The 72,089-nt window shown below is 34.4% G+C and overlaps 4 protein-coding genes across 5 annotated transcripts in view; 2 read left to right on the forward strand and 2 right to left on the reverse strand.

Annotated features, from left to right (window-relative positions):
- The window catches only part of LOC144552643 (uncharacterized), a 4,469-nt gene extending 2,808 nt beyond the window's left edge, over positions 1 to 1,661 (reverse strand). Inside the window, exons 1-3 of the mRNA XM_078300666.1 lie at positions 1,547 to 1,661; positions 1,355 to 1,452; positions 1,116 to 1,280 (exon numbers count right to left, since the gene is read on the reverse strand). Of these exons, the coding sequence (XP_078156792.1) occupies positions 1,116 to 1,280; positions 1,355 to 1,452; positions 1,547 to 1,661 (378 nt within the window). The remainder of the gene's footprint in view (positions 1 to 1,115; positions 1,281 to 1,354; positions 1,453 to 1,546) is intronic.
- A 3,816-nt stretch (positions 1,662 to 5,477) lies between these two features.
- LOC144565462 (uncharacterized) lies at positions 5,478 to 6,684 on the reverse strand. Its single transcript, XM_078315228.1, has 2 exons — positions 5,956 to 6,684; positions 5,478 to 5,855 (listed from the first exon to the last, which is right to left on the reverse strand). The coding sequence occupies exons 1-2, from the start codon at positions 6,562 to 6,564 to the stop codon at positions 5,619 to 5,621; spliced, it is 846 nt and encodes a 281-aa protein (XP_078171354.1). The 5' UTR covers positions 6,565 to 6,684; the 3' UTR covers positions 5,478 to 5,618.
- Positions 6,685 to 16,388: 9,704 nt separating this feature from the next.
- On the forward strand, positions 16,389 to 29,909 carry LOC144554591 (phospholipid-transporting ATPase 2-like). Of its 2 annotated transcripts, XM_078302904.1 has the most exons (25): positions 16,389 to 16,675; positions 17,055 to 17,244; positions 17,919 to 18,132; positions 19,116 to 19,232; positions 19,513 to 19,605; positions 19,716 to 19,890; positions 20,658 to 20,824; positions 21,492 to 21,596; positions 21,787 to 21,884; positions 22,177 to 22,319; positions 22,427 to 22,523; positions 22,970 to 23,079; positions 24,028 to 24,192; positions 25,096 to 25,250; positions 25,541 to 25,621; positions 25,882 to 26,002; positions 26,083 to 26,189; positions 26,554 to 26,685; positions 27,055 to 27,208; positions 27,305 to 27,422; positions 27,520 to 27,693; positions 28,281 to 28,332; positions 28,418 to 28,545; positions 28,653 to 28,803; positions 29,306 to 29,909. In XM_078302904.1, the coding sequence occupies exons 2-25, from the start codon at positions 17,123 to 17,125 to the stop codon at positions 29,639 to 29,641; spliced, it is 3,315 nt and encodes a 1,104-aa protein (XP_078159030.1). In that variant the 5' UTR covers positions 16,389 to 16,675; positions 17,055 to 17,122; the 3' UTR covers positions 29,642 to 29,909. The 2 variants fall into 2 exon arrangements, 1 of the variants encoding a protein (XP_078159030.1); XR_013511660.1 differs by lacking the exon at positions 27,305 to 27,422 and having other exon boundaries at positions 29,306 to 29,753.
- Positions 29,910 to 37,711: 7,802 nt separating this feature from the next.
- Positions 37,712 to 42,215, forward strand: LOC144554604 (receptor protein kinase WSS1-like). Its single transcript, XM_078302920.1, has 2 exons — positions 37,712 to 40,192; positions 41,551 to 42,215. The coding sequence occupies exons 1-2, from the start codon at positions 37,861 to 37,863 to the stop codon at positions 41,994 to 41,996; spliced, it is 2,778 nt and encodes a 925-aa protein (XP_078159046.1). The 5' UTR covers positions 37,712 to 37,860; the 3' UTR covers positions 41,997 to 42,215.
- Positions 42,216 to 72,089: the final 29,874 nt, after the last annotated feature.

Below are 72,089 nucleotides of genomic sequence, written 5' to 3' on the forward strand. Positions count from 1 at the left end.
GGCTTCAGCCGTTCAAAAATTATTAATGAGTGCTCTTTTTGCTTCGCGTTCGGTTTCAGTTCTTCCTCTATTTTTTCCAACTTTGGGTGCCATTATAACTAGGGTTTCAAGTGACAACAATTGATTAGAAAGACTAATTATGTGCGTAATTAAATACTATCTGTACAGTAATCAACGGCTAATTAGAAAATAATTAGAAAATATATAAAAAATAATTGAAATAAATATTTTAAAAATAATTAAAAGAAATATTTAAAAAATAATTACCAAAAATATTTAAAGAATAATTTAAAAAATATTTAAATTACCTGTAGCTGTAGTCGCCCAGAAAATCGCCCGAAATCGCCTTGAGCGCTTTCTCCCTTCTTTCTGCCTTTGAGGTGGAAGGTAGACTGATGTTGGAGTGAGAAGAGAGAGAAAAAAAATGAATAAATAGGCATCCCTAGTGGACCGCCCGTGGCCCAGGCGGTCAGGACCCTAGCAAACCGCCTCTGTCACAGGCGGTCTGCTTGGAGTGTGGGTCGCAAATAGTGAAGAAATTGTAATTACTTGAATATAATTTCTTAGTTTGAATGTAATTACTTGAAGTATACTGTTAAGCTTTTAATTATATTGTTGAACTTTAATTGTATTGTTGAACTTTAATTGTATTGTTGAACTGTGTTATAATAATGAAATGCAAAGTGCAAACAACATAATACCAACATGAACATAAAATAAAAAAACGTAATGTCAACATAATACAGCAGTCCCATAGTCAAAATACTACAGTCAGAAATATATCACAATAAACAAAAACTCTACAATCATCATCTTCGTCTCCTTCCGGATAGAGACAACCTAGGAGCCGCTACGCCCTTGCCATGCCTGTGCGGCTGCACGCGCCTCTGCGGACTCACATCTCGTAATGCATCCTCTCCCAAATCCTCCTCATCGTCCCCCATATCCTCATCCTCGTCCCCCGTATACATGTACTGCGTACCTGTCCTGGCTGCCCATGGATCAAATCCAGCAGCTGACTCTGCATTGGCGGGCTGTGTACGCAGCTCCCATGGATCTTGCTCCCAGCTTGCAGAATACGTGGAAGGAGGCGGTGTGCCAAATAATGCAGAGACAAAGCCATCTGCAGTCTGAGATGAACTCCCACCAGCCTCAAAGTCATGCTCCATCTCCACTCCATATCGTGGTCTGTGGGAGCCATACGCCTCTGCATCTGTATCTGCCGGGTCCAGCTCATTTATGCTAAATATGGGATCGGCATTCCAACGAGGTGCTCCATCCTAGATTAAAATAATGTTAGTTTTGCTACATACAAAGAACTCTGCAACAAATAATGGTATAATTGGCGACTGACCGTGCCAAGCTCTACTGCAACTCCGTATTTATTTTTATAAGCATCCCATCCTTGGGTATTCAGCACCCAGTCGTGGAACGCCCAACCTGAGTCATCAGCTGCATAATTGGAAGTTAACTGAGTTAGAACGAACAATTCAACGAAAATACGAATATTGTGTGTGTTGTACTTTTAATATTAACTTGTAATTACCTGCAGGAGCTTGCGGCATCTCATCGCCGTAGACAGGGACTCGTTGATAATCTGGATTTCGCGGTGCAGACTGTATCTCCCGCCAATTGATGTTCTCCCCAGCATCGCGCAGCATGCCAACGAGGCGGCCTTCAAAACCGCCTGTCTCCACAATTGGTGCAGTGTGCTCGAGCATCTGGCATCCTATATATCGCCAAGCATCCTTCGCCATGCACGCCAAGCTGTCTCCAACTCCTCTCATAGCGGTCAACAGCTGCATACAACATGATTATGCCTACAGTAAGTAATCTGGATTTGCAATTTAAAATTAAAGTATGTTTCGGTTTTACTTACCGCGCGAGCATTGATCGGACCCCAGGGCATATAATTGCTGGATGAATCCATCAGCCTACGTCGTAGGGTCTCGCCATAATGGCCTGTCAGGTAGACTGACGGCATGCCCCATCTCTGGTACCATACGGCATATCTCAGATCCCCGGGACCAGCACCCAACGATGTAGTATCTGGCGGGCTCCATAAGTGCTGCTCCGGATGTCGAGCCCAGTTGTACTGCATGACGAAATGCTGGCTCCAGTCGACTTTAGCCTTAGTGTGCGCCGTTCTGCAAGTGCAATTAATTAGAAAGTAGAGAAACAGTGGATATATTAAAGTTAAAAATTAATTAAGTAGATGGTACTTACTTGTGGAACTTGTCGGTAGCATCCTTGCCCATCAACGGGTGCTCCGGGATGAAAGCATCCAAGCCAAACTGTCGGGATACCCGATCGGGGTAATGATACTCCACTATCCAGAAACAGACGACCGGTCCCCGATAATACCATAGATGTGTCTGCTCTAATGTCAGCGGGCTCAGCCATCTGCGCTGATACCATGCACAATACGGAAACCAATCGATATTCCCATCTCGGAGCATCTGGAGCTGACCCCGGACATAAGAAATCCCCCTGCCCCTCTCTTCATGATCGTGATGACTGCCCCATATGGCGGCGTATGCGGGGCATCTGGCTGGCTCAGGGCCTCCCCAATCGGGATGCGACAATGGTACGACTGGCCGGTTTATGGGCAGATGTGACCACGACCAATGCTGAAGCAGAAGCAGTGGTCCAAAGAGCTGTTTATTCTTGACCTGAAAATTTAACTTACAATTAAATCTGGGTGCTTCTTATCCATCCTTCAATAACAACGTATATTAATACAGACTTACCAGACAAGCATGACAGAGGCCTCTGTATAAGTGGGCGAGGACAGCTCCACCCCAGTTCCATCTCGATTCTTTCTCCAGGTCCCTCAGCAGGGAGAGGTACATCATCGGAACCGCGTCACCGCTGGAATCCTCGAACATGACAGCACCGCACAAATCCAGCACATATGCTCTAGTATACCTGCAATATAAAATAATCAATGTAAATAATTGAGACTGTTGAGCAACTACTAAGTTAATTTAAAGAGTGTAATAGTACCTCCTGACCGCCTCAATGTCATCAGTATCAACATCTATCTGATTCTGGAAGAAGTGAGATCGGAGTGCCTTTAGAGAAATGCAGTACCTGGAATAACGAAACTCCTCCTCCCCCTTCTTCTTCTTATATTTCTTCTGCAGAGTCTTCGGATCACACCCTAACAACTCCGGTATCATCCTCTGCAGCTCTGGTTGGTCTGAGATGCCACCTATGGGGTCGCCATCGATACGTAAATCCCATAAGGCGCTCACATCACCAAGGGTGACTGTCATCTCCCCGACCGGGAGATGAAATGTATGAGTCTCAGGTCGCCATCTCTCCGCTAGACCCTGCATCAGAGACACATCGATCCTACTCTGCGGCATGGTGGCAAGCTGATACAAGCCGAGGTTCAAGATGTATCGCTGCATTTCTTTATGGGGGACGTACGGAATCTCAGACCTGCGGTGCCTCACCGTAAGCATGACATCATCCTGTATTTATTATCAATTTGTCAGACTCAAATCGTGCATTTTTTTAGTAACTCAACAGAATGTCATTTTTTTAAGTATGAAAATCACATACCTCAAGAGATGCCAATGAGACGCTGTGCTTAACATGATGGGTCCATAGAAGAGGACTAAATGTGTCAGGATCATGCACACCATCTGGAAAATCAGCCTGAGACGACGGATCCGCTCCAGTCGGATCCTCAAAACCCCTACCAGTCGTATCATCATACGACGACGGGCCCTCTCCAGTCGGATCCACCGAGGACGTGCCAGCTCCACTCGGATCCACAGGATCTGCACCCTCTGCAGGCTCAGCTCGTACTCTCCACCGTCTAACTTTAGGCATACTACATTTGCCAAAAAATATTAATCAAAACATACAATTTATATAAATTTTTTTTAATAAGAATTGAATGTATATAAATAAACTTTAATAAAAATATTAATAAAAAAAAATAATTTTGTTGAAGATAAATAAACTTTACAAAAAAAAATGCATATACAACTCTGGGTTTACTTTTTGGGTGTATATGCAATTTTTTTACAAAATTAATTTTGCATGTATATGCATTTTTTTTGTAAAAAAAAAAATTTTACAAAAAACAAAATTAATTTTTAAACAAAAAAAATGCATATACATGCACATGCAATTTATTTACATGCAATTATTTTGGGTTTACTTTTTTTAGATTTATTGAAAATCACTGTTTTTGCATGGTCCACAATTTTGATATACATGCAATTCTTTGAAATTTTAAACCGCACAAAATTTTTGCAGACCTAAATTTTAAAAATAAAAAAATGAGATATACATGCAATTTACTTACAATAAAAAATATATATATGTCATTTTTAAACAAAATTACTTTTACTTCAAATTATTTTGTATTGATATATACATATTTTTCATGAACTATCACAAAAATAATTTTCAAAAAATAAATATGCATATTTTTAAATCATAAACCCAAAAAATAAATTCTTAAACCGTTCAACCATTTGAACCATAAATTTCAACCCTATATTGACAAACATAAACCCTAAATTTAACTATAAACCCTAAATTTTACCATAAATTCACAATTGACAACTATAAACCCTAAATTGAACCATATGACATTCAAGCAATTTTACCATAAATCATAATCCTCAATTCGAGTAATTGAACCAATTCAAGCAATTGAAGCATCTAATTTAAGCAATCAAGCAATTCAACTATCTAATTCAAGAATCCAATCGAACTAATTCGACCAATTCAATCAATTCAACTAATTACTCACATTTAACCCTAAACATCGAATCAAACCAAACCGAATCACATTACATCATTTAATCACATTTAACCGAAACCCTAAATCCTAATCGAATCAAAAAGAAGAAAACTCACTTGTTCGATCGAGAGAGAAGCGAATCGAGGCGCGAGGCAGTGACGAGCGTGGTGCGAGGCAGAGAGGGGTCGACTCGGCAGGGCTTCTTTCTTCTTCTTTTTTTTCTTTTTTTTCTGTTTTTTTCGGCAGAGAGGAGGGGGAGAAGAGGCAGAGAGGAGGGGGAGGGGCTCACGGGTTTAGGGTTTATTAGATGGGCAGTGGGGCGCCAGATGGGGGGGCGCCTCACGGGCTTTTTTGGGCCGCCTGAAGCCCAGGCGGTCAGGGCAGATTTGATAAAAATTTGGAGACAGGGGCATTTTTAAAATTTTGATTTGTTTTAGGGATATTAATAAAAATCGCCGCAGAATTAGTCACTGGATGTTGCGCCGAGACAAATATTGTAATAATACCGTACAACTGTACAGACTATTGCTATACAATTATTATGCAGAAAGTGCCAATTAAAAGGCACGTCCCTCTATTTACATTTAATTCTTCATCATAATTCACATATGTACTATTATATACATATTCAAACAAGTTGTCACCACCAACAATCACTTATATGCGCTAAAGGTCTAAAACACACTACCAACCCCGGCCCTCCTACAATTCGCCGCATATTCCTTCTATGATTCTATAACCCTGAATCCAAGCCCCACGGCCCCACCGTGGTCAGATCCTCTACAACATCGAACAAATCTAGCCATTGGATGGCATCACCTGATCACCATACACTCAAAGGCTGAACCAATCATGCATATTGTTGCCGATGCAATTGCGGCACTGCAAAGCCGACTGCACGGCACTTGACATCAGATCCAGCTGGTGCCATTCCCATTGATGCTGGCACAGGATTTGTGGTACGTCTGTAGGGACCGAGCCACTTGGCCATAAGAAATTGCTTCTTCCTCCACGGCGGCAAACTCAAACCCCGATTCTTCAACGACCGTTTCGCCTCATCCGCCATGATTCGCAACACTCGCCTCATCTGATAGTCAGAACAAAAAGCTTTAATTAATTTTGAACAATAAGACAACTGGTTATTGAATTTGATCAATTTTTATTTTAAGTTCACAACTTCACATTACCTCTTCCTGTTGTACCAACGCCATTTCCGGCAGTGCAGACAACACAGTTTGGTACTCATCAGTCGGCCCTGCCACCTCAGACTCAGCAGCAAAATATACATCAACGATGTATCTCTCATTTTTCCCACCCATGGCCATTTGAATCACGTCAATATACTCGTAATTGCCTGGAGCAAGACCTTTTGATCCCTCCCACCTTGCCTTGCAAAGACCAGAATCATAACCTTTCTCTCTTAGTCGAGTCATAACTGCTCGGTTGACACCAGATCGGTTCGCCTTGAGCGGGGCAAGTGCTTCCACTGCTTCCTCTACATCAGAGTATAACTGTAGGCGAAATGGATCTCGCTTTTTTCTTGGCTTTAGAAGCTTCCTTATCTCGTCTGCTGCTTGTTTTGCACGATCAGTCGAGCCAGATTCTGTATCACAGTCTGAATCATCTTCAGAGGTTGGATGCAAGGTGGATTTGCCGACCTCATACTCACTCTCAAAAAATTCATGTACGAGGTACGAAAGTGAATCGTGCTCACTGCCGCTGGTGGAGTAGCTACAATCATGAGAGTCGTTCAGGTAGCTGAGGCGGGCCCTCGCATCCGCATTAAGTGGCTTCATTGCGGATTTTGTGCTGTTCAACTGGTGATCATATATACGCTAATTCTTTGTAGGATTCAACTGCTGAGGAGTGAGAGAAAGGCGAGGATATTAAGTTAGGGTTTGACAGATTTATAACGGAACAAATTGAGCTCAATTCATTGTTTATTTTTTTGTACATGCATGTCGACATGCTGAGGTCATTAATTATGTAACATGAATAATTGGAATGGAGTTGTAAATATATTGATCCGAATATCCGATTTCAGTTTGTGAAAAGGTTTGTCACGATACTGTAATTTGGGATAAATGGGACTAGATTAATTAATGCTTCTGCTTTATTGGTGCAAATACAAATACAGTGTCCCACAAACTAAAATAATTCTAGTAATTTTTTATCGGTCTTACCTTTTTATTCAAGATAGATGTTGAGGAATATTCTTTCTGATTGTACCAATATACCTTCTCTTATCTGCTTCAAATCTTCATTATTTCATTGCCTTCTTTGGGTATCATTTTTTATTTATTTTCGTCCAATTTACTCAATATAATTTTATTTAGACATATTCTTCAGAATTGTACTATATATATATATTGTATTTGAGAAATTAAATTAATAAAAGAAAAGAAAAGAACAACAGAAACGCTCAAAAGAAAACTCATGACTTCGCAGCTTTAGCAAAGCTTAATTTCAAAGAGAGAGAGAGAGAGTATAACATACTTCAACTGATTTATGCTGCCGCAAAAATGTTTGATCGATCGATGCCGATGACATTTGTCGGCTAAATTATAATTGAAATTTGCTGAAATGGTAAGAGCAGAAATCCGATCAAGCTGTCGATCTATCGGTCTATGCCTCCGAGCATTTATTGTGTTGAGATGATCGCATGCGATAAGGATGTAACTGTGTTAGGTTAAGAGAGGAAGAAGACTTGAACTTTGGAGGGAACACAAGCGTTTTAAAGAGAAAGAATGAGATTACTTCATGCGTCTAGATGCATACTGCTTCAGAAATATGTCTAGGTTCAGTGAATCGTCTAAGGGATAACCTGCATTGCTGAACTAGTTATAAATTGAAAATAATTAAGCTGATCATTGATCAAGCGTAATTTATCGGATATTAAATTTAAGTTTCTCTTGAATCTCTCACACGAATTAATTATTTAGATCTTCTTAATTATATTTGGAAGCGTATGTACAATTGTAAATTCATTTTTATTAGTAGTATAATAAGTTTAAGGGAAAGTTAACGGTATTAAGTGTGATTATTTAGTTTAAAATTGTCGTGCTAAAATTATTTTAAAGATACTGATCTGCTAGAAATTAATAAGAGCGAAGCAAGAAAAAGAAAAGAGAACGTAAGAAAAGAAATTTTAAGAGTAATATTATATTCAAACTAATGCTTAGAGAGCATTTTTTTTTTGTCAATTTTTATGTTCAGCAGTGGTATCAAAACTGGACGGTCAAGAAATTTGTTAAGAGTGTGCTTCAAAGAGAGGGAGAAGCCTTTTATGAAAGGGAAGGAAGGAGAAATCCGTTGATTGTCGGACTGCTCACATTGTTCATCTGCTTCAGAAGAGGGGAAACAGAGAGGAAACAGAGGGAAGAAGAGAGGCTTGGTGTTGATTTTCGACGAAATTTGTCACCCCTGATGTGTAGAAATTACTATTCGGAGTGGAAGAACTCTCATTTCTCTTCCTCCCGTCCCTTCCTCTACGAGTATCGATTCTGAAGCACAGCCTAAATTTTTGAATGAAAAAAAAAATAAGGAAGCTATTAACAGTTTCTGAACATTAATTTCTGAAAAATCTTAGGATGCAACTCAAAAATGTTTGTAAACCTTTTCTAATAATTATGTAAACTCCATTAATTATTCAATCCTGTAAACCGATTTCATGAATTATATAAAAACTAGTGACTTTTCATTATATTGTAGTCTCCAATAAACATGTAGTCTAACTGTTTTGACTAGAACTACTTGGACCATTTGGACCACTTGTAGTAGTACTTTGACCATGACCACTATGATCATTTGTAGAAATTTTCAAACGACTTTTCAAACTTGAAAAGTGTCTGTAAATATCTTCTATTAATTTTGTAATCTTTGATACTCAATTATGTAAACTATGACAATGAATTCTGCAAAACTAGCGATTTTCATTATAGTGTGGTTCCCAATAAATTCCCAGTCTAACTAATTGTTTTGATCAGGACCACTTAGACTACTTGTAGTACTTTAATCAAGACCACTGAGACCACTTGTAGAAGTTCTCTAGCGACTTTTTAAAACTAGCAACTAACATGAGACCACTTTAAACTCAGTAAACTATTTCATTGAATACTGTAAACTGTTTTTTAAATTCTATAAACATAACTATGTAAATCATTTTTCTGAAAACGCATTAGAAGTGGTCCAATTCATTGGGAAAATTTTCTGAAAATTATCATAGTATGGAAAATATTACCTTTTCTTAAAAAATAATAATGGTAAATACTGAATACACACTCATCAGGCATCACCAGCTGTTTTTATATTTGAACAATTGGTGAAAGTTGGTCCACTTTAATTTACTGCAGGTTTGCTTGAACTAAATCGTTGGTGATAATTTATTGTGGTATTTTTCAAAACCCTACACCCTTACATTCACCAAATATTATTTTAAATGAACTATTAATTTTTATATATCTTTGTAGATATTGTCTCATTCTTACCAGAAGAGTTTAGTTGCATTGTGATCGATGACAGATTAAGAGGTTGCTAAAAGAACGACGAATTAGGAGTCAGATTATGATGTTGTATGAGAAGATGTGGCGTATACGTAGAGCCAATGAGAATGTTGTTTCGTATCTCCTTAATTTCTCGCCTTGATGACATTTATTTATCCGTTTATTCAATCGTACGTAGTCGATAAGATCGATATATAAGAATTTTATTCGTTATCTCAATGAATATGAATATGGATAAGATTTTTTTGGTTAGCTTAATAATACAGATAAAAGTATAAAACTGCTCGGTATACATTATCATATACAATAATTGATAAATATTAAATTATATGTGATTATTATTATTTTTGTATATATAAGTATAAAAAATATAACCAGATTGATTTATACAAAATTTTGTATAAATTTTATGTTTAGTATTTGTGATAAAATGAATTTATTCAACATTTTATATAGTTTATTAATTAGTAATTAATTTATGAAAAAAATATTCATACAATATTTTATATTAATTTCTTTATTTAATAATGAGAAAGTGTTCAAATGCCTCCATTTTCGTACATCCATCAGACCTCTATTTTTTAATTTTTTTTAATAACAAAAATTATAAAACTTGTATATATGTCAAAAAAAATTGTTAGATGTGATCTATATTATTTTATCCACGTGAACGTAAACAATTATCTTTCTAATTTGTTTTTTTATGAATTATTAAGTTGAAAAATTAACGTCTAGAAATTGTTCACATCAATATATTAATTTTTGTAAGCTTGATAACAATTAAAACAAATTAATTTAAATATTATAATCTTTTACATATGCACAGAGAAAATAATATAGATCAATAGATTCTATTTTGGTATTTAGATTATAGATATTAAGTTATTAAGATTTTAAAAGTAGAGAACTTGAGATACAAAAAATAGAGGCAATCAATATTATATACATGATGTGTTTAATTTTATTTATTTGTTATAGAGGCAATCAATATTATATACATGATGTGTTTAATTTTATTTATTTATTTATTTATTTGTTATAGAGGCAATCAGGCAATCAATATTATATATAGTTTTGGATTAAATTATATAAACAATCAATTTATTCGAGAATTATTTATTATTTTTATGGATAAGAATAAGATATCGGTATGACTAATTTTATAAAGATATAAATATGTAAATGTCTCCTCATCCGTATGGTATCCACTGGCAGAAATAGTATCATCTGCAGTAGGGGTGGCAACGAACCGAACCGAACCGAACTTACCTTAGGTTTGAGTTTGGTTTGAATTAATTTCGAACCGAACCTGGTTTGATTCGTTTCGAACCGAACCCATTTCGAACTACACATTTTTCGAATCGAATCACGAACTAAATTATTTTTTAGCAGTCCTAGTTATAGCGGTAGTTTATACATTAATTTTTTCTCGCGGGACAATTCACATGGCTTCCTTTTACCGGTATGAACTATGAAATGAGTGTTTTTAAGTTGAAAAAATGTTCATGAAAAAATACATCAGAGACGGCTTTCCTGGTATGAACTATGAGAGACGACCGAAGAAAGAGGAGAGACAGAGAGAGGAGTGACAGCCGGAGAGACAGCCAGTCGCCGAGAGCGTCAGCTAGATTTTAGAGCTAGAGGGAGAGTGAGTTAGGGAGAGGTGGAGAGAGAACTAGGTTATTGAGATTTGAGAGCGAGGGAGTGTCGGCTAAGTTAAATTATGACTCTCTCTATCTTGGATTTTAATTTCATCAGGTAAATGGACGGCCGATGTTATTATGAGATTCGAACCATAAAAATGATCGAACCCATTTCGATCGAACCAGGCTAGATTTGGGTTTGGTTTGAATTAATTCCGAACCGAACCTGGTTTGGTTCGTTTCAATTCGAACCCATTTCGAATCGAATTAAACTCGAATCAAACCCGAATCAAACTCGAATCGAATCACGAACCTCGAATTTTTTTGCCAGCCCTAATCTGCAGAGTTGTTCCGTGCAGAACTGTTAATCTGGTCCGTTCGTTTCAGATTGGACGGAACATATCAAATCTTGCCCGAATAAAAAAAAAATTCTCAAAATTTGCGGAGCTTTTAATCTCGTTCGTCCGATCTGAAACGAACGGACCAGATTAAAAGCTCCGCACGGAACGACTCCGCAAATGATACGCTTCCTCCACTGACACTTATTTCTCGGATTCGTATCCTCCCAGATACTGTAGAGGATATCCCACTTTTACAGTTTGAGATTAAATCTCAACTGGTTTGGAATTCAGACTAACACACGGGGCAGTATTATTGGGCTTTGAGATTCGTATCAAGTGAAAAAGAACGGTCCAGATCTACTAATTATAAAAGATTCCCTTATCAGGTAATTAATGGAGAGGATGTGAATTCCTATTTCTCGCCTTGCAATACACGACAAGACATGCACAACACTTTCTCATTCACCAGCACAGATTTGACACGGCTCATTACCATGGCATGTCCTCTCGTGTATTAATTAGAGCACTTCCAGTTCCAGGTAATCTTTCGTAATATCCTTCCACAGATAAAGACTTTACCTTGGCTGAGAGGCTACGAGGGTGCCATATGGCGTTCAATATATAGTTGTTTAGGTACTGTGCTATCTTATATATGAAGACAGCCAATGAGTGTCAGATGTATATATGCTCGTTTTTATCGATAAGTTACCATTTTTGACTTCTCTGAACATTGATTGACCTATCCGATATTATCGTGTGGCATGTGAGTTTGATATTAGTTGATAACAACTAATCAACCATCGCGTTTAGGTACCCTGATGGCCTGATCAGTACGTGCCTTTTATACCATAACATCAAAATATCTTTATTCACCAGCAGTCTCCAACGGAAAACTTTTTTCCGTAGAAATTAATAGAAAAGAAGAGAGAGAAACCAAGTACACTATTTTTATTGGTAGAAAGATCATTATGAATTTTATCGATTTTAAAAATTAAAAGAGTTTGAAACAGTATAGATTTCACGGTCCTAAATATTTTCTTATTTTTTTTAATTTGTCCATCATAACACGAAATGTTACAGATTTACAACAGGGGTAGAAAAGTTTGAATTTAGATTGGTAATTTTCTTACCGTTCTAAACTTTGAAGCACTTTTTTTATTTTAATGAAACCCTGTTTCTTTATATGAGAATAGTACATATCATATTTAATTAATATTCCTATTGTTTGTATCGATTTTGATTTTACCGATCAAAAAAATTGAATTAGAGTTTACACCTTGAGCATCCGTTCCAAAGTTAGGATTGGTGTCCGTATTCCAAAGTTTGAGACTTTTAAGATCAATAGAATTCGTACTGATGTTTTTACTAATATAAGAACTATTGTACTCTTTCTATTTCTCTCTCTTACTTTTTATTAATTTCTACTGATAAAAAATTTCCGCCTCCGATCGACCTGGATTTGTAGTGGTTTGTAGATTCCTTTCTTATTTATTGTTAAATGATTTCCTGGTTACTGAGCCTAGCCAGGACTGAGAATACTTAACAAAATCTTTATATCCTAACAACCATTTGAACGTGCTACCAAGAGCAATCGTTATTACTGTGTTTGCAATATAGTGTATTTTGCCAATTATGATAATATTTTTAAAAAAATAGTGCGCCATTCACTTTTTAAAAAACTCCTATGGGGTAGTCACAAAGTATCCCAAAGTAATCTGATGTGATTTCTTCTAAATTGTATCAATATTTAATTCGCATCCCCACCAAGCTTATCTCCTCTCCTTGACCTTGACTTCCTTCACTTTTTCGAGTCCGCATCTAGGGGTGTCAATGGTACCTTTTTAGCCGTTTATCCGACCCGTATCGTATTCGATAAAGCGGGTATGAGTAAAAAAAATTTTCGTTAGCTTATTGGGTATAGGTAATTATTTTTTTTCGTTAAATAAATGAGTAAGGATATGGGTAATGACTATTTCGTACCTGTTACCCTATAGAGTAATTATAAAATCTAAATATATATTCAATTCAATTTATAACCCACTTAAATGTATATTCAATTCAATTTCCAACCCACTTAAATTTATATTCGTGTTTTTGAATTTTTATTCTTTATAAAAAATAATTTAGTTGGAATTCATTGCACATTTTTTTTTATTAGAAATGCAATTATGTATATGTGAAATGAATGATTTTTTGATGTTTAATTTGTAAAATATAATAAAACTAATTATTATACTAGTATTATCCGTTATTCACCCGCTACTGTTTCGTTACCCGATAATATTAACGGGTAAGGGTAGGGTAGGGTAAGATCAATTTTTAATGGATATGGGTAGGGTATGGGTAAAGCCAATTTTAATGGGTATGGATATGAAAATGTCTCCACCCGACCCGTACCGTACCATTGACACCCCTATCTGCATCGTCTGCATGAACTCAAAAAAGCATCTTTTGAGTTAATAGATATTGGCTCTCTTATTGTAACAGAGTCCATCCGACCGCCGCCTAAAATATAGGAGTCTTCAATATTAATGTGGATTTCATTTACACGGTTTTTAAAGCTGATCAGATGGACCAGATGTACAAACTCAAAAGATTCCTTTTTGAGTTAAAGATAAAAAAAAGCTCTTCAACGTCAATTTTCTCATAATAGTTTAAAGGAAAAAAAAATTAGACTTAAAACTAGGGGTGTCAACTGATACGATAAGAGTTCGGTAGAAGCATTTTTATATTCGTATCCGTTACAAATTATTCTTACAAATATTTTTATTATTTTTATTATTTACTTTCAAATATATATACAAACATATATACATGTTTTAAATGTATAAAGATTTGTTTTATTTATCTGCTTTAATGGTTAATTAAGTATAACACAACTACATAGTTAAGATGATTAATTATCCAAATTCTAATTTTTTTAATAAAATACATTTTTCAAAAAGATCAAGAAGTTGAAGGATATTAATATATATATATATATATATATAATGAGGAGGGATCAAGTTACAACACTTGAAAGTTACAACAAAGTTACAACATCATTTTTTTTCATTTTCAAAGTCCAAATCGTCGATCCAAACCGTTAGATATTCAATCTATATTAAAATGTGCTTGCAGACCAAATTTTACAATTTTTGAAATTTTTTTGCTATTTATTAAGATGGGTACAAAATTGCTGTTTTTTAATGGTGCAGAATTTTAATAAAAACAGCAATTTTGTACCCATCTTAATAAATAGCAAAAAAATTTCAAAAAATGTAAAATTTGGTCTGCAAGCACATTTTAATATAGATTGAATATCTAACGGTTTGGATCGACGATTTGGACTTTGAAAATGAAAAAAAATAATGTTGTAACTTTGTTGTAACTTTCAAGTGTTGTAACTTGATCCCTCCTCATATATAATATGAGGAGGAATCAAGTTACAACAATTTTTGAGTTACAATAACCATTTTCTACATTTTCAAAGTCCAAATCGTCGATCCAAACCGTTAGATGTGATCTCTACAATAAAATGTGCTTGGAGACCAAATTTTACATTTTTTGGAATTTTTTTACTATTTATTAAGATGGATACAAAAACTAGTCAAATTCAGACCATTGAATTTTGTACCCATCTTAATAAATAGTAAAAAAATTTCAAAAAATATAAAATTTGGTCTCCAAGCACATTTTATTGTAGAGATCACATCTAACGGTTTGGATTGACGATTTGGACTTTGAAAATGTAAAAAATAGTTGTTGTAATTTGTTGTAACTCAAAAATTATTATAACTTGATCCCTCCTCATATAATATATATACTTTTTTTATAATTATCCGATGAAATAACGGACACGAAATAGGTTTTACTTATACTCTTATATGTTTAGATAACAAATTTTTTTTTATACATACATGATAAATTTAGAAAAAAAATATATTAATCATACCTATTGAATACAATGCGAATCAAATAAACGAATAAAAGGGTGCCATCGACACTCCTAGAGACATCAAACGATAGATTAGTGCAGTTTGCTCTCTCTAAATCTGAAATATAATAAAACTACCACGCCACGCACAAAATGAAGAATTTTTTTCATAGACCATAATTAATAAAATGAATTTTACGGAACCAATATGATTGGTTTTTTTTTTTCAAAAACCATAAGGACCGTATGGTCCCTACGGTCTCTAAAATTGTATTTTTTCAGACCGTATGGACCATACGGTCTTACCTTTTTTTTTTTTTTTTTCTTTTAAAAAAAAACATAATTTTTTTAAATTTTTAAATTTTTTTAAATTTTTTGTATTAAAATATTAGAAATATTGAATATATTTCTTTGAAAATAGATGAAACATGATATAATTTGATTTATTAGAAAAACTGCAACAAATAACCCGGATCAATATTTTTCAGATCGAATTTTTTGCGGCTGTAAGAAAAATTAATATATTTCTTTATGTGTTATTGGAAAAAAATAAAAATGCTTAGATTCTGAGTTATTGATCCCAGTTCAAAAGTCACTTCTAGATAATCCAGAAAATATTGTGATCATTCTAGGACATTTAATTTATAAAAAGTTGTATCTGTTTTGATAATTCTTTTTGAATAACAATTATTAAATAACTTAAAGTTTTTATTTTTTTTTCAAAAATAGATACCACTTTTCATAAATTAAATGTACTAGAGGGATCACAATATTTTCTGAATTACCTAGAAGTGACTTTTGAACCGGGATCAATAACTCAGAATCGAAGCATTTTTATTTTTTTCCAATAACACATAAATAAATATATTAATTTTTTCTTACAGCCGCGAAAAATCCGATCTGAAAAATATTGATCCGGGTTATTTGTTGCAGTCTTTCTAATAAATCAAATTATATTATATTTCATCTATTTTCAAAGAAATATATTCAATATTTCTAATATTTTAATACAAAAATAAAAAAAATTTAATTTTTTTTAAAATTTATGTTTTTCTTAAAAAAAAAAGAAAAAGAAAAAAAATGTAAGACCGTATGGACCATACGGTCTGAAAAAAAAATGCAATTTTAGAGATTGTAGGAACCATATGGTCGTTATTGTTTTTGAAAAAAAAAATAATCATTCCGTAAAATTTGTTTTATTAAATATGGTTTATGAAAAAAATTCCAAAATGAATCCGATTACTTGTCATTGGAATCAGGAAGTGATCCGATCCGCACCAGGCACCAGCCCACGTCTCCGCTCCTTCGTCAGACCGTGACCTTCTCTCGCTGAGTCCCCCTCCTCCGCCTTCCCTTCCTCTCCAAGCAACCAGCCGCATCGCTTCGCATCGAAACCCACATTCATCTTCGTTTAAACAGACAAGTGCCGCAGATCGAAGCGTATTTACCCTCTTTTCGTAGCCTGTGCGCAGTAAGAAGAGAGAACGAAAGAACGAGGAGACGAGGTTAGTTTCATATCCTATTGTGTTGCTTTGTTTCTATTGGTAATTGTTATGGCACTCCATTGTGTTTAACCTGTTGGGTGTGCAAAGTGTTTGACGAAATGCCATATAGAGTGTTTGACCAGCTTAATGAGCTCTATCCAATTATGGATCTAATTTATGTTTATCAATTCTTTTCACTGGCGTGCCACCAGATAACAAACTCAATTGAGCTATATGGTTAAAGGGTTAAATGGCGGTGATTTTTCAGTTGGGAAAAGATTAGAAAAGGAAAAAAATAAGGGACGAAAAGAGAAAGACTAATGGGTGGACTTTCTGTATCGGAAGCCTTGCATTTCTTGGTGAAATTGATCTAACTTTATTATTACATTGGTGTTGACAGATCTTCCCGGAGTTCCTGATTGTTCAATTCTGAGAGGCCTGATGTATATATGATTGGATTCTGTAAACATGAAGCGCTTTGTGTACATAAATGATGATTCATATCAGGATGTGTATCGTGATAACCGGATTTCTAACACCAAATATACCTTACTGAATTTCCTTCCTAAGAATCTATGGGAGCAATTTGGGTTTGTCTTTCTTTCTTAATTTTACAAGTCAATTAAAATGCATTAATCTAATTTACAGAAGACTGCCACCTTATACTTTTGGTGCAAAACTAAGCAAACAAAAGGAGCAGAAAATGGAATTTGATTAGCTTATTTCAATTTAATCTTATTAAGGTACTAAACTTTTAGTAAGATATGGTCACAAGCTGTAGACATGGAAAGCTAGTGCGAAAAAGACTCTGATAAAATAGCTGGATTATTTTAGCTAAATTTGGCTTTAACTTTGCTCTCTTTTTTTATGTTAAATATATAAGAGAGTGTTCATCAAAGAACTTATAGTGGGATATTTCATGGCTCCAAATATTTACAATTGTATTTTGCTAGCCATTTTTTTTGTAGATTTACATCTGCCCTTATTTCTACTTACACTGTTAAGAAGTATTCATTAGTGCCCTAAAATCATGTAGCACCAAAGCACAACTTTTACTATTGTATTTTCTGACATTTTGTTGTAGAAAAGATGATCGAACTGATACTTACAACTGCCATATTTAATGTAAAGAGGCTATCTAAAACTTGGTAATATAAAAGCTAAACAAACAGTAAAATCTAACCTATAGAGTGCCTACATTGCAACAATAATTCAAAAGCATTGGGGCTAACCTTATATTTTTACTTGTATTTTAAAATTATAGACGGTTCATGAATCAATATTTCCTGCTGATTGCTTGCCTGCAACTGTGGTCTCTCATTACACCAGTGAACCCGGCCAGCACGTGGGGTCCACTTATCTTCATATTTGCTGTATCAGCCACAAAGGAGGCATGGGATGACTACAACCGCTATGTCTCCGACCGACAGGCCAATTGCAAGGATGTTTGGGTGGTGAAAAATGGTGTTCGAAGAAATGTATGTTTTTTCTTTTCAAACTTCTAACCTTCCTATATGATATGCGACAGGGAATTGTGCACACATTTCCCTATATTATTAGCTAGCTGGAGCAAATAATATGGAAATGAACCCAATCGCTAGCCTACCCCAACTTGTTTGGGACTGCTTGGCTGTTGTTGTCATTGTCGTCGTCGTTGTTGTTGTTGTTATTAGCTAGCTGGAGCAAATCCAGTTGTTGTTGCAAATGTTCATGACTTTTTCAGAAATTGTTGGTAAGCTTTACTATTAGGGGTATCTTAACCACGGTTGTCCTTCAACTATAGCATTGCCTTGGTTGTGAGAATGAAAGTTAAAACAGTTTTTCCCTGAGAAGATTGTGTTATGACTGTTTTATTTTGCATTTGCATTATGATTTCTGTTGCATAATAGAAATTGTTGAGTAGTTCACTTTTTAAAAACAATTAGATGGTTGGTTCTAGAGGAAAGCTCAGCAGCGCCCCTGAACTTTTGCATGCTGAATGTGGCATCTGAACTTGAAGAATTCTTCAGTGTGGGCCTTAATATTTGGACTATACTTGTCCATTTTTTAGTTGCTGACAATGTGGCAAAAATGAGAGATGAAATGTGCAGAGGTGGTAGACCCTGTGACCACATCAGAGATCAAAATATGAAATTTGATTGTTTGTCTTAGTCTGGGTACAATCACTCATTTATCATCCTAATTCTTGACATGTCAGCACAATTAGGTGATAAGCAATATATCGAACAGAAAACACGTTAGCTTGTTAAAACTAAGGAGGTAAATTACGGCATGGGTGAGATGGGATCGAACTTAAAGAAATCCTGCATTCTGGACTCCTACCTCTTTGTATCTGGAAGTAGTTTTAGTCAGAATTCCCAACCTTGCGTTGATGCAGCTTCCTGTCAATTTATGATGTCAAATCGAGCTGTATGTTCTAAATTTTTGAGTTTGACATGAATTGCTTGTGCTTTTTATTCAGATTCAAGCCCAAGATATACGTGTTGGTAATATAGTATGGCTTAGAGAAAATGAAGAGGTCCCTTGTGATCTTGTCGTGATTGGGACTTCGGATCCACAAGGCATGTGCAATGTTGAGGTATAACAATTTCAATTGACTTTTAGGATTATTTTTTTCTTATGTTTATGACAATCGTATCACTTTTCAATTATCATAACTTGGTTCAGCATACTGGTGAAAGCAATATATAGTTTTAAAAACAAAGTTTATCTGTTATTGGTTGGCATTATACTTTTCTTGCCAAGCTAGATTCTCCAGTTCTGGTGTAAGGTTTTTGCAACTGCATTGCAGAAAAAAAAATACAATCAAAGAAGAAAAAGAGAAGTCTTATATTTGTTTTTATTTTTTGTCTTTTTAGACAACTGCCTTAGATGGAGAAACAGATCTCAAGACAAGCGTAGTTCCACCGACTTGTGCTGGCCTTGACTCTGAGCAACTTTGCAAGATCAAGGTAGTTAAATGAACAACATTGCTACCATTTTTATCTTTTGGGTGTTTTTTTGTAAATTTCATTTAGGTCTTTCTTTATTTTAGTTCCTAACTTCTTATGAAATGCTAAAGGGGGTTATTGAGTGCCCAAATCCGGATAAAGATATCAGAAGATTTGATGCAAATATGCGGCTTTTCCCTCCCTTCATTGACAATGATACATGTCCGTTGAGCATAAACAACACTCTCCTACAATCCTGCTACTTGAGAAATACTGAATGGGCTTGTGGTGTGGCTGTTTATACTGGTTAGTTACTTTACATTGTAAAACCTGTATTCGTGCTTTTCGTGTGCAGGAAGTTACTTCACAATCATTGGTATCTCATGTTTTGTTCAAAGAGCACCCTATGCTGTAAATGTTTAGGAGATGGTTAAGAGTCATAGTTGCTGGCAGATAGTTTGGTTGTGGAAAAATGTTCTAACGAATGTGTTTTTAACAAGTATATATTGTCATGTGGTAAAGGGTTCCAAAACAGATAATCTGGGTCTATAATCTGTTTGATCACAAATATTGTTGTTATTATTGTTTTTTAGGAAAAAATAAGTTAGTCAAAATTTAGCTTTGTTACTATAGCTTTTGTTTGTGTTGTTGTTATTTATTGCTCTCTGTTTGAGATTATGCAAATATTTTTCCAATGGTTGGCAAAAACAACATACCTCATATTGGGAACTAGCACCCAATTCTTGAACATTACCAGTTCTGCATTTGTTCGTATCAATCTTACAACACTACACTGAAATAAAATTTGACATACTAATTTTAAGGTCAATTTTCAAGCATGCACCTTAGTCATTTCTGTCGTCATTTATAACTTCGATATTGATAGTTTGTGTGTTATCTGCATACAACTCATAAGAATTTTTTTTGTCACAATTAGGAGAAATATTGTTTTATTTGCAAATTCTGATAAATTGTTTTCTGAAATTTGTAAAACCTCTCAAAATATGAGTTGCACTTGTTCTCTTTTCACGTATTGAAACAGAAATTGAGGAAATTGTAAAAATCTTCTTCAGGCAATGAAACCAAGTTGGGAATGAGTAGGGGCATACCAGAGCCCAAACTAACAGCTGTAGATGCAATTATCGACAAATTGACGGGTGCGATTTTCTTGTTTCAAATATCCGTTGTTGTTGTTCTAGGATTTGCTGGCAATATTTGGAAGGATACTGAATCTCGGAAGGTAATGTCATTTTATTATTTCAGCTGAGTAATGTAGCATGCTAAGTTCCATCATTCTTCTAATGTCAAACAAACAACACAAAAAATAAATGAAATGTAAGCCCCAAGTTTTTCTCACCTCCTGTGAAACACATGAAAGAAATGAGAAAGATAAATTGGAAGATCCTGGTCATATATGATGCTGATGCTGGCCATAGGGTTGGGATATGTTGATAATGCATTAACTTGACAATCTGACAAATGGTAAAAAAAGTAATTTATAATTTCGAAATCCGAATTTTGAAATGTGATCTGTACTATATTTATATGATGCACATGAAATTTGATGGATTTGATGCAAATTTTACTGTTCATAAACCGACTTAAAACTTGTAGCGACCTATATTTAATGTTTGCTGGCGGAATATCAAATAACACTCAAGTTGCATGAAATTTGATACACAATCAATTCGTTGGTGTAATTTTTTTTTTTTTTCAATTTTTTTCAATTTTTCTTGCTTGATTTGAAAATATATTGTCAAGGTAGTCTAAATGCTCATTGTCAAGGGATATTAAGTTATTAACCCTTAGATATATGTCGCACATTGCACATGAATGTTTGGTGTATGTGATTTACTGCCGACTTATATATAATTTTGTCTCATAACTGTTACTATTGTTTTGTGTAGCAATGGTATATTGCATATGCTGATGAAGACCCATGGTATGAGTTCATGATAATACCATTACGATTTGAGTTATTATGCTCCATAATGATCCCTATTTCTATAAAGGTATGTACTTCCTGTTAGTGATTTAAACCTTAATTTTAAAAAGGAATATTTTATCAAAAAAATGATTTGGAAAGGAATAAATGAGCATACTAACCTATAATCCCAGGGTTTTTAGAAGGATTTCTTGCCCTTTCTCTTTGCCTTTGGTGCCAATATGAACTGTTATCTGAACAAATATCTTTTTTTATAGGTTTCACTTGACTTTGTGAAAAGCTTATATGCAAAGTTCATTGACTGGGATGAAGAAATGTTTGACCAAGAAACTAATACTCCTTCTCATGCTGCTAAGTAAACTGTTGTATTTATTATCACAGTTTTGTTAGGTTTTGATATTGTCTATTAGGCAGTTGCACACTTCCTATATAGTATGTGAGCTTGCTTTGTGAACTTAATCTCATAATTGTGGTTGAAATGTTTCCAAAATCACTACCTGATGTGCAAAACCCAATATGCATGGTTTGAGCGCTGTACAACAAAGTAGAAAATCGATGCCACTTGTATTCACAGTCTGGTATACTCGGCACCAATTTGCAAGACATGCTTTAATGTATTGAATTTTATTTTGTATTTGGTTTTGCAGCACAGCAATAAGTGAAGACTTGGGGCAAGTTGAATACATCTTAACTGACAAAACAGGGACACTGACTGAGAATAAAATGATCTTTAGGAGATGCTGCATCAATGGAATTTTTTACGGGAATGAGAGTGGTGATGCTTTGAAAGGTTGTGCTCTTCCTTTCCATACACTCTGTATTTGGCTTGAACTTATGATCTGACTTTGTGTATGTGTGGGCATCTGTCTGCTCCCTTCTTCTTCTTTTGCAAATCAGATACCCAACTGCTAAATGCTGTCACTAGCAATGAGAGTCCTGTCATCAGATTACTCTTAATTATGACGCTCTGCAACACTGTTGTTCCTGTTGAAAGGTAAATACTTGATGTATCATTTTTCTTGTATAAATGTAACAATTGTTGAAATCTGATAGTTTTACTAGTTGGATTTATCAGATCATGAACTCAATATATTTGTGCAGTTCCTGTTGTGTACCAGACTAATACCAGTCTGCACGTTGTTTGTTAATTTTTTTCATTGTTTTGTGTCTTCTGTGCTTTGGGGTTATTTTGCGAAGCTTAGTTTAGCCATAGCATTGTTATTGCAGAGAAACATGTGGCACAAATTAATGGAGGCCATGTATGTACCAGTTAGTACTCAGTAATGCTAGCGTAGCTTGCATGCTGTGATGTTGGTGGGCACAGTTATTTTCTGCTCCCTGGGTGCTAAGCCCCTATTCATATTTAACTTTAATTCTGATCATCTTAATTGGACGACTGTCACTATTAATAATCAATTCCTTTCTTTATTTGGATTCTAGCAAAACTGGAGGTATTACATACAAGTCACAGTCGCAAGATGAAGATGCTCTTGTTAACGCTGCTGCCTGCTTGCATATGGTACTGGTCAGCAAAAAGGGTAGCATCGTTGGTAGGTAATTCCTCTTAAGAAGTTATCATTTATGTAGTAAACTGCACAGATTTTGCTTGGTGCTGCCACCCTTTGCTGAGATTTGGTTTTTTAAGTTTTTGAAGTTCCCATCTTGTCCCTGAGCTCTCAAATTTGTGCCAATTGGCCTCACCAATATCTTCTATAAAAAAAGTGGACACATCAATACTAGCGGGCATTGCATTTGCAATAAGGGAATTGTGCCTTCAGCAATTCATTGGAAACACTTCTCTTCCATGATGGCATGGATGTTTGTAAAAGATTTATGAACATTCTGCTATCTAAACTCTAGATTTTGAGTTATTTATGGTCGTTGTACTTCTAGATGATTCCCAGTTTGGTCTGTAAATTTGAATTTGAACTGAAAAAAAAAACAAGTTTAGGACCGGAATGGGAATAATAAAGTAGTCAGATTAGAGTCTACCAAAATGGGACTTTCTGAAACTTTTAAGCATTGCTAATGTGAAGAAGTATTGGCCAGAGGCATGTTATCTATGTCAAAATGATGATGTGGACTCAGGCATTGGTCTCCATCCAGGACCAATGTGGTATGCATTGTAAAGTTTATGAGCCTTATGGAAACTTTTAAGCCTGAAGTGCCAAAAAGGGAAGGTTATACTTGTTGGTTTTAGTTATTTTTTTATATATCTTTCATTGTATTTTATTTTTATAAACAGTTTTTTTAATTAAACTACTTAGCTTTTTTTATTTTTGTATGGTTTGTGGTCAAACATTTCTTTGTTTTTACTGTGATTCTATGGCTTTTTTTTTTCCTATCAGCGTGATTTAAATTGGTGGTTGTAGTTGTAATCAAACTAGGCACATGATTTTGGTAGAAACCACTGTTTAGCCTTTTGGTTATGGTCTTACTCAAGGTGTTCGTGACTTCCCTATCTTTTTCTTTCGTGTGTCAACCCCTCTTCTTCACAGGAATAAATTTCAATGGTCAACGCATGCTGTATGAGATACTTGACATACTAGAGTTCACTTCTGATCGAAAAAGAATGTCAGTTGTGGTAAAGGACTGCCAAACTGGCGGAATTCTTCTCTTAACCAAAGGCGCCGATGAGACTATTTTCCCGTGCTCTTATCGAGGTAAAATGGCACTATAAGTCCACTTTTGTCAATCATATAACCTGTAAGGTCATCTTCAAGGTATTGGTTTAATGATATCTATCTTCAACCATGATCCACCTTGGCCAGAACTTGTTGATATAAAAAAGGAATTAACATGTTTTTCCATAATTTAGATGGACTTTATTATCTTTAGAACCATGACCCCTTGGTCAGAACTTGTTGATATAAAAAAGAAATTAACATGTATTTTTCATAATTTAGACGGACTTCAGTTGAATGTTCCAAATCTGGTATGAAATCATTCTCCTGAAATGTAGCAATTCAATTATGTAATTGTCCTTATTACATTGCATTCTATTGGTTGCCAAACAATCTTAAATTGCAGAGAATTTAATATATGACCTATTTTATGATCTAGAGTATGCTATTTTTAGTTTTCCATCGTGTCAGTTTCAACAATGAGTGTGGCGACTGTCAATCTAATTTGGTCAAGTATAGTATAGGGATAAATTTGCTAGTTGTGGAAACTGAAAAACACGGGCATTTAAATAAAATGGCATTACTTTACAATATTTCTTACGTCTGTTATTGACAGATGTGATGACTTTCAATTTTTATGGGCACGGGTACTTTAAGGTCTTCTATGGGCAATGAAATTTTGCCTCTTTACCCCAGAAAAAAGAAACAAAGAAAGAAGGAATGCTAAATTTAAATTAGTGCCTAATAGACACTGAATGAGGAATGATACAGTACCTGTGACATTTCTGGCAATGAATATCTATCCACCTTAATATTTCATAATAATTGGATTTTTTCTGATGATTTAATGAAGACATTTGATTGTAATTTGTTGCAGCTTGGAAACTTTAAACAAAATTGTTGCTTTGTAAAATGTTTTCTCATCTGATCTTTCAACTTCAGGTCAACAAATCAGAGTTTATGTTGATGCGGTAGAACAGTACGCACAATTAGGATTGCGAACACTCTGTTTGGGATGGCGCGAATTGAGAGAAGATGAATATTTGAAATGGTCAAAGTTGTTTAAAGAAGCAAGCAGCTCATTAATTGATCGAGAGGTAATGCATGAGTTAAGATAGTCTACCTCTCTCTGAAATTGTGTTATGCGGGATGTTCTAATAAACATGAAATGTAATACAGATATAGTTCCCTAAGAAAAAAAAGAAGGTCAATTTTTCACCTAGTCTTTTCTTAAATTGCTTTATTTGACTTGCTGCAATATTGTTGCTGAATTATAATAGTAATTGGAGAAACTTAGACATTTTTTAGGGTACCTTTGATGTTTCATTTTTTGGGAAGTCAGACCAACATTACGTTGTTTGCTTATGGTCTCCTGTTTATAATGTAGTGGAAAGTTGCTGACGTCTGTCAGAGGTTGGAGCGTGACCTTGAAATTCTTGGTATCACTGCAATAGAGGATCGTCTTCAGGTACTTATAAAGATTTTGTCCTCGCAATCACATAATATTTGGTTTTAGTTTTGAATTTGTAAGGATTGCCAAGCCTCAACGCAGGTAGAAATTATAATGCACTAGAGCTTAGAGCTTTTTGGAAGGGAATTTGGATAGCTATTTTGGCATGTATAAGTGTTTAACTTTTTATCTGTAAATAAATTTCAGGATTCTTGTGTGGCATTTGTACTTGTCCTTTTTTGTGTTGAACTTTTCTTTTTACTTTATTTTTTGAGTAGAGTGGCGTGCCCGAGACAATTGAAACACTTAGGCGCTCTGGAATAAACTTTTGGATGTTAACTGGTGATAAGCAAAGCACTGCCATTCAAATCGCACTACTATGCAATTTCATCTCTTCAGGTGCTTTTAAGTAAAAATTGGTGTTGGGGTAGTTACTTAAATTATGCTTATTGTCTTAATTTCCTGATGTTTCATTCCAGAGCCGAAGGGCCAGCTTTTGCATATAAATGGAAATACTGAGGATGAAGTAGGGAGAAGCTTAGAGAGAGTCCTACTAACAATGAAGATCACATCATCAGAACCTAAGGTGAGTTTTGTACCAAGAAGCACACACATTTATCATGGGAAAGAATTTATGTGAAGCCAGGGGCGGAGCTAGACTTTAAAGCTATGGGGGTCAAACGTGAATGGGGGTCAATCATATAAATTTTTCATGCGGAGTATGGGGGTCAATTATACAATATCCATAGCATTTTACCCTAAATTATTTAGCAAATCATGTATAATTTCTAAAAATTGAAAATAAATGGGGGTCAATTGACCCCCATTCTCTATTAATAAATACGCCACTGCGTGAAGCAAATACGTTCAATTACCAGAATGATAATACTTCAAGTTGGGGGAAGTGATGAAGCTCAGTCATGGCATTTATTTTTGTATCATGATTACAGGATTTAGCTTTTGTTGTGGATGGGTGGGCCCTTGAGATTATTCTCACGCACTACAAAGAAGCCTTCACTGAGTTGGCTGTTGTATCTCGCACAGCAATCTGCTGCCGGTTAACTCCTTCCCAGAAAGCACAGGTAATTCTCACGCACTTGTTAGTTGTCATCTGACTGTTATTTTCTTTTTTAAAATGCCACCAACTTTTCATTCTTGATGTTTTAATTTGGTGACCGTAATAATTGTAACCGTTATTATAAAGCACATAGTGCAACTAATTTAAAGAAGGGTATTATAAATACTGGTATTTTCTTTTTTGAACTATCACCAACTGTATTTTCATTCTTGATGTTTTAATTTGGTGACCAGCAATAATTGTAGCTGTTTAGTATAAAGAACATAGTGCAACAAACTAATTTAAAGAAGGGTATTAGCATAGCTAGTGCATCTCTACTGCAGAAAAAGAAGTCAGTTTGTTTGGCTATTGAAGTATCATGTATTTATTGCAGCTAGTGCAACTCCTAAAATCATGTGATTACCGAACTCTAGCAATTGGTGATGGTGGAAATGATGTGAGAATGATACAACAGGCCGATATAGGTGTAGGAATTAGTGGCAGAGAAGGGCTTCAAGCTGCAAGAGCTGCTGACTATAGCATTGGAAGTATGTTATCTATCTTTAACACTGCATCAGGCATGTCTCATATAATTTGTGCAGAAGTCCTAAAATTTTGACACATTCATTCTTTGGGGTTTGTAGAGTTCAGATTTTTGAAGAGGTTGATACTTGTTCACGGTCGATACTCATATAACCGGACAGCATTTCTCTCACAATATTCCTTCTACAAGTCTCTTTTGATTTGCTTTATTCAGATTCTGTAAGATATATATTTTTTGTTCTTTTGCAAATCATTTAATCCTTTTATCTTTATACATAATCCATGCTATCGAGTCTGATCATATTCTTTTTGGCAGCTTTTCTTTTCTTTCGGGGATTGCTGGGACTAGCTTATTCAACTCTGTAAGCCTGATGGCTTATAATGTGTTCTACACCAGCATACCTGTCTTGACAAGCGTGCTTGACAAGGATCTTTCTGAAAAGACAGTGATTCAAAACCCTCAGATTCTTATTTATTGTCAAGCAGGAAGGTAAAGATTAAACATAAACATTCTAACTTTTGGAATGTATAAAAATGTCAGATTAGAGAAGACATTGTGGTGAATAGTTATTTGGGTCATAGATCAAATGCATAAGAAAGCCACAAGTGCATCAAGCATATAAATTAACCCGGTTCATCCATTTATGTGAAGTCAATCCTAGATTTTTTTTTTTTTTTTTATAATTTATCTTTAGTTGTGCTTTATTCTCTTCCCTAGAATCATCTTTCCTAGCTCCCATTTGTCATCCTTGATTAGAAAAGAATTAGATGTCTGATCCAGGTTGTGCACTACATGGGATTATTAAAGAGGGTTCTCCTAATTAAGTTGGCAGCTAAGTTCTAAAAAATATATGGAGCATTGTTTCCCTGAAATTCTGGATTAATTTGCCTCATTAGAATTGCAACCAACTTGTAGTAACTGGTTTGAGCACCTTCAAAACTGAAGTTTTAGACACCTGATAATGTCAAAGTCAAGTAAAAATAATAAGTGTCAGAACAGGATCATTTCCTATTATTTATTAAGTCTTTGTTTATTCTATAAGTTCAATTAGTAAGTAAAGATCATTCTCATTTTAGGCTCCTAAACCCGAGCACCTTTGCTGGATGGTTTGGCCGATCATTGTATCATGTGAGTATCACAATTTTTTCTTTTCACATAAGTAGCCCTTTTTTACTCTTATGACATGCAAATTGTGATGTTGGTTGAGTTGCAGGCACTGGTAGTTTTTTTAATAACAATTCATGCATATGCTAATGAGAAAAGCGAAATGGAAGAGCTTTCTATGGTTGCTCTCTCAGGCGCTATTTGGCTACAAGCTTTTGTTGTTACTCTGGAGATGAAGTAAGTTAACCATTTTGGCACATTGGCTCTGTCAAAATTCATATTTGCCTATTTCGTGCACAAGTTTCAGCTCCGTTTTATTTCTGTGTTCTTTTTTTCTTTTACAGTTCTTTCACATTCGTGCAAGTTCTTGCAATATGGGGAAACTTCTTGGCCTTCTATGCAATTAATTTTATAATTAGTAGTGTACCATCAGCTGGCATGTACACCATCATGTTTCGTCTCAGCAGAGATCCAGCTTACTGGATCACTATGCTTGTAAGTATTCTATTTACATGTTTCATTCCTTTTTTTTCCTTGAATAACTTCCCAGTTTGCTTTTTCTGTTACTATTGTACCTGCAGCAAAAGTTTTATAGCATGCTTGAAACCCAAATGGTAAAAGATCTGTACAATTCTAAAAGGGGTATGAATATGCTTGTATACCCCCTATTAACCCTTCTGTCCTGTCTGCGTAATTCAAGAAAAAAGAGAGTGATTTGGGTAATTCAGGAAGAGAAATTTTAATGATTTGATGTCTTTCACCGTCTTAGGATTATATATAAGATACTTCATATTTATTTAGATAATATTTTCAGGTTTGAAAGTGTGCCCTCAACTGTTTTATAACCATTGAAATTTCATTATCTTATTTTTCCAAGATGATATTTTGAGGTGGGACAACTCAGCTATTTTATAACCTTGGAATATTTATCATCCTTGCTCTCATCGTCGTCATTTTATTATCGTTTTTTTAACAATTTTTTTCTTTCTAATTTCAGCTAATTACTGGGGTTGGGATGGGTCCAATTCTAGCCCTGAAGTATTTCAGATACACATACCACCCTAGTGCAATAAACATCTTGCAAAAGGCTGAAAGGTCACGCGGGCCCATATATTCCTTGGCAAACCTTGAGTCTCAACTTAGGCCAATGGAAAAGGATGCCACACAATTGGTCATAAACTCACCCAAAACACGGAATCCAGTGTATGAGCCGCTACTATCTGATTCGCCGAGTGCTACTAGGAGATCCAGCTTACCTTCAGCTTTTGATATTTTCCATTCTGCACAGTCCAGGCTGTCGTCATCTCATCCCAGGAATATCAAAGATAATTAAATTTTGATTTATGATATTATGCAAGTATAGGGATAGAAATTGAACTAATGTATTATTCTGTATTTTTAGCTGAGAATATAGGAAAAGGAAATGAGTTATAGGGGCCAGGCTATCATTTATCTTTAGTTGGTTCATTTCCATAATTTGTGGGGTATAATGGAACCAATTACTAATGATGTCCTAAATTGTGGAGTATAATGAAACTAATAACAGCATATTATCATTCTGACTAATTGTGAAACAAAAAGAATGGAAGTATTATGTAAAAGCTATGCTGATCCCAAGTTGAGTGCAGAACATAGTTCCTGACTTGAACTGGATTAAACCATCTAATTTCTACGAGTTTTAATAAATGGTGATTAAGAGGCAATTTAATGGTTTTTAGCGGATTTAAGTAATAGCTTACTTTGATAAACGGGAATTGAGATCTTGTTAAAACAAACTAGTTACAGAGATATGTTAATTGTAGTTTGGTATTTGTAAAAAAAAAGAAAGTAAATTTTATGAATGATACAAATGTGATGATTTATCAGTCATTTTATCATGCTTAATTACACCTTGTCATATGACAAGGTGTAATTTACCTAATATTACTACGCTGTTTATCCGCTTCATGATTTATCAGTCATATTATCAATGCCTCTTCATTTTATAATTTTAAATGCTGCTTTCTGAAAAAGTAAGTCCTTCGGGATCTTGGTTAGTAAATAGTAATTCATCGGACTCTAATTATGGGATTGATGATAAGACTACCCTCCTTTGGTAATCGGCTTTTAGCTATACCTAACTCTGACTGACCTCGTACCAACAAGCAGCCATGCTTTTGCAACACGGCTATGTTGGTCCAACTGTGGTGCAGATTCAAAACTTTACTTTTTAAAAAAAATAAAAATAAGAGTCAATTTCTGTAAATAATTACAAAAAAAATTAACTGAATTTCAAATCTATAACTTTTCTAAAAGATTATTATTTTAGCCAATAGACTATATAATTATATATTGATTCTCAACCCACCTTTAACATTTAAATACAACTAAACTGCAGTTCAAATTTTTGTAAAAATAATCTTTTTATTTTTATTTTTTAAGATTGTTTTACCGTCAAATCAAGTCATCAGTGCAGGCATGAACCTGATTTCTAGGCTGATTCTAGCTAGCTTTTGAAGCAGCTTTCATCCACTATAGAGGATCCTTCTCACTTTACAGTTTGAGATTTAATCTCAATTGGTTTGAAATTCGGGCTAACGCGATAATATTTTTGGGCTTTGAGATTCGTGACAAGTTAAAAAGAACGGTCCGGATTCATTAATTGTAAAAGATTTCTTTTTCAGTTAATGGAGAAGATGTGATTTGCCTCGATCAATGGTCCTGGTTTATTAATCATAACAGAAGACAAAAACAAAAAACTTAAATCGGTAGCATAGAATGGATGGAATGCTAAAAACTAGCACAACCGGGGAGGAATATCCTGTTTTATGTGGCATCGGATCTTCTTGCTGCAAATACGGCCACTAGAAGGTACCAGAAAAAATATTCTAAAAATATTTGCTTGATAAAAAAATCATTATTTTATGAACATGCAGGGTGTTGAAACCCACTAATCCAATGCATGGCATATGGGATATGGCTTCAATTTAAACAAGAGGACAATGGAGATGACGCTGTCTAATTATGTGGCGGAACTTTTTCCCATTGTTTGTGTAATGTGTATATCTCATTTTTTTCTTTAAATATCAAAAAGTACACCTAACCTATAATAAATGAGGAAAGAAAGTTTGGAATATGAATGCATTCACACAATATTGTACATTCGGCTATGGTCCTATGGACCTCATCATGTAGCCTAAAATAAGATGCGTCAAAGTTATAGACACTTTGTGGACCATTTCGGATTGTAGACTTGACTACACAGAGCTATAGAGATGTCAATAAAATTTATTGAGGAAAGTTTGATAATTTTAACAATATTTAAAAAAAAAATTGAATTTTCAAATCTAACATTAGAGACATAATCACGATTATATTAGGCACTCGTTTATTTGTTACTGGAGTGCAATTTATTTGTTTATTTTTTCTATAGATTATTAAAGTAAATAGTTATGTTTTAATATATATTTGATTCTTTTAAAAAAAAAATTGCAAACTCCAACCGCCAAAAAGGCATGGATTGGATTAGTTTTTTAAGTCATGATGATTGTTTAGAGATTACAATAGTTATTATAACCCAATTGTTTTGGATTGGGTTGAAAATTTTAAGGAAATTCGATCAATTAGATCAGTCACCAGTGTACACTCCTAGACGAGAGAGACGGAGAAGAAGGAGAAAAGGAGAGAGAATGGGAAGAGGAAAAAGAAATCTGTATCACTATAGGTATATGAGGTTGCCAGTGGAAAATTCATACCGTTTTTATAGTTTGGCACAAATGTCAAAGCAGATCTCCTACAGTCATAATAGGGATTGGATTGAGTTGGTTCTGAATGGAATTAATCTAGATCGTTCTTTCTTTTAAATTGTACCTCCGGTACCTAAGGGAACACGGACTGGAGGAAGGGGGGGAGGGTGTTAGAGCTATATTATTTACAACGAAGGTTAAAATGTAGTTAATGCGAATGAAGTGGGAAAAATATATAATTTTTTAAAATATATAAGTTAAATATGAAAAAAAAAAATTAAAAAGAAAAATATGGTAAATTTGAAGGAATAATATCTAAGCTTGAAGATTTATTATCTAAAAAATAGTAAGAATTTAGAAAAATATATAGAATTTGATTTTTAAACATATTTTAATATAAAATATGAAGATTATTTTAAGCAGTTCGATTTGACTATTTAAATTTAGATAAGATTTGAAAACATGACAAATTTGAAGCCTACTCTATAAAATATTAATAAAACGAATATTAAATTGAACTTATCATCACAGAAAAAATATGGCACCGAATTCTTCTACATTAATTGTTTATGTTTATCATTTTCTTGTTAAGTTAAATTATTTGACTTGGACTACTCACATTTTTTTAGTCTCTGTAATTGACTTCTTTGCCCGCGTTCTTTTTAATGATCCTTAACTATTGCAGTGCCAGTGCAATTAATAGCATTGTCTATGTTGTCCGGGTTTGGGCCTTTCAATTCTAGAAAAAAAATTTAATTTAAGGGTTAAACATGATAACTGCTAAACATCCAATTTTTTTTTATTCTGGCACCTATGCTTCTGTTTCTCTTTTTGAAAAAGAAAACAATCCCGTAGGACCGGGCACGTAGTATGCTTAGAGCAATTTGACTTAGACTAGCATCGTTCCATGTGCTGCAGCAGCAGCAGCTTACCAAACCAAAATTTGCTTCTCAGTAGTCAGTAGAGAAAGTAAACTTCGAGTATTATGTCCTAATCACCACACTTGCTTTTCTGCGCCATATGTCCGAAATTTTTATTAATACCATTTCAAAGAAAAATAAATAAACTAAAACACCATTGAAATTGTTAACCCTTCAAAAATCTAAATATCAGTGTATTACAATGTATTTTTGAGTTTTTGGAGGGGCTCAAATCTAATATGCGGCTCTCTAATAATGGAACCACATATTGAATTGGAGGCTCTGGTGGTTTTTTTTTTTTTTTTTTTTTGACAATGGTATTAATAAAAATTTCGGGCCATATATCTAATGAGACCATTTCACTATACACTATCAACTATCAAGAGAAGATTGAGAGAAGTACACAAGTAATTAGACTGAAATTAATTTAAAATTAATTTGAAAAATATTGCACTCATGAAATTATGATTGAAATTAATTTGAAAGTTAATTTCAAATGTACTGCGCTCATATGATTAATTTTGATTATTTTTAGCATTTAGAAATTAAAAAAAAATACATACATCTAAGAAATTAATTTTTGAGATGGAGAAGCGAATAATAATTAATATTTTTGTCAACATGACGTTTTGCAAGCAATTTCATTAAGAGAAATCTTTTTATTTATGAAATTATAATATATTCTTGAAATTGTAAATGAAATTGCCACGTAGAATCTAAAATTAGAATGGAATTTATCAAAGTAGATGCCTAGGTTAATTTTATTTCTTAATAAGATGTCATAAACTTATTTATATCATAGAAATAACTAGTTAAGAAAACCAAATAAAAATTGAAATTTGTGCAAATAGTCAGACACAAACGCAGGATCTCCACGCAGAAATACTTTATAAAACTCAAAATCTTTTTATTTTTATGAAAATTTAATATATCAGATTATTAAAAAAAAATTGGTTGTATCAAAAAAATAGGAGTTGATATTAGTATATTACTTGCCTGAGTCGGAGACTGACAGATTGACATTAGCGACACTGTTTGCTATACAAGCTAGCACCACATTTGATCTCCACAACTCGGTTTTATGAGACCTGGTACTGGTAGGCTCCGAGCTGGTGGGCCCGGTTGCTCCCGATGGCCCACAAAAAGGAAAAAAAAAATCACAAAAACTAGTTTTCACAGTTTGACTGTAATTTAATACAAAAAATTTCGAATCGAATCAAGAACTACAATTTTTTTTGCCAGCCCTAGTTATAGATGTTATTATTATATTACTGTGTTTGACAAAAATAATAAAAAAATAAATATAGTAACAATAGATATTTTTATTCCATGCTTGACATAAATAATTTCTTTTGAACTTTTTTTACAAAAAAATATCATTAATTTTCTTAAATTCCGATAATCATTACAAAATATACTAAATCAAACACTGTAATTATATATTTTTCGAAATGCTGATATTCCATAGAAATATAGAATAATCTCCCGTTATCCCAATTAAAATTATAGGATTTCAAAATTAAAATGACAATATTCAATTATGACCTTTTTTTATTTACTTTTTTCCCGTATTTATGAACCAACCAGTTCTATACAAAGAAGTCGTATAGTAACAAACTGGTAAACAAAATACTAAAACAAAAGAAAAAAGTTATTAACAAGAAAGTAGATAACATCATATACTTTCCAATAATAATTTTATTGTTTCTATATATTTTCGCAATTTTTCTAGAAACCTAAATTTTATTGCTTCACACTATAGATTATTGTATGAAATATTAGAATTCCATATAATGTAACATAAAAAAATATCATTCACGCTAACGTGTTATTATTATGTTTGATTTAGTACAGTTTTCAATGCCTATTAGAATTCAAGAACATCAATAAAATGTTTTATATTTGAAAAAAAAAATGTATTTTCGAAATAAAGTGATTTCCGTTGAGCGAAAATAGAAAAAAAATCATCAAATACAATAATGGAAAAATGACACTAAAATAGCCTTAAAAAACAAGCCAAACTGCCAAACTGCCAAACAGCCTCATAATATCATTTTGTTAATTTCCATGATATTCGTTGCCTAAGAGCATTTACATCCCTGAAACTATTAGAGTTTCTAATATGACGTGGCAGTTTCTAATCCAGTTTCAGAGATATGGGAGAGTTTATTATTTAGAAACTATGCAGGAAAGTTTCTTATTAAGAAACTGTTTATAAACTCTATGTTGGTGAAATGATTAGCTCAAATTGTTTCTCCTTTTTAATTTGTTGCTGATATGGCTTAATAGAAACTCTAAAATGAGTTTCAGGAATGTGAGAGTTAAAAACTTTAAAGACTATAATTTCTAAAAATAGTTAATAGTTATTTAAAAATTCTTTTGAGTTTTAGGAATGTAGATGCTCTAAATACTTGAACCAATTGAGCCAACCCAAACAAAAAATTTCTTTTCCTGAAGCGGCTATTGACTTCGGAAATATGTAGCGAGTCACTGATATTAGGATCCTGTTACCCACTGATTTTACTAATTCAGACAGATGGCTCACATAATCCATCGCACCATATATGGTATTTCGCATCCTCTGAGATATCTCATATTTTGCGTTTTGGAAAATCTCAACCGTTACAATACGTTCTGCGCGAATCTCAAAGCTCAAATAATACTGCATCCTTCGTCACCCCCAAATAGGTACCGGACACGTCGGTCACGCAAAATATGAGATATCTCAGAGGATACGCACTCCATATACGGTGGGCTGTCTGAACGGTTACATAAATTCCCAGTTGTCAACTTGTCATAACATGTGATACCCGTAATAAATACATATTATTTTCATTTATAGAAATTACTTACAATAATATAGAGAAATAGATAATTAATTTGATTTTTTTAGCAATTTAAAAAGAAAAATAATGATTCAATTTCTTTAGTTACCACACTACATCATACAACTACAAATTCAGCTTCTAATTATTTAATTTCATACACAATTTGAACCATTGTTACATAAAATTCAGCTAACTAAAGAACCGAACCAATGAGTCATGAATCATGATTCAGTTCTTTCTATACAATCAAAATTTCTCCACATGTCATCTAATTTCATATATGTTTTTTTTTAATAATTTCTATTAATAAAACATTGTGCAATAAATACGCAAATTAAACGCTCCAGCCTCCAGCCATGCATGATGCGGCCGTCTCTATCTCTATCTATTCCTCTGCTGTAGCCTGTAGGCTTTAGCATCCTACGTCCATCATTCCCGCCTGGCTATCTGTACTCCATCCCTCCTCTCTTTTTCTCCCAACTCAACAATCAACATGCACATCCCGCCAACAAACAGCTCAACTCACCCAATCACCTTTCTTATTCATCACCCATACTTGTCCCCAGTTATTCCTTTTTAGAAAAATGAAGACCAACCCTTTATCTCTGAGATAGAGATTTTTGCATTATCAACTAATTATTTTTTTAAAGATAGATAGAATACAAGTCTCTTATCTTTAAATTAGAATAAATACTGATTCTTGTCCCTAGTGACCTTGATACAATGAAATTCTAATTGCATTGGAGAAAAGAAACAAAAGTAAAATCAATGGTCTGATTGGTGAAATTAAGATTTTTTTTTTTATAATGACAAACATATATTTATATTAACTTCGATGATATCTGTCAAAATTATTCTACGCTTGATGTTTTACCTTGTTCTCTTATTATTGTTAGTGAAAAAATTAAGATATGTTTAATTTTCTATTGGAATAACATATAGGGTCATAGTAATTAATTCTATGAGAATATTTAAAAGGTGTGTTTAATTTTGCTTCCTCTTCTGGGGACAATATGGGAAGGAGAAAAGATTTCTCATCTCAGCAGGACATACAACGGCCCCCTTACTTTAAAAGGCATGCATGGAATAAATAAATCACCAAACTAAAACTGGTCTAGGGTTGATATAGACTATAGAGGGTGATGGACTAACTTTACTCCCGGATCACTATGTACTGAGTACTCCACTGACGAATCGGAAGTGTGAAGTGTCCGACACTTATGCAGCGCCAGTGCATGTCACCCCTATCTCATTTAACGTACTGAGATTTTTATTATACAATCATAAAAAATAACTTGTATAGATAAAATCTCTTTCTCTCTCTGTTTTTTTTTTTTTTTTTATAAATGAAAGGTAGAGTTTTAGCCTACTCATTTTTTTGAGAGCCATATACTTTTACCACTAGATTAAAAACTGATTATCTATACAGATAAAATATTTATTATGTAATATTGAAAAAGACATGCATCTAATCTAAATTGTAGTAAATAAAGAATCGACATTTTAACAATGATCATGACATAATTTTACAAACTTTGAAATGTTTGAATACATTTTAGCTTATATTTTCTCTATCACCCATAAAAATAAAAGTATATACAAAATATAATTTAATTTAAAACATTAAGTTTTGAAAATTATCTACATATGCTCAATATTAACTATTAAGAAAAACTAAGTTTTTTAAAAACGCATATCAAATGGATTTATGTAACTTTTTAGGTATTTTTATCTCTGTACTAACTATCCGTTTCATATAAAAAATATGAACCAGCATTGTAGAAAAATGATATAATCATTATTATTTTATAAATATCTTTTTAGTTATGATAAATCAACAAAACTTGGTATTTTACCACACCCAAAAAGGTCTAAAACAAACCAAACCTTGTGGTTTGTGGAAGAACAACCACCCCGTCCAACTCCAAGTCCAAGCAATAATACCCCCAACACGCTTTTGCCAACCCAGATTTCAGGGACGGTAGGGGCCGCTCTCAGACGCCAGAGGCAGAGCCGCTTCTCCTGCCCTCCCTTCTCTTCCCTTTCACCCCTCCTCCTCCGACCACCCCCAACACTACAATGGGCAAGAAAGGTACCAAATTTCCTTTCCATTTACCCCTCTTCACCCTCACCACCCTCCTCCTTACCCTCCTCCCTCTCTCCCTCTCCAAATCCGATGATTCACAAGCAATGTGGGACCTCGCCAAATCCCTCACCAACCTTCCTCCTTCCTGGAAGGCAAACTCCGACCCGTGCAGCAGCTGGTCTGGTGTCCGTTGCGACTCCTCCAACCGAGTTTCCGACATCAACCTTGCCAGGCTATCTGTCTCCGGGACGCTCTCCACCTCCATCTCCACCCTCTCCTCTCTCAAATCCCTCCAGCTCCAGTCTAATTCCATCTCTGGTGCCCTTCCTTCTCTGTCCTCTCTTGGATCTCTCCAGAGGCTAACTCTTGATTCCAATTCTTTCACATCTGTTCCGACTGATTTCATGTCGGGCATGACGAGTTTGGAGTCTCTGTCAATTGATGACAACCCATTTGAACCGTGGACTCTACCGGGAACTCTCGACCCTGCCCCGTCCGCTCTTACCTCCTTCTCAGCCTCGAATGCATCAATCTCAGGGACGTTTCCAGAGATCCTTACCACCCTGCCAACTTTGCAAAACTTGCGGCTTTCCTATAACAACTTGACAGGCGAACTACCCGCATCACTTAACGGGTCATCAATCCAGACTCTTCAGCTCAATAACCAGCAATCAGTTGCTAAATTGACCGGCAGTATAGATGTGATTGCTTCCATGCCACAGCTGACCCTAGTCTGGCTTCAATCAAATGCATTCACGGGTCCAATACCCGATCTGTCTAGCCTCAGCTCTCTTCAATCGTTCAATGTGCGAGACAACCAACTTACCGGGTTGGTACCCACTTCTATCACCACTCTCTCTAGTTTACAGAACGTTTCCCTATCTAACAACAAGCTTCAAGGACCCTTGCCTTCTTTCTCCTCAAATGTAGTTGCTGACGTGGATAAAGGTAACAATTTCTGCAATAAAGTTTCTGGCCCATGTGATTCACGGGTAACTCTGCTACTGGCTGTTGCTGCGGGTTTTGGGTACCCTTCTAGCTTTGCGGATTCGTGGATGGGTAATGACCCATGTGGAGGTGATACATGGCTTGGGGTCACTTGTGATACCAATGGGAAAGATATAATAATTTTAAATTTTGCGAATCAGAAGTTGACGGGTGTGATCTCACCTGATGTCGCAAACATCACTTCTTTGACAAAGCTGGTATTGAGTAATAACAATTTGGTTGGTACGATTCCTGATAGATTGACCAGCTTACCAAATCTTCAAGTTTTGGATGTGAGCAATAATAACCTTACAGGAGATGTGCCTAAATTCGCATCAACTGTTACTTTGAAGCTATCAGGTAACCGGTTTGGGCAGTCAGATTCTGGACCCAGTTCATCTGGGAGTTCTTCTGGCCCGTCCTCTGGTGGATCAGGCTCAGATGGGAATTCTTCTGCTGACGGGTCTAATTCTAAATCGTCAACAAAGGGTTTGATTATTGGAATAGTATTTGCAGTTCTAGTATCAGCGGCATTAATTATAGCTGCTGTGATCACTTGCCGGTGCAAAAAAAAGAATGTGAAGAAATTCAGGCCAGTGCATAGTAGCATCCATAATGACTCGGACATGGTTAAGATACAAATGCCTAGTACTGCTACCAGTGCAAATGTGAAAAGCAGCAATGGTGGACTTCAAGATCTTTATAGTCAAGGGAGTAGCAACAGCCCGATCATGAATGGACACAACATGTTTGATCAGGGGATGCACATGTCAATCGAGTCCCTCCGCAAAGCGACAGAAAATTTCTGCGAGGCCAACGTACTGGGGCGTGGCGGGTTTGGTGTAGTATACAAAGGAAACCATAATGGCATGTGGGTAGCTGTTAAACGGAGTGAATTCGACCCAATGGGCAAGAAGGGTTTAGAAGAGTTTAAAGCTGAGATTGATGTGCTAACTAAGGTTAGGCACCGGAATCTAGTAGCCCTGCTTGGCTATTGTGAGAATAGTTCTGAAAGACTTCTGGTGTACGAGTACATGCCTGGTGGTACACTAGGTGAACATATATTTGACCGGCAGAATAATAGGGGGAATGAAACATTGACATGGATGCAAAGACTGACAATAGCACTTGATGTGGCTAGAGGAATCGAGTATTTGCATAGCTTGGCACAGGAGACATTTATTCATCGGGACCTGAAGCCTTCAAATATTTTATTGGATGGAGAGATGAGAGCCAAAGTTTCTGATTTTGGGTTGGTTAAGCTCGCGGCCGATAGAGAGAAGTCAGTTATGACACGGCTTGCTGGGACTTTTGGGTATCTCGCTCCGGAGTATGCAAGTAAGTGTATCTCCCTATTAACAATGTCATTGTAGTTAATTGATGTTAATGCTTTGGTTTAATTTGGCTTGTGTGCATATAAATGGCAAGCAGAACTCAAATAAAGTGTCCTCAAATTAGATGCTCTAATAGCTAGAGACCAGTATGAATCTGAATCCTCCCAGGAACCTGACTCAAGCAAATTGAAACGGACAGCCCAGATTAACTCAAAACTGTGCCTATTCGGGGATGGCGCAGGGGGCTAGTATTATTTGTGCTTTAAGATTTGTGCCAAGTTAAAATAACGATCCTGGCCCGTCCGTTTCCAATTTGCTTGAGTCAGGTACCTGGGGTGATCCGAATTCGACTAGTATGGATTGTTCCCGGCAGGACCTTGTATTTATTATTTTCTAATTTGTCTTGAACTTTATTTTTGGTAACTTGTATATAATAGTGGTTCTAACATTCGCCTCCAAATTAGACACTACTTGTTTGGTAGCACTTCTGGGTGGACCTGTACCTGTAAACCATGAATTATTGATTGACTATTGCTTAGTTTCTCTCTTCAATAATTATCTTCCCACCAGCTCAGTATCTTGAAGCATGTGTGTGTGGAACCTTTTCTTTAAAGCAAGGATTCTGGTTACATTTGGCTTTCCCATCACTTGTAAAAGGCCACCAAAAATTTCAGTCATACTTCTTCAAACTATGAAAAAAAGGAAAAAAAAACAAATAAAAACTTTGCAAGCCGAGTCCAAACGGGCATTTGTAAACTTTATACTGCACTTTAGGGGGCTTCATAGCCACGGGTTTCTATAGGTTTTCTGAAACCAGAAAAGATAACTTTCTTACACGAGTTATTTGATTTTCCCAACTTCAGTACTGTTTACCGCCTCCCTGAAAGGAAATATTTTTATTAAGTTACCATATTCTTTCCAAAATAACCATCCTTGCCAGTAAGGGTAAGCTCTGACCATTTGTATTGCATCAATACAGTCTGTCATTGTCAGCCCCTCTAGCTCTATCTAGTGTTGTAAAATCATGAAATCTAGGAACTTCGCTGGAGTTATCATCACGTTCCCACTGATTTGATGACCTATTGCTTTCTTTGTTTGATAGAAGCCTGTAGGAATGGGTCCTGATGATGATACAAAAAAGATAAAGAAAAAGAAAACAATAAGTAAAGTGGCAAACCAAAAAATAATTTACAGAAGTTATACCGGATAGGCAAAGTTTAGTAAAATGTATTCGTATGAGATCTGCTTGACCGAAAAGGTACATGAGGGGTATGGTTTGGCAGCCAAAATTAATTACTACTAAATGAATCAATAGGTGAAAATCTTAAACGATCCTTGTTTCTTATTGTTGCAAAAAAACAGTTACAGGGAAAATAAGCACGAAGGTAGATGTCTATGCATTTGGTGTGATTTTAATGGAGTTAATAACTGGCCGCAAGGTGCTTGATGATACTCTCCCTGATGACGAGAGCCATCTTGTCACATGCTTCCGGCGAAACCTTCTTGACCGGGACCGTTTCATGAAGTCTGTGGACCCCTCACTGGACCTATCAAAGACTGAGTCTCGAGATGCTCTTTTCGAGATGGCTGACCTGGCCCGGCACTGCACAGCCCGCGAGCCCTTCCAACGCCCTGACATGAGCCATTGTGTCAACAGATTGGCCCCGCTGGTGGACCAGTGGAAGCCCACGAGTTACGTGGAAGAGGATGAAGATGATATGGAGTCGGAGATGGGACTCAGCGAGAAGGTGCAAAAGTGGAAATCAAATGAGAACACATCTACCTCGGATTTCAGTACGTTTGGGTGATCGGGGTGTTTGTGGTTTGTGGTTTGTGGTTTCTGGTGGGAGTAACTTCGGGTGGGGATGTAAGGGTGATCACTTGCTTGTTAAACTTTGTAATTATTTATGTTCTAGAGGGCTGTTTACGTGGTAGAGGGTTCTAATACTGGATTACTTGTGTTTTGCCAATTATTTTTATTTTTTTCAATTTTTCCTCAATTATTATAGTGAAGTTGCACAAGTAAACTTGCTGATGGGTTAGCTGGGGACTCCTTGCTATGTTTATTGCATATACATAATTTATGCATAGATAGATAATTCTCACTAAATTATGACGATATAAATTAAAAGTTTTCTTTAGCAAAATCAGTCACAAATATAGATGTTTGTCTGAATTGAGGGGAGGGGCAGGCGATTATGCATTAGGCGATTAAAGACACCCCTATTTGAATTGTATCATTTTTAGAAAGTAAAAATTACAAGGTTGCATGATAATTGCTGCTTTTCATTGGATGGTCCAGAATAATAGCTTTTATTGTTGATAGGAGAACTGCTGGAATAAAGTCAAATTTGGCCTAGAATAATAGCATTCTATTTTAGGCCTAGTTCGAATAACAGCCTATTTTTAAGGACTGTATCTCGGCCTACTATATTAAACCGGGCCATCTTAGCCTAAGCTTGAAGTTACGTATTATCCCATATAAGCAGATGCCAAAAACATAACAATGCAAACACAATGCTGAACTTAGTTCCTGTTCGTGGCGCATAGAATTCATCCAATGAAGGTATTTATTGGTTGAAGACGAGATAAAAGTAACTGAGTTACAATTCGTAAAAATTAAATAATGAACTTAGTTCATACACTTGATGATGACCAAAATTAAATTTGATTTTGAGGGGTCTTATATCCGAGTAGAACTGGGTGTTCTTAAATTCACTTAGCCACTTTGTGGACTCAACTCTAAAACATATCAGATTGATTTCAAATGACGAATTCAAACAGTTGAAATTCATTTACCTTACGAGTGATGCGTTTACAAGTGAAAAATTTAAAATTTTGAATTACTTTTGTATAGAGTCAAGTGGTAAAAAAACATTCAAACGATGAACGCGTTAAAATTAATTTATAAATTTTCTAATTTTGACAGCTTGACTTTATACTAAATTAATTCTAAAGTTTAAAATTTTCTCATGTAAACACATTACTCGTAATGTAGATGAATTTCAATGATTCATATTCATCATTTAAAATCAATATGATAAGTTTTAAAGTTGAGTTCACATAAAAACTTCTTAAAAACACCCTATTTCTACTCCTCATATCCCGTAATGATTTGTAATAATAGGTAATGTAGAGAAGTAGGTGTTCTTAAGTTTATAAAGGAGTTTGATGAGCTTAATTTCAAAATCTATTAAATTAATTTCAAACAATAAATTCAAACCGTTAAAATTGATATACTTCATGAAGGATGAATTTATATGCAAAGTTTTTAAAATTTTAAAATAATTTAACATAAAATCAAGTGGTAAAAAAATATTCAAAAAATAAAAACATTAAAATTAATTTATAAATTTTCTAATTCTGTCGGCTAGCTTACTCTTAATCTTGAAAATAATTATTTAGAATAAAATAAATTCCCACAATTAATTAAACCTGTGGACAATACTCACGATGATAAAGCAAAAACGAAAAAAAAAAAATACATTGATAATGTATTTTCGGATAGCAAAGATCGAATCAATACATGACCTGTGACCGACGCACATAAAATTAAGAAGCGTGGTTAAATAATTTTACTTAAAATATTCTTTTGCCTGCTAATTAAAGAGAGGTACTAACTATTGTTGAGATACTAAAATATTCTTATTCAATACTACAGGGTTCACTTAAAAAAAAAAAAAAAAAAAAAAAATATACTGTACAAGGTTTACTTGTCAAATGTACAGACATATGTCCCTTTTCCAAAACAAAAGGATAAACTATATACTGGACAAAATTTAGATAATATTTTCCGGCACGGAAAATTATTACTCTTTACTGAAAATGATATAATTTTGACAGTAATATTGAAATCTTAAATGCACATCATAAAAGATAAAGATCAATGTATACTACAAGCCTACAACTACTTTTTTTTGTTCGTTAAAGTTAAATATACTTCTCTTCCTTCAACGGGCCTAGCTACGGTTCACTTTGTAAAAAGTGATTGATTCATCTGCCTACGGGCCACTTTGATCACAAACAGAAGCAAAACAATACTAGAGTAGAAAGCAATTAATTAAGAGGAGACCTACAATGAGATATCAAATTTTGATCCCAACCATCTCTGTAATGATGATTCTTCTAATCGTCTGTATGCAATGTTTAGAAGGCCTGGATGTCTGCAAAGATCATGATACTGATAAACTGATGAGTCAATTAGGGATTCTTCAGAGTTCAGGGAATTCTATACCCTTAGGTCCAGACGGGTCAACATGTCTAGCTAGTGGCGTGTGTAGTATATCAGCACCGGGACCTCCACCCAGTCGACCGTGCGAAGAGAAATATCAATGTCCATCTCAATATACACATTAATTCTATGTTTTCGGTTACAATGTACAACTCTCTGTACCCGTTACCAGCAATTACTTTATTCATGCTCTTTTTTGTCAAGATGAACTGTTATGAGTAATTTATATATTTGTAATAATATAGGGATGTAATTGTAACTGTACTTGAGATCTTGTACCAGCTGTTTGGTATCGGATCTGTTATTCATGTTCTTACATATTACTCGGTTCGTTATATATACATTTTTTTTTTCTATATTACCTATTTTTGCCGTGGGATTGCCTTAATTTGTTGGTACAGGCACAACACCGTTTGTACTAATATTTCCTCGAGTTACTGTTCATTATTTCGGCAAATGATGCACTATTTGATTTATGGGAAAATTTCTTGTGTACCTATGCAAATTTTCAACATAGCCAATTTTCTCATAAAAATAGCCAATATCCTATATGTTGATTTTGCAGAATAATAAGAGATATGGAACATGAGGAATTGTAATTTGTATTTTCTATATCACATTTTGATTTTGCTTTTATGTGAATCAATAAATTATAAAATCAATATCTAGAAATTATCCACATTAATATACATTTTTATAAGCTCAAAATGACAACTAAAACAAAGTTGAAATGCCATAATTTTTTACACGTGCATAGGTAAAATGATGTAGTTAATATCCAACAGTTTTATTTTGAATTTTAAGATTTAAATTTTGAGCTTTTAAAGTTTTTAAAAAATAGAGTCATGATGAAGGCATTTGAACACTCCTCATATCTTAAATACACACATCACAACTATATATATATCACGAGGAGGGTTCAAATGCCTCCATTTTTTGTGTCTCTATTTTTTAAAACTTTAATAACTCAAAATTTAAAACTTAAGTCAAAATAAAACCGTTGGATATGATCTATGTCATTTTATTTATGCACGTGTAAAAAATTATGACATTTCAATTTTCTTTTGATTGTCATCAAGAGCTTGTAAAAAATGCATTAATGTGGATGATTTCTAGATGTTGATTTTTGAACTTATTGATTCACATAAAAACAAAATTGAAATGTGATAATTTTTTAAGAGCACATAGAGAAAATAACATAGATCATATCTAACGGTTTTATTTTGACTTTTAAGTTTTAAATTTTGAGTTATTAAAATTTTAAAAAATAAATACATGATGGAGACATAATAGAGGCACAAAAAATGAAGACATTTGAACCCTCCTCATATATCACAAAGCTCTACTGGCCGTTAGAGATAAATCAAACAATAAAGAAAAAAAAATACAAGCCACAACAGCTCTAATAGCCTTTATGGCTCAATTTCCAACACTACATCCCATAAAAATTTAACATTCTTTCTTCTATTATTTTTTATTTACTTAATTTTTTTTATTAAGTTATTTTAAAAATAAAATAAACAAATATACCCTCCTCTCTCCTCTCTCTCTCTCATTTCAGTGTTATCATTTGATGACATGAAACTTAAGGAAGAGTCTACCAAAAAGAAGAGACCTATATATAATATATCTAGTTTCATTGTGCGTTCTATTCCTTTTTTTTTGTAAATATTGGATGTCAGATCATCTAACCTCACCCTATCCTTCCTTATTTAAAGCTCTCCTTGTATAGTTGTATTTAGAGGTGCTACTTTTACCCGATTACCCGGATCCGATCCGGAACCAAACCGGATCCGACCCGGAACCGACCCGGATCCGATTAATTTGGATAGGGTATGGTTTAAAAAATATAACCGATTAAATTATGGGTATGGGTACAAAATTAATAATTTAATATCCGACCCGGATCCGAACCGGAACCGATACTGTAATGGGTAGGATATGGGTATCATTTAATTATCCGACCCATAACCGGACCCGACCCGATACCCGTATAAATACCCGATAAAATATATATTAATAACTCTGCATCAAGTTTTTGTGTCAGATAATATATTTCAGCTGAGCTATAATTTGATAAAACTTAACCAAATTTATGCTACTGTTTTACACTACCCTTTAATTACATTCTTAACTAGCCATTTAATTACGCCCTTTAATTTTTGTTCTATATTATACACATGTGACACATGATTGTCAAATTTATTCTTCCATAACCAGCTTATTTTATACATTTTTTCTTCTATTACATTCAATTCATAGATTTTTTTGAATTATAGAAAAGGAAATCATCATCTCTAATATTTTACTTTCTAAAAATTATATCTCCTCCATCCTCCTGAATTCAAAAGCTATTAACAAAAAACTGAATTCAATATTTTTTGTTACACCATGAGTACTCCAAACAACCAACAACCAACTAATAATTTAGACTTATTATTTTTATTTTGCTATGTAGCATGATATATTTTATTATTTATAAACATGATTAATAGTATAATTTTTATTTTGCAGTAGTTTTTAATTTATATTGTAATGATTTATTATATGAGATGTTTAAGAAATTATAATTATATTTAAATGTAAATAATTTCTCGAATACTTTGGAGTTGTGACCTATACCCGCTCTGGATCCGGAACCGTCCCGTATCCGAACCGGACCCGATAATCCACAAACAAGTTACGGGTATCTATCTACCCGGAACCGAAAGACTGGACCCGAAATATGTACGGGTAGATAGGTATCCGGATCCGGACCCGACCCAATTTGAAACAAATAAGTATATGGATCGAAATTTGGACCTGAACACTTTTAGGGTCCGGGTCCAAATATAATAGTATCCGGACCCGACCCGACCCGATAGCACCTCTACTTGTATTGCTACCAAGGAGATTTCCTTTCCTTTATTTCTTGCTTGTGAGTTATATATTCTTTTACTTTATGTTTTTGATTGTCTTTCTCTTTTATTTTATTTCATGGAAACCAAACCACCTTCCATTCTTCTAAGCTGGTAGTATCTCCCATTCTAGTCAGGCAGTATTCTAGCGTGTAAATATGTTTGAATAATATAAAATATGAGGGCTGCCATTTTCATATTAGTTCTCATCCGCATCAAATTGATAGAAATCATAATATTCCCAAGTGCTACTCTACACTTGCTTCCAAAACAAAATACTATGTACTTGAGTTTAATAATGCTATTGTTTGAGTTCAAATTTTAGTTTCAGCATTTCATTAAGCATCTTGAGAGCATCTAATTGTTTGGACAGATACGGCAGTTCCCTAATCATAAAGCCCGAATATACGCGTAAAGCCTCAAATAAAATACTTGAGAAAAGAATGCAAAATTCAGAGCGTTGTGATCAATTTTGATTGAAACGGAATGGTCTCTTCGCTTCTTTCTTCCCGACATTTTTATTTTTACTCAATTAAAAAAATAATTTAATAATAATAACCATGATCCAAGAACATTATTAAAACTACCCAAGCCGTGGAATTTTTCCACGGTCCCAACTTTTTTTTTTTTTTTACAAAACAGAATTTTTTATTTTTTGAATTGAAATATTAGAAATGTTGAATATATTTATTTAAAAATAGATGAAATACAATATAATTTGCTTTATTAGAAAGACTGTAACAAATAACTCGGATCAATATTTTTCAGGTCGAATTTTTCACGGTTGTAAGAAAAATTAATATCTTTCTTTATGTGTTATTGGAAAAAAATAAAAATACTTAGATCCTGAATTATTGATCCCGATTCAAATGTCACTTCTAGGTAATTATGAAAATATTGTGATCTTTCTAATACATTTAATTTATAAAAAGTTATATCTATTTTGAGAATTATTTTTGAAAATAAATAAATTAAAGTTTTAATTTTTTTTCAAAAATAGATACAATTTTTTATAAATTAAATGTATTAGAAAGATCACAATATTTTCTGAATTACCTAGAAGTGACTTTTGAACAGAGATCAATAACTCAGAATCTAAGTATTTTTATTTTTTTCCAATAACACATAAAGAAATATATTAATTTTTCTTACAGCCGTGAAAAATCCGGCCTGAAAAATATTGATCCGAGTTATTTGTTACAGTCTTTCTAATAAATCAAATTATATTGTATTTCATCTATTTTTAAAGAAATATATTCAACATTTCTAATATTTCAATTCAAAAAATAAAAAATTCTGTCTTGTAAAAAAAAAAAAAAAGTCGGGACCGTGGAAAAATTCCACGGCTTGGGTAGTTTTAATAATGTTCTTGGATCATGGTTATTATTATTAAATTATTTTTTTAATTGGGTAAAAATAAAAATGTCGGTCTTTCTTCCATTGAAAAAGTTTATTTTAGATGTTATGGTATTGTTTTTCTTTTGAACTAGTTATTATATGTTTCGTGTTATCAGAGAATATTCTAGACATTTGCTCAGTGTTGAATATATAGAAGATGTATAATATATATAATTCATGAGACTTGTCTTTAATTAATTTATTTAAATTCATCAAACAGATTATACAAAATTTACTTTATTTCATATGTAGAATGTCATATTAAAAAAATTCTGCATATATTTCAAAGTCCTCATGATCTCATCGTAAACAAAATTATTAGAAAATTAATATTCCAATGTCTTTCTCGACACTCGGTAATGTGTCAAGCTTATGGCAACAGTATCAGCAAAAGAGGCCCCTGTTATTTCGATGTGTCAGATCCTATTATCCTCTCTGCAGATAATTACCAGCATTTGCATTCAACGAAATCTGGACATAAATGTGACATCGACAGATCAACATATACAACGATACAAATTAAGAGACATAACTAAGTCATGTGGAAAGGTGATAACAGCTGAAATCGGATACAAAACAATGGTAGAACACCTAACCAAATATAACAATTATCTTAATTCTCAACGATATTCATTCAGTTATCATATATATAATTCTTAATGACATTCATACCAAACGGTTTAGATTTAAACTTCTTTTAAAAAACACAGAGCACAGCGCGTGATATGAAAATGAAATGTTTATAATTTATAACATTCGCTTAGACTGAGACATCTAATGAGAGGCCCTGTTCCTGTTCAACCCAACTTTATATATTGAACAAAAGCAACTCGATCAACTTAATTAATTCCAATTTAAATTGAGAATCAGTCTTTAGTCAAGTGACAAAAAAACAACACTATCTTTGTAAGAGGTTGTGGATTCGAAACCTAGACATAATTTATTTATAAACATTAATTGAAATATAAAACGCTTAACCTCCATCTTTACCTTGAAACCCTTCTAAGAACAAATATTACAACTTCCAATTCAAATTACAGAAAATATATAACCAAGAGAACATTTTCACAACTCACAATACTTAGCCACAATGGAAGTAGGAATTGCAACCACGGCCGGTGTAGGACCCGCCGCCTACACAGCTGCTTCCACAGGCTGCTTTGGAGCCCTGAAGGACGTTATACCCGATATAGTCGGAGCGAGCGGCAATGAAGACACTAGCTAGAACTAGAAATGTAAAAGTGATCAATATGCCAAAACTTCTTGTTAATTTGGTCGTCGGTGCCATGATTGATTGTTAAGTGCATACACAACAGCCTTGTAGAAGTATTTAATACTGAGGTAGAGGGGACATGGATGGAGATAGAAGGCCTAACCGTGGCATGTGATGCTTCCTGCCAACGGAGTCGAGCTCCCAATGACAGGTTGGATTTTGGGTTGGAGCACAGTATAATTAAAAGTGAATTGTATATGTCACATGTTTTGTCTTTTTGGATGTATTATATTATGTCGTATTGTGATGTCATGCAATTATTGGTACCTTTCCACACGATTAGTTTAATTAGTTTGGATAAATATATTAATTAATTAATCTCTTACTTTATATTTAATATAAATTGTCAAATAAGAATTAAAAAAAATAAGATGAAATAAAAAACTGAGTTACTGCAGAGGAAGTTAGTTCAAAGATGAATTAACTTATTATCCACTCTTCAATTTATTACTCTTTTAGATGAATTAAAGTAAGCCATAATTTAAGTTGTTAAATGATAAAAAATATGAAAAGTAAGATAGAATAAGTAACTTGATCTTTTTTAAATTAATTAACAATCAAATATAATCTATATGATCAGGAACGGATGTACATAGTCCAAATGGAGGGTAATTGATCTTATTTAGGTTCAAATATTGATTATTATATGTCCTTTTTTTTAATAATTTATAGTAAAGTATTATGGATACCTTAAAGTGATTTCTATTAATTTTGTGAAAAATTTGTATTGTTGATTCCCATTCAGCTAAAAAAAAAAAAGAGACTATTATACAATGCGTACAACTTAGAAACTTAGCATTATATATATATATATATATATATATATATTCCCTTATTCAAAATACTGCCGCCTCCGCTCTTGTATATGATTAAAGTATCAATCATATATAAATTAAAACTTAAGTTAGAACGTGTAGTTATTCTTCATGGATATATCCACTAATTTAAATAAATAAAGGCTTTACCTACGGATACGTAGGAACGGAAATGATCAGAAAACGACATAAGCGATGATGGTAAACCATTTTGTTCCCACAAAAGTAAAAAAAAAATGTTCGTTGCAGTGGTGCTTATCTAGCTACCAATGAAGACCGTAACAAGACGAGATATATATGATCAAACATGTCGGTGATGACAAGCTAAGGTCACTATTTTTTTTTTTTTTCCTTCTAAACAAACTTATTACTAACTTTGACTTTTATTCAAAAATTATGTAGTTAAAATATTGCCACAGACTCACAGTATGAGATGTTGCAAGATTAAAATTTAAGTTCCCGCTAGCCTCTCCCCCCTATAAATAATTAAAGGTCCCCTTGTAAGTTTTGCAATGATTAAGCCCAACTGGTAGAACAAAAAGTACGAGTTATATACCTAAAATGAGATACACAAATAAAATGATCACCGCACTGTTAACAACTTTCCTCCTCATCAGCTTTACTCACTATTCCGAGGCATACATTTATGAGGGCAAACACGATTATGTGAGGAACCGAGTCGGAACTAGGGGTGAAAACGGATCGAATACGGATCGGATATCCGTTTTTATTTTCCGGATACAAATATTAATCGGATACGAATACGGATCGAATATTAATCGGATATGAATACGAATCGAATATTAGTCGAATACAAATACGAACACGGATATAAATCAAATTTCTAATTCGGATATATATATTACAACAAGATTGTATAACATGAGTGGAGTGAATTAAAATTTTTAATTGTAAAACAACAAGTATTCACATTTGAAATCAGAACAAAACTAATTAACTAATGTGTTATTTAATAAAAATAAAATGACCCATCATAAACAATAAATTACATCAAAACTCAATTAATTAAATGAGAAAATAATTAAAAAAAATGATTATTAGTATTTTTGAAAATTTATTATGAATTTTTAAACCTAAGATTTAACTTAATGAGAGAAATAAAAATTCAAGATGTTGTTTGAATGACGATGGGGTCTTATAGCAGGACTTCTCACTCACGGATGGCCACACAGATCCCACTTCTTAATTCTCCTCTCTCTATTTCTATTACAAGCGGACCCCACCTGTATCCGAATATCCGAAAAATTATCTGAAAAATTCAAAATCTAGATATCCGAAAAATTGTCCAAAAAATTATCCGATTATCCGAAAAATAAAAAATTCGGATATCCGGATATCTGTATTCGCTTCCGAAATTAAAACCGAATTCGTATCCGTATCCGTATTCGTATCCGCAAATTATCCGTATGCGACTATCCAAATCTGAAAAATTCGAATACGTATCCGAATTCGATCGGATAATATCCGACCTGTTTTCACCCCTAGTCGGAACAGATGCGGACGAATTTCAGATGGACTCTGATGTACACCGCCGGATTCTCGCTGTACAGGTAGGCAACGGACCATCACTACAACAGAATAATTTTTTAGCGACCGGTATCAGCGACCGGTGCTAACGCCGGTCTCTGATAGTCATTTTTCCCCAAAAAAAAAGAAAAAAGAAAAATCAGCGGCGACCAACACTTTTTAGCGACCGGTATCAGCGACCGGCGCCATCGCCGGTCGCTGAAAGTTTTTTTTTTTTAAATCCCTGGAATTTTTCGCTGAAAAAAAAGGCGCCAGAACCCTTCTTCTTCTCCGCCAAAACCCTAGCCTCCCCAAAAATTTTCTCCTCCGCGCCGTCTCCTCCTCCTCGCCGTCTTCTGGACTCACGACCAGCACCAGCCTTCTTCTCCGTGCCGTCTTCTGGACTCATGGTTGAAATACTCCTTTCACTGCAAATGTGTATTTGTATTTTTGTGTGCTTGCCTTAAAGTTTCAATCGCGCATCATATCTGCATCAGATGTTAAGAAGCCTGTAAAATGTTCACTTATATATGAACTGGTCGCTGGTGGAGAGAGCAAGTGTTTCTCTTGCCGTGCTAACGGTGTTTGTTTTTGTTGGTTAATTTATTTTGGAAATCAGTGTTTGTACTCTTGTTGCATGTTTTCATCAATAGATGAAACTGTTTCATCCAAGGTGGTTGTGATTGATTAAGTCTTCAGATTTGATTTTTCTTTTTCTTACTGATTCATCAAATATCAAATATGGATGTAACTGATGATCGGAAGAGAAATCGGGTGTAGGTGCGTTTCATAATTAAGAGGAGGAAGAAATGGGTTTGTCCGGTTTCATTTTCATATCGTTTAGAATTTGACCAATTTCAATTACTAAAAGAGCATTGCGAGTATAAAACATTGTTTAAAAAAGGCACCGGGCCCAATGACCAATTATGTTTCCTGATTTTAAATTTGCGACTTCTACAAAATTTGTTCGGGCTAAGATACAAGTTGAAGATATTTTTGCGGGCTCTTAATGAACATGGTATTATTGAGCCCAGGAGTGAGGCTATGGTACTTGTGCATAGCGCATATTGGTTCGCACTATAAATTTAAATTTTTAATTTGAAAATTTTAACAGTCAATTCGAAACGTTCAACAGTCTCCATATATACGAATATGTACTTATAAACTAAACTTTACATTCTTTTTAGAGTGAGTCTATGGTACTATGCATATTACGATTTGGCACTGTGTTACGGCTCTATATTTGAGTTTTCAAATCTTAACGGTCAATCCGAACCGTTCATCTTGTTCTCCATATTAATATGTGTTTGGAGACCAAATTTTACATTTTTTGAAATTTGTTTACTATTTTTTTAGATTTATTGAAAATCACTGTTTTTGGATGGTCCAGAATTTTCAGATCAAGTGATTTTCTAAATATCTAAAAAAATAGTAAAAAAATTTCAAAAAATGTAAAATTTGGTCTCCAAACACATATTAATATGGAGAACAAAATGAACGGTTCGGATCGACCGTTAGGATTTGAAAACTCAAATATAGAGCCGTAGCACGGTAACAACCCGTGATATGCATAGTACCATAGACTCACTCTTCTTTTTATATTATAAGTATATATTCATACAGAGACTTTGTTGTACAGTCAAATCGTCCGTTACGATTTTGAATACAAAAATATTAATCTGTACTATGAACCAATCTGCACTATGTATAATACCATAGCCTCACTCCAGACACCCAAAGAGCTAGCTAGTGATTGTTTTTTCAAATTAAAATGAATCCGTACGTATCTACAGTCATTCAAAATTCAAATGCTGAAATCTATTTAGAATTTATATATATTTTTATTTATTTTGACCATTTTTTAGGAGAATCAACAATTACAAAATAAAAATCACTAATAATACAACATTAGTTATTATTTTTAAATGGTGCACGCATTAGAAACCTGATAACAATATCCACACTAAAATCCTCTCAAAATCCCTGCACCATAACTATAAGAGGAGGACCATAACTTGCTTAGAAGGTGGCACTCAAGAATAGAACTAGGGTGTTCTTAAGCTCACCAAAGTGTTTGGTGAACTTAACTGCAAAACTCATTAAATTGATTTCAAATGATGATTCCGAACTGTTGGAACCCGTCTATCTTACGTGTGATGTGTCTGCATGTGAAATTTTTAAACATTCGAATTAGTTTAGTATAAAGTCAATTGGTCAAAATTAGAATGTTAATAAATTAATTTTAGTGCATTCATTTTTTGAACGTTTTTTGACTGCTTGACTATATACTAAATTAATTCAAATGTTTAAAATTTTTACATGTAGACTCATTACTCATAAAGTAAGCGGGTTTCAACTGTTTGGATTCATTATTTGAAACATATTTTATGAGTTTTGGAGTTGAGCTCATCAAATACTTTGGTGAGCTTAAGAACACCCTAGTTCTACTCGGCACTCAAACATTAATTTCTATAAACCAAACTATGTATTTAACACTCAGCATAAGTATTTACATCTAAGAATTGAACTAGGTTTATGTAAATGAAATGTGTCTATACATGGGGACATACACGTTCTTAGAGGTGAATTTTTTTTCTCCGTTCAATCTCGTTTATATTTTTAATAATCTGTGAGGAATTTTGCGAATCTAAAACCATGACCGTATTCTACGTAATTTTTTTTCAAATGAGATCAATGATAAAGTGCTTTTGGGATCATCATCACGTAAATTTATACATTGTCGTAAAAGTATTTATACATATGCTTGCAAGTATTTTTTTACATATGACACTGAATAACATCACTGAATAATGTTTGTAAGTTTTAATATTAAGTATTGCAAGTATTTATACATATGTACTAATGTATTTATACATATGAATTAATATATTTATATCTACAAGATCAACTATTTTTTTTAGAAAAAAAATGATGCAGTGACAATTAAAAAAAGTTGATGCGGAGATATGAAGTGAAAAGTTGATACAAAAATGATTGAAAAACTGAAAAACAGAGATACACTATCCCCACTACAATTTGTTTGAGACAGATACTTGGAAGTATACGGATCCCGATGAAATGCACCCAACCAAAGGTTGCCCACTATATAAATAGTAGGAAATATCGGCCGATACCGATACGTATTGATATCGGCATATCTTGATTCGATCCTGAGCCGATCCTCACATAGCAAATTATAAAGAAAAATAAAAAAAAATCCTGATCCTGAGCCAATACTGATCCGATACCCCGATCCTGTATCAGTATTGGCCGGGACCGATCCCGATCCCGATACCAATAATTCCTACTATGTATATAACCTTTGGATTGCCACTTTATACGAGTTCAAACTACTAGTCACTCTTATAATTAAGCCCATCTTATTCAACTATATCTATGTAACCGAAATATGACAGGATGAACTAAAATTTGGTTAAAAATAATTAGTATATAATATCCAATTCAATGCTAACCTTCAGTATAAGTGATGCCCATAATATAATTGAAGCGAAACAATTATATCTCACATATGCAAAATTGAGGACAATGATCAAAGTCCGCATTACATTGTACTTGGTCCCAGACTATATATAGATATAGACGTTTCAACCTCCATTCGATTGCATATATAATCTGATCAAAGCAGATATAAACTATACCCATCATATTGAATTATGCGATTATTATTATTTTTTTGCTTCAACTTACTAAGGATTGCATCATCCTTGAGATCATTCCTTCGTCACTTTTCTTTTTTCTTCATTTCTTTTTATCGCCTAATTAAGAGCTCCTTTCAATTTATTCTAATCTTCCTTGCATTGCATAAATAAGATAAATGCGAGATGAGTTAACAGTTGTCCGAGACCCGACCGGTATTGAAAAGAAACCAGTTTATTATTCTGGCACCTATGCTTCTCTTTCTTTTTTTAACAGCTGTCCTCCCTGGTACCTCACTCAACACAATTGAAAAGGACGGCCCGTATTTACTTTCAGCGGTGCTTGCTCAGGATGACTGAGGGGGGCGGTATTATTTGTGCTTTGAGATTCGTGCCAAGTTAAAAAGAATAAAATTTGGACTGTCTGATTCAATTGTACTCAGTCCGGTAACCTGAGGGAATGTGATATTCCATGAGCAAAACCTCCCGAGTGGGATAGGCTAATGCCAGTCTATTGGCGTGCGAATTCGGAGAGAGCAAAACATCCATAGATTTTAACAAATTATCAAATAATGCATGTTTGCAATTGATTAGAAAGTTTTCAATAGTATTCGTACTCGATTTGAAATTTTTATTATGGATATGGACTATGAATATTGTGAAATCATACTGTTTTTCTATAATCGGGAAGGTAACATGTTCCGTTCTGGCCATAAATTTTCTTTGTTAATTAATTACTTAATCGAGATTAGCGGGTTGCTGATTAATGAATTAGTTTGAAGTTCTAGACCTGTTAATCAAGTTCATTTTGTAAATCAGATGGCCGAAGACTCTTGCTTGAACAAGTTTCTTGTTCGATTGCTATTAATGAACCTATCGTACTCGATCTATGATCAAGCATCAGGCAATTGGCCACTGGAAAGATGGGGTTTAATTGTCATGCGTGCCTCTGCCTCACTGATAACAGCGTAGGACATTAATTGGGCACTATTGAAGTGGGTCTAATGTATAGCTTGCCTATGCATACCCCTCCACTAAATTTGCAAATGCACCACCATATATTCAAATCCCACACACAAAAATGCGTTCACACACTTTTAAGCGAATTGCCAATATATTTACCAAAACTTCCATTATAAATAGAGCGCCTCTCCTGTAAGTTTTGCAATAAACCGAGCTGTTAGAATAAAAAAAAATACAGAAAGATATATACCAAAAATGAGATACACAAGCAAAATGATCACCGCCCCATTAACAACTTTCCTCCTCATCAGCTATGTTCACTATTCTGAGGCGTACATTTATGATGGCAAACTTGTCAATGTGTGGAACCGAGTTGGAACAGATGTGGACGAATTTCAGATGGACTCCAATGTACACCGCCGGATTCTTGCTGCAGAGGTAGGCAACGGAGCATTACATCCAGGTCAACCAGCATGCGTTGGTTCTTGTCCTGCCAGGGGGGGTTCTTACACACGGCCATGCGGCGACAAGACCTATTGTCCCCACCAGTCAACACGACCAGCTAAATAATCACCCTTGAAGTACTCCTTTCACTGCAATTGTGTATTTGTATTTTCGCATTCTTTCCTTAAGTTTCAACCACGCATCATGTCTGCGTCAGATGTTAAGAAGCTGTAAAATGTTCACTTATATCGCCTAATTAAGAGTTCATTCGTCACTTTTCTTTTTTCTTCATTTCCTTTTATCGCCTAATTAAGAGTTCTTTTCAGTTTATTCTAATCTTCCTTGCATTGCATAAATAAGATAAATCCGAGACATGACCGGCTACTCATGAGCAAAACGTCCCCAATGGGATAGTAAGTATTAGATGATATGATTGATTATATTCATAACAGAAGTTAGTTATAACTAATTCTGTTTTAGTCTTACTGTTAGGACTGTGGTTAGATTAACCCATGCTGTTAGAACTATAGTTAGAGATTAATCAAGCCACTGTGTGGGCTATAAATAGTGATGTAATGACACTCTGTAAAATTACAATTGACGAAATAAAACGATTCAATGTTCTTTCTTTTCTTGCTCCTGTTTATAAATAGGCTAGTGCCAGTCTATTGGCGTGCAAATTCAGAGAGAGCAAAACATCCATAGATTTTGAATAAATTATCAAATAATGCATGTTTGCAATTGATTAGAAAATTTGAATAGTATTCTTATTCTATTTGAACTTTTTATTATGGATATGGACTATGAATATTGTGAAATCATACTGTTTCTCCTATAATCGACAAGGTAACATATGCCGTTCTGGCCATAAATTTTCTTTGTTAATTACTTAATCGATTAGCAGGTTGCTGATTAATGAATTAGTTTGAAGTTCTAGACCCGTTAATCAAGTTCATTTTGTAAATCAGACGGCCAGAGACTCTGGGGGCAGGAAATTCCTGCCCCCCGGGGGGACAGACGATTTGATTTCTTAATTGTCATGGGTGCCTCTGCCTCACTGATAAAAGCATCGGACATTAATTAATTGGCCACTATTGAAGAGGGTCTAATTAATGTATAGGTTGCCTATGCATGCCCCTCCACTAAATTTGCAAATGCACCACCATTCAAATCCCACACACAAAAATGCGTTCACACACTTTTAAGCGAATTGCAAATATTTTTACCAAAACTTCCACTATAAATAGAGCCCCCTCCTGTAAGTTTTGCAATAAGCTGAGCTGTTAGAACAAAAAAAAAATACAGCAAGATATATAACAAAAATGAGATACACAAGCAAAATGATCAGCGCACTATTAACAACTTTCCTCCTCATCAGCTATGTTCACTATTCTGAGGCGTACATTTATGATGGCAAACATGTCAATGTGTGGACCCGAGTCAGAACAGATGCGGACGAATTTCAGATGGACTCCAATGTGCACCGCCAAATTCTCCAAGCAAGTAAAGTTTCAGATGTAGACTACGGAATATTAGATCCAGGTAGAGCAGCATGCCTTAAAGGCGGATGTGCTGCCAAGGGGGCTCCTTACACAGATCCGCAATGCACCAATGCTCACCATTGTTCCAGCCGCTCAACAAAGGCTAAATAATCACCCTTGAATTACTCCTTTCACGGCAATGTGTATTTGTATTTTCACATTCTTGCCTTAAGTTTCAACCGCGCATCCTGTCTGCATCAGATGTTAAGAAGCTATAAAATGCTCACTTATGTATGAACTGGTCGCTGGTGGAGAGAGCAAGTGTTTCTCTTGCCGTGCCAAAAAAATAGACCATGAGCAGAGATTCTTTTTTTTTTTGAAATAGTCATGAGCAGAGATTCTTAACGGTGTTTATTTTTGTTGGTTTAATTACTTTCGAAATGAGTGTTTGTACTCTTGTTGCATCTTTGTTTCATTGGCGTATTGTTGCATGTTTTCATCAATATATGTAACTGTTTCATCTAAGGTGGTTGTGATTGATCAAATCTTCAGATTTGATTTGTTTTCTCTTACTCATTCGTCAAATTATCAAATATATTTGTCCGGTTTCATTTTCATATCGTTTCAAATTTGCACTGACCAATTTCAGTTTCTAAAAGAGGAGCATCGCGAGTTTAAAACATTGTTTAAAAAAGGCACCGGGGTCCAAACGGAAGAAAAGGAAAGACTAGATACTATTTTTTTTTTGGAATCATGACAAAAACTGCTGCACAAATCTTCACATGGAATTCCCTAATCTCAATTACAAATTCATCTCAAAAGCATCACAATTTAAAGACACTTGTTGCACAAAAATAATAATGAAATGAAGACAATCTAAAAATAATAATGAAACTTAGCGGATTACATTTGTTGCGCACAGCACATCTTTCTTCTCTATCATTTAATTTTATAGGGGCTCACAAATTCTGAGTAGAACAATGTCATTTATTATTTATTTCATTATTTTCCATGCTACATGTGCTTTATGAAAACTGAGCAGTCTTAATGTGTTGGTTCACGTGCTCCACACCCATTCAAATGAAGGGTGTCTTCTTCTCCATATTTTATTTGGAAATCAACATAAACTTGTCATTAAAGAAAAAACACAGAGAAGAAAGATGAGAGGACGAAATTGAATGCCAAAATCTAGTTAATTCGTTGTACATAGAGAATGAGAAACATAAACTCAGGGCATTCGTTTCAAATTCAACCTTTTATTTTAAAATGTAGGAATCTCAATAAAAGTTATTCTTTATGTACAAATTTCAAAATAAATAAAAAATTGAATTTGAAATAACAGAGTCTTTGAAAATCCTTTGGATCGCAGCAGATTTATTTCTTTCAAATTTGCACTGACCAATTTCAGTTACCAAAAGAGCATTGCGAGTTTAAAACATTGTTTAAAAAAGGCACAGGACCCAATAACCAATTGTGCGTCCTGATTTTAAAGGGTTTGGGCTGAGATATAAGTTGAAGAATTCTTGTGGGCTCTTGATGAAGGGTTTTATTGGGCTCAGATATTTAAAGGGCTAGCTAGTGATTGTTTTTAAATGCAAAAGGATCCGTATCTTCTGTCATTCAAAATTCAACTGCCGTAATCTCTTAATTTTTCAAATATCCAACGAAATAAGAATTAGTCACGAGATTTTTTTTTCCCTCCCCTGATCCTTCCCTTCCTCTACTCTCCATCCAAACATGATGTAAACCGACCAACCCATTCTGTCTAACTCCGATCTGACTCGAAAGATACAAGTATGAATTTTTATTCGATCATATATGTTTTATATTCTTATAAACCCGACAAAATCACAAATTGCCTTTTTTTTGTTGTTATAGAGATGTATCAATCATAACCAAAATAAAAAAAAAAATGTACATATGTTCTGGTTTTCGTTCGTTTTACTTGAATAACAAAAACTTATCTGGGCTGAGATATACTTTGTGAGCCTATTAAAATGAACAGGCTCTTCTTGGGCTCAGACACCTAAATGGCTAGCTGGCGTTACGCTTTAAGCGAATATGATGGGGTCCGTAAGTATATATCTTATGATGATAATGGGAATTATTGGTCAGGGTAAGTTTCTTTTTTTTTTTGGTTAATCCAGCTATTAAAATGCACAAATGTTTCAAAATAAAGCAGCCTCACCTAACAGGAAATCCATTTTCAAATCGGAATTTTAATTTGGGCCATCAATAAGCTACTTTTCCCAAAGTGACTGTGACCGTTCGATCAGCTGGATAGTCCGGATTTACACAAGAGTGTTGTCTAGGTATCTAAAGCAGCAGAAAAAATTCTCACACAAATAGGCATAGAAACATCTTATGTTCAGCTGTTCATATACGATAGAGGTGTGGCAGGGCATAGCTATTTTAATGGGGATGAAGTTGATGAATAGAGGTTAATCTGTTCAAGATACATGGCATGGATCATGGTCACAGTTTCGTTCAACTTCAGGCGGTGTCGAGAAGAAGGTATGGGCAACATGGTTTTTGGCAACAATATGGTGCATTTGGAAGCAGAGGAATCAAATTGTGTTTGAAGGTCAGGCTTTGCCCACAAGAGTATTATGTGATAAATTTGTGGAAGCAGATTGCAAGCTATGGTAAGTGGTGTAGCAGTCGGGGAATTGATGCGAGCAATCTAACAGCAGCCTTAGAGCCCTTTATTAGCCACAACCAAGTTCATAAAAAAAAAAAAAAAAAAAAAAAAAAACTAGGCATAAAAACCTTTCATTTTGATATAAAGAATTCAACTGCTACCTTGGGTAAATTCTACAGTTGACGAAATAAACTTTATTATCTATTCGTCTCAGTCACAGCTTCAAAGCAGGAGCAGATGCAAGAGATGCAGGATTTTTATCAAGATAGGAGAATAAATTATTGAATCAGATTTAAATAGTTAATTAAATTTAAAATCATTATATAATCAAGTACTAGATAAAACATGATAAAAAAAAGAACAAAATAGTATTTGATTGCATAATAAAAAAATGACAAAAATATTATCTTTTTACATATTAAAAACCAAAAAATAAGACTAAATATATAATTAAGTTGATGAAGAGAGCTATACGTCAATCAATTAGGGTTTTTCCTTTGTGTAATTGTCTCTCTGCATCACTAAGGAGAGATAACTCATTAATTTGGGTTATATCTCTAGTTAGATTTTATTTTTTTTGCTTTATGTTTTTGGAAAACAATTTTGGGTTGCCGTTAATCAATTTGGACTGCGCACATAAAAGTACAAATACAAATTGTGGTGTTTCAAATTATAGTTTCAGTATAGGGCATTTATTTTTTCAGAGTAGAGCAAGAACTCAACATCTAATACTCTGATAACTATTTATGAAATTTCTGAGTAATTGTCCTACTCTGCAATATGCTGAGTCTACCCCCTGCTTTAGTGTTTATGATTTCACACTTGTATTACCTGATTTCTATGATGGCTTGCTCCTATCTATATGCTATAGTTTTTTTTGTTATTTGTGGTCAACAAGGAGATCATATTTACGGTCAAGTTAAAAATGCTCACTCAGATTTTAAATTTTTTAATTATTTATATTATAAACAAAAAATATTTGTAATTTTATAAATAATATATGATAAATATCATATTGTTTGTACAATTTATTAAATTTAATTGTAAGTTAATTAAGTATCAAAACAAATTAATTAAAATATATAATATGAAGATTATATTATAAAATTTGAACTTGCAAGATATGATTTCCAGCAAAGAAATATGCATTGGAGAAATCGGTAAAAGAGAAATGCCTACTTAATTTTGCACATGGACCAATTCACGTCCGAAATCCTAAAGAAAAAGAAAAAGGAACTAATTCTTGCGCCCCCCCCCACCACTTGAAAAAGAAAAGGGACTAATTCGTGTGCTGCTTCCATGTTTCAATGGTAGAAAGGGAAGAGAGGGAAAAAAAACACTCTCGTTGGTGAAACAAATTAACCACGTCATTATCAGTTTCATCACAACACATTACGAATATGTAACGGCATGTCATATATATCAGTTACGTAATATGATGTGTCTTTCTTCGATTGAAAATAACACGTCACACAAACTAAACCAATCACTAAGTCACATCAATTTTGTCAAACCGATTTCTTATTTTAGTTTATTTTGTAATATTTTTTAACTTTGATAACAACTACCAAATTACAGTAAATAGATGTATTTAAAACTACTAACATTCTCCTAAACCTCATTACACTACACAATATTTCTCATCTCTAACTATCTCTGTCCAGCGCTATCAACACGACCTCGTCTACAACAAGATAATTACAATTCAGTCTCTTCTCGAATTCTGACTACAAGTACCACCAGATGCTAGAGTGAGAAAAATGGCACGGCGGAGCCGGCTCCATCACGGAATGACACGTGTGACTGTTCCGTGCCGTGACCATTCGTGTGCCATGACCATCTATTGAAAATTTGGCACTGTACGACACGTCACGCGAGTCACATGTAATTAGGACCGTTAGGTTTTAATCAAATGGTGAATCTTGAATGAACTAACTTAAATTATGAAATAGTTAAACGTGACCAGTTATGTTTGGACACGGTGTGACTCGCGTGCCTGGATCACCCCTCGATATTTTGATCACCGCACGGCACGTGTCACTATTCACTTGATCACGACACAGCACAACACGATATCAAAGTTACAACGTATTAGTCATGGCACGGCACGACACGGCACGTTTTTTTCCACTCTACCGGATGCATTCTCTTCCTTCTGGAGATGGTCTCATTCCTGTGCTTCCATATACTCCACAAAACCGCCATAAATATTGTAGTCCAGATTCTCTTGTTGTCTTTCACCACTCACTTATATCCAACCCATGATTTGTCCTATGTTTTAGACATCTAATCAGCACGGGTAATGAGCAGCCCCATACAATCCCTAACTTTTGATGCATACCAGCACTGGAAAAGAATATGAAATGCTGTTTCCAGAGAATAATCTTGATATACTGCATGCTCTTTTGAAGCATATTTTTTTTTCTTCTATGAATTAAGTTAAAAATATGAAAATAAATCGTAATTCCCCGTGACTAGTCCGGTCATATTTGATCACACATTCACGTGACGTAGTTGTCTTTCACTATTATAGATACGTTATATAAAAGATATTTTGACAGCGTATTAATCACGCCATGTCACGTTTTTCACCCACTACTCACGCCCTCACTAAAGATTTTTTTTAGAATGTTTTGCTTGACTATTATCGGTCAAATGTAGTGTAGAGAAGTGAGTGGCTTTTTCTCATTTGTAGAAATTTGCAAAATTAAATAATTCAACGCAAAACTATTTATTTTAATCAAAGTTTAATTAAAAATATTTTTTATGAAATATCATGATAAAATTTAAATTACAGGAAGCACTTATTTTATAACGTTGAACCTAGATGAATTTTTCTTACGCTCTTCGCCACAAAACAAAACAAAAGAATTATAGGCTCAATACTCAATAGTGTGTTCAGAGTTGGGAACGGAAGTTATTGAATCCGTACTTAATCCAATATGTGCACAAATTAATTTCTTTTATTTTGTTAGCTATAACAGATAGACTTAATACATTGCGCCGACAAGTCTGTTTCCAAGATTTTTATTCAGTTTTTTTTTTATTATTAAAGCTGATTTTAAATCAGGCTTGATACTTGACATTCTCGTGCTAGGTTGCTGATGAATTTGGTAGTTTCACTCTTATTCCAGGGAGCGAGTTTGGCAATGTCAAGTTTATTTCTTAGATGAACAAGTAGGAAAATCAATTAAAGCATGAAGTGGTTAATTAAGTTCATACTTTCTATAATTCAAATTTTATCATAAATTTTCAAAATAATTAAATTTTGATAAAACAATTTTCTTGGCAAGTTTATCCCCATTATGTTTTGATAAAAATCATATATAGAACGCAAAAAAAAAAAAAATTGATCCTTTTGCTAAGAAAATAACATATATAACAAATGTTGAGCATGCATTGTTATTAAAAAAAAATTGACAGAACAAGTCCAACAAAAAAAAGTACAACCCTTTAAAGGATGGTATTCGCGAGTACAATTTTTTTTGTTGATAATTACTTGATAGTAGAGTATTAATTATACCCGTTGCGGGTAGCCCGTGCTCTGCCCGCCCGTACTCTATGCCCAGGGTATCCATGCCCGAGCCCAGGTATAGGTCGGGTAAACGGGTACACGAGTACGAGCAAAAAAGAGGCCGGTCACCCTTTTTTGGACAAAAACCCAACCATACCTGGACCGACCATATCCGTACCTGACCATATCCGTACCCACATACCCCTGTACCCGTACCCGTGCCCTGCCCCTATACCCGACCCACTTTAATTTAAAAATCAAAATTCAAAATTCTCCACTTCCCTCCACTTTAATTTAAAAATTAAAAAAAAACAGGAAAAAAAATAGAAAAATAAATAAATAAACCGGACGGGACCGCCCTGCCCCTCAAGGGTACAATGGGTATGGGTATAGGACGGACAGGACACGGTTTTTGAAAAAAATACCCGGGGTACCCTACCCGAGATACCCGTCATATCTGTGCCCGACCTCTACCCGTGCCCGTGCCCGGGTATGCCTGGCCCGCCCTGCCCCTACCCGAGATAAAAACACTACTTGATAGTTGATAGTGACCAACTACCAACCTGCATATCTCAATTTAAAGTTTAACTTTTTTATTAAACAGTTTAAAATTATTGTAGTTGTGCAAATCTTCGAAGTTTTGCTGCCAGTCACTTGATTGTAGTTAGAAATATACGAGGTTCATGTGTGACCGTGAACACCGATAAAGATGAGACGTAATCAGAGAACTGTAGATAACCCACTCAAACAAAGAAAAAGGAGAAGTTTTTGGCATCTATACCATACAAAAGTGGGAACATTTTGGGTCCGATGGACTCCGTGTCCACATACCGAGATCTGCTTGGGTCCGATGTCCATTGGATCCAAAGTGATTCCAATGAGTTCGGTAACCGTTGGATCTGCTTTAGAATTTGTGTATATGGATTTTAAAGCAGATGCGAAATTGTAGGTGCGAATCCTAAAGCAGATCCGACGGTTAGCGAACCTATTGGAACCACTTTAGATCCAATGGACATCGGACTCAAGCTGCTTCCCCACATACCCGGCTCTAAAGCATGGCACCTAGGATGATAGTTCCGAACTTCAAATTTTAGAGGGGTCTAAAAAAAATTAGTCTATATATATTAAAATAAAAAAAATTAATATGTATATATTAAAAATAAATAAAATATTATAGCGCAAACTTTGTATATATAAAGGGCTCAAATTTTTATATAAATAGATATAATATATTGACATACTAATAAAAAAAAGTTGTATATATAAAGTGTCTAAACTTTTTCTTCCGTTTTGAACTTCGAAATCTTCAAGACCGGCTCTGCGCGTACCTCTAATCTGTTTTAAATTTTGTGTGCATGAATATTGAAGCAGATGTGCACGGACATTGAAACGAAACGTAGTGGAACCCATCCAATAGACCTCAAACCCAAATTATTCTCTACAAAAACTCAAAATGAAGGGCCAGGTTCTCTTATATTGTACAACACTTCATTATAAGGTTTTAATAGGAGAAGGGGACGGTTCAATGAACATCGAATCAGTGTCCGATCAGAATCATTTGATCCATTTAAAAAAAATTGTGTACTTAATCTGTACAAATTTTAATGGAAATAAAACAGTTCTAATCGAACATTAAACTAAAATTAATATAATACCCATCAAATGATTCCTCTAGCAGGATGTGTGCCATCAATAAACAGCAGATGGCAAAAGCATTCCCAATCAATAGCATTTAATTAACCATGAGATCTGAAATTGGCAAATAATATCTGTATTATTGCACATTTATTTAGTGAAATAAGGTACTGAAGTAGGCCTACGGGCTGTCAGGAAAGCAAAAAAAAAAAGATACTGAAGTGGGCCAACAGGCTGCCTGGAAAGCTAAAAAAAAAAAAAAAAAAAAGGTTGCTGAAGCAGAACCCAAAGTGATAAGGATATTGTTTTCTTTTATTTGGGTGTCGGTCGCTCTTTTTATGCGTCGGGTGGAGCGAATATTTTTTGGTTGGCACTTGGCAGTAGTAACAATGTTACCTATGGGTAGGGGTGTCAATGGGTACGATACGGGTCGGGTGGAGATATTTTCATACCCGTATCTGTTATGATAACAAAAAAAAATCTCTACCCTTATCCGTATTTTCGAATACGGTACGGATCGGGTAAACGGATAAAAATGTGCCATTAACATTTCAATTTGTGTTTTTGATAAAATATTTTTCAAAATAAGAAAAAATAATAATGAATACAACTAATTTGTATTATAAAAATTTAATAAAATACAAAAACTCTATTGTTCATGTATCATCTTCATACAAATATATATCTATATATAATATTTTTTTAATTATCTTATACCAAAACGGGTAAGATAACAAAAAAAATATATTACCCTTATCCGTACCCGATTAGCTAACGGAAAAAAAATCTTACCCTTACCCGTGTTTTCGGATACGATACGGGTCGGGTAAACGGGTAAAAGGGTGCCATTGACACCCCTACCTATGGGTTTATTCTCAAAAAAAAAAAATAGTAACAATATTTTTTTTATAATAATCATATTCATATTTAATTAGTATCTTCACATTATATTTTAGTATTTAAAAAGATGAAATGATATTTGATTTACAATACGGAAATACATTATTTTTAATAGTATTAAGCAAATTTATGAAGAGTTTATATATTAATAAAAAAAATCAATATTTTGATTTATTATTTATATTATAACCGAATAAAATATTCGAATTATACGTATACTATATCTGAATCAGAAATTGTAGGTAGTCATTCTCAAATTATAAACTTGTAGCAATGATTAATATTAATTGGGCAATTAATATCGAAGAGGGTCCAATGTATAGCTTGCCTAGCCCCTCCACTAAGACTAAAGTCTAAAGTTGCAAATGCACCACCATTCAAATCTCACACACTCTTAAGCGAATTGCCAATATTTTTACCAAAACTTCCACTATAAATAGAGCCCCCCCTCCTGTAAGTTTTTCAATAAGCCGAGCTGTTAGAAAAAAAAAAAATACAGCAAGATATATACCAAAAATGAGAGACACAAGCAAAATGATCACCGCACTATTAACAACTTTCCTCCTCATCAGCTATGTTCACTATTCTGAGGCGTACATTTATGATGACAAACTTGTCAATGTGTGGAACCGAGTCGGAACAGATGCGGATGAATTTCAGATGGACTCCGATGTACACCACCGGATTCTCCAGGGAAGTACTAGAGAGATAACCAAGGGAACATTCAATAAAGATAAAGGAGTATGCATTAGTAATTGTGCTGCCAAGGGGCCAGGGGATTCTAACACACGGCCATGCATCAAACAATACTATTGTCCTCCTTGAAGTACTCCTTAATTTCACTGCAATTGTGTATTTGTATTTTTGTGTGCTTGCCTTAAAGTTTCAATCGTGCATCATATCCGCATCAGATGTTAAGAAGCCTGTAGAATGTTCACTTGTATAAATAAACTGGTCCAGAGAGAAAGTGTTTCTCCGAGGCCGAGAAACTAGCCGTAACTTTGGAAATCAGTGTTTCTATTGTTGCATATTTTTTGTTTCATTGGCTTATTATTGTTGCATCATGCATGTTTTCATCAAGACACAACTGTTGTGACTGATTGAGTCTTCAGATGTGATTTTTGTATTTTCTTAGTAATTGTTCAAAGATGGATGTAATAGCATGGAAGTATGCTTCATAATTAAAAGGAGGAAGAAATGAGCCAAATTTTTTATTAATAAAAAATATATATATATATCAAAATAGGAGATCGTTTTTGAGTTTTATCGAGATATAGATAGACCGGGATGAATTGTCCCATCCATGAAACATGATTAATTATCCCTAATAACTGACCCCTTAAGCAGCTTAGCGGTGAAAAAAAAGAAAAAAAAAAAAAGGAAAAAGGCGGACGGGAATAACTAGGGGTGTCAATGGGTACGATACGGAGAGGGTGGAACCATTTTCATACCCATACCCACTAAGAATTGACCTTACCCATACCCTACCCATACCCGTTAAGAATTTGTCTTATCCTACTCTACCCATACCCGTTATGATTAACGGGTAACGAAACGGTAGTGGGCGAATAACGAAAATACTAATATAATGGTTCGGATAGCATAGGGTCAATTTTGTCACTTGTTACATTCTTTCTTCTAACTTTTCATTCTATCACGTTCAATTATTAAATATATATATTCATAGTATAACCTTGAGAAAGCGGACATGTGATGCAAAATTCAGACGCTAACACCTGAGCTGACATTAATGGATTACTCATTTGGACCAAACAATACATTATTGCCAGAAAATAAGGTGAGAATATATATTTCCTTTGAAACATGAAATATTTTCATTTGCAGAATTGAGAAAAAGAAAATAACGATGAATAAGGAATAAAACAAGGAAATGAATTCGTTGATATATACGTCTCCAGCGTTGATACAAGCATACGGCAATATGAAAAGAAGAAAAATAAATAAATTGGATATAATATTGATATATTTATATATAATATATTTCATATAATTACCCGTTACTCAACGGGTACGAAATAACCTTTACCCGTACTCATACCTGTTTATCTAACGAAAAAAAATCTTTACCCATACTCATACCCAATAAACTAACGAAAAAAAAACCTTACCCATATCCGTCTTATCGAATACGATACGGGTAGGGTAAACGGGTGTCATTGACACCCCTAGGAATAACTGTCCCGTCCGGAGTTAAAAAAATAAAAACAATTGAACCGTACCGTCTTTTTTTCGTTGGATACGTTGGACTCACTTTCTTCGTCCGTGGTTAAAGCGCAATAACTGACATAAGGGGATACAAATAAATAATAAGTGGTTTGTTTATAAAGCGACGAAGAAAGTGGGTCCAACGTGATCCCATCTTCTGCAGTTTTACATTTTTTATTTTATTTTTCATGGCAACTTTTATATATGCAGAGGTTACCTTCTCCAACGAAGAAAGTGGGTCCATCGGGAATATTTGTACCGTCCAATCTTTTTTTTTTCTCTCCGCTAATCTTAGCAGCTGTTAATAGTGATTAAACCCGGACGGGATAATTAGTCACGTTCCATGGACGAAACATTTAATCCCGGTTTACCTATATCCCGATAAAACTCAAAAACGATCCCCTATTTCGATATTTTATTTATTTATTTTCTATTATTAAAAAATTCGGAAGAAATGAGTGTGTCCGTTATCATATCGTTCTAAATTTGCACTGACCAATTTCAGTTGCCAAAAGAGCATTGTTAGTTTGTTTTTTGTTTAAAAATAGCACTGGGCCGAATGACCCGTTATGCTTCCTGACTCGAATCTTGCGACTTCTAGAAAATTTGGTCGGTCTGAGATATAAGATGGAGATATTTTTGTGGGCCTCTTAATGAACTGGGTTAAATGGGCTCAAATACTGGTGATGATGTTTTAAATGAAAATGGATCCGTATTTACTGTTAAGTCTGTTATTCAAATGCCGAAATTAATTTAGCGTTTAGAATTTTAATTTAGGGCAGTAATTAAGGCTATTTAATATATCTGTCAGTGGCCAATTGCCACCTGACCCTTAACAAAAAGATTTTTTCTATAATATTTAAAAAGGCATGCTCTCTCAACCGTTGCAATATGTTCTGCGCGAATCTCAAAGCTCAAATAATACTGCCCCCCTACGTCACCCCCAAATAAGCACTGGACACGTTGGTCACGCAAAATATGAGATATCTCAGAGGATACGCACTCATGCGACCAAGGCGTATGCAAAATAACATAAAATTTATCTTACTATTTATCTTAAATAATTTCAACTTTTACACCAAATATTTATTTTTATACAATTTTTTTTACAACATTGTTTCTTTATTTTACAATTATTATAATTTTTTTAACTTTTTTTTAAATTGTTTTTCTAAAACTAAATTAAGATTAAAAAATAGTTAAACTCGATCAAACACGACCGGCCACATAACTAACGTGCCAATATCATTCTCCATAAATCACTCTCATAAAAAGTCTTAACATAAACAATTGTTAAATACATAGAATTAAGCCTGCTAATAAGCCGAACTCAGCTCAAATTAAACTCGGCCAGTTCTGTCATATAACAAAAGAAGCCCAACTCAAACTCACAGCTAAAATGTGAAGAAAAAAGGCCGACTCAGTTTAATGGGGAGAGGGGGGTGTCCGATGGGCATCGGACCAAATCCGGTTCGATGGGGGTTTAAACCGTCAGATCTTCTTCAGGATTCGTGTGTATGGATTTTAAAGCAGACGCGAAATTGCGGGTGCGAATCCTAAAGCAGATCTGACGGTTTAAACCCCCCATCGAACCGGATTTGGTCCGATGCCCATCGGAAACCCCCCTCTCCCAGTTTAATGAGTTTGAACCTTCAGCTCGGCTCGAACTCTTTTTTTTTTAATGGTGCCAGGCAGAGGCTGCCAGGTATTTGTCATTTAAAATAAAAGAACATTACAAGGATTGTCAAAATCCCACCTTCATCCAGGGACGACTCAAATGCAGCTGCCTAACTTAAAAACCAAAATTACAACTCAGCCCCTAAAAAAGCATGAAATTAGATAAAGCTTAAATACTTCCCCTCCCACAAATAATAAGGCTCGAACTCCCGATTTTTTTTAAAATACCCAGACATTAAATAAAATTAATAAAAATACCCCCCCCCTCCCCCCCGCGGATATTATCCGCACTCCGTAATATTTATTCCCCCCCCCCCCCCCCCCCCCCCCCCGCGGATTTTTTCCGCGACCCGAGTCTTTTATTATTATTATTTTTTTTGGCACAATTTTTTGTTATAAATATGGATCAGAAGTCAGAGAGAGAAGGAGAAGGAGAAGGAGAAAGAGAGGAAGAAGAAGAAGAGAGGAAGGAGAAGAAGAGAGGGAGAGAAGGAAAAGAAGGAGACGTATTTGTTCAGCTGGTAAATCAGGTATGCACTGTTCATATACATATACGTATTTACTATTTATGTGTATGTATTTTATTTTCATGCACTGGTCATATACATGTACGTATACGTATT

Source organism: Carex rostrata, chromosome 1 (assembly GCF_964058835.1).
Source record: "Carex rostrata chromosome 1, lpCarRost1.2, whole genome shotgun sequence".
NCBI lineage: Eukaryota > Viridiplantae > Streptophyta > Magnoliopsida > Poales > Cyperaceae > Carex > Carex rostrata.

Excerpts from the sequence above, each read along its gene's own strand:
- LOC144554604 (XM_078302920.1), top strand. The coding sequence starts at position 37,861 with ATGGGCAAGAAAGGTACCAAATTTCCTTTCCATTTACCCCTCTTCACC. Across the intron at positions 40,193-41,550 it reads TCTCGCTCCGGAGTATGCAA|TTACAGGGAAAATAAGCACG; the intron begins GTAAGTGTATCT and ends GCAAAAAAACAG.
- LOC144554591 (XM_078302904.1), top strand. The coding sequence starts at position 17,123 with ATGAAGCGCTTTGTGTACATAAATGATGATTCATATCAGGATGTGTAT. Across the intron at positions 23,080-24,027 it reads CAAAAAGGGTAGCATCGTTG|GAATAAATTTCAATGGTCAA; the intron begins GTAGGTAATTCC and ends TCTTCTTCACAG. Across the intron at positions 25,251-25,540 it reads GCTCATTAATTGATCGAGAG|TGGAAAGTTGCTGACGTCTG; the intron begins GTAATGCATGAG and ends TTTATAATGTAG.
- LOC144565462 (XM_078315228.1), bottom strand. The coding sequence starts at position 6,564 with ATGAAGCCACTTAATGCGGATGCGAGGGCCCGCCTCAGCTACCTGAAC. Across the intron at positions 5,856-5,955 it reads CGTTGGTACAACAGGAAGAG|ATGAGGCGAGTGTTGCGAAT; the intron begins GTAATGTGAAGT and ends TCTGACTATCAG.